The sequence below is a fragment of the Capsicum annuum genome, chromosome 3, assembly GCF_002878395.1.
Source record: "Capsicum annuum cultivar UCD-10X-F1 chromosome 3, UCD10Xv1.1, whole genome shotgun sequence".
NCBI lineage: Eukaryota > Viridiplantae > Streptophyta > Magnoliopsida > Solanales > Solanaceae > Capsicum > Capsicum annuum.
In genome coordinates, this window is record NC_061113.1 from 221,357,931 (window position 1) to 221,419,846 (window position 61,916).

General features: G+C 36.8%; 3 protein-coding genes across 10 annotated transcripts; 2 read left to right on the plus strand and 1 right to left on the minus strand.

The window, feature by feature from the left end:
* The first annotated feature begins 31,647 nt into the window (after window positions 1–31,647).
* On the plus strand, window positions 31,648–41,436 carry LOC107863217 (dnaJ protein ERDJ2A). 4 transcript variants are annotated; one of them, XM_016709039.2, is made up of 12 exons: window positions 31,677–31,944; window positions 32,785–32,845; window positions 33,098–33,320; window positions 33,439–33,534; window positions 33,924–34,044; window positions 34,246–34,352; window positions 34,472–34,689; window positions 37,877–38,054; window positions 38,157–38,276; window positions 39,127–39,213; window positions 40,140–40,250; window positions 40,460–41,436. In XM_016709039.2, the coding sequence occupies exons 3-12, from the start codon at window positions 33,135–33,137 to the stop codon at window positions 41,228–41,230; spliced, it is 1,995 nt and encodes a 664-aa protein (XP_016564525.1). In that variant the 5' UTR covers window positions 31,677–31,944; window positions 32,785–32,845; window positions 33,098–33,134; the 3' UTR covers window positions 41,231–41,436. The 4 variants fall into 4 exon arrangements, with proteins under 4 accessions (XP_016564524.1, XP_016564525.1, XP_047265347.1 ...); XM_047409390.1 differs by lacking the exon at window positions 31,677–31,944 and adding an exon at window positions 32,056–32,079; XM_016709038.2 differs by lacking the exon at window positions 32,785–32,845 and having other exon boundaries at window positions 31,648–31,939.
* Window positions 41,437–43,314: 1,878 nt separating this feature from the next.
* On the minus strand, window positions 43,315–52,857 carry LOC107863216 (pentatricopeptide repeat-containing protein At4g21190). The gene is made up of 6 exons (XM_016709036.2): window positions 52,697–52,857; window positions 52,302–52,426; window positions 51,686–51,784; window positions 51,279–51,422; window positions 50,973–51,185; window positions 43,315–43,732 (listed from the first exon to the last, which is right to left on the minus strand). The coding sequence occupies exons 2-6, from the start codon at window positions 52,389–52,391 to the stop codon at window positions 43,352–43,354; spliced, it is 927 nt and encodes a 308-aa protein (XP_016564522.1). The 5' UTR covers window positions 52,392–52,426; window positions 52,697–52,857; the 3' UTR covers window positions 43,315–43,351.
* A 119-nt stretch (window positions 52,858–52,976) lies between these two features.
* LOC107863214 (uncharacterized protein At3g49140) lies at window positions 52,977–60,437 on the plus strand. 5 transcript variants are annotated; one of them, XM_016709032.2, is made up of 10 exons: window positions 52,977–53,262; window positions 53,459–53,693; window positions 54,343–54,445; window positions 54,539–54,606; window positions 55,278–55,454; window positions 55,545–55,670; window positions 55,879–56,217; window positions 56,841–56,993; window positions 57,751–57,846; window positions 60,117–60,437. In XM_016709032.2, the coding sequence occupies exons 1-10, from the start codon at window positions 53,156–53,158 to the stop codon at window positions 60,219–60,221; spliced, it is 1,509 nt and encodes a 502-aa protein (XP_016564518.1). In that variant the 5' UTR covers window positions 52,977–53,155; the 3' UTR covers window positions 60,222–60,437. The 5 variants fall into 5 exon arrangements, with proteins under 5 accessions (XP_016564518.1, XP_016564519.1, XP_047265348.1 ...); XM_016709033.2 differs by having other exon boundaries at window positions 56,841–56,987; XM_047409392.1 differs by lacking the exon at window positions 57,751–57,846.
* The last annotated feature ends 1,479 nt before the right edge of the window (window positions 60,438–61,916 follow it).

Sequence of the window (61,916 nt, forward strand, 5' to 3'; positions counted from 1 at the left end):
GTAGACCCCATGATTCTCCTAAGATGACTTGGGATTAGTCAAGTCTTTTCTAGAGAGATTTATGCCTTTCAGTTTGAGAGATCGTATGTGGGACAAGTTTGATAACTTGGAGCTGGGTTTAATGATAGTTGTTGAATATGAGGCACGCTTCCATGCCTTATCTGGATATTTCTATGATAGCATTTCCACCAAGTCTGAGAAGATTCAAAAGTTCATGAAGGGTTTGGATATTTCTCTTTAGTTGGCTTTATCTCAGATGATTTTATTTGAAGCATCTTTTTAAAGCATTATGAATTATTCAAAAATAACAGAAGTCATTCTTCGGGTATCATAGGGAGGCACCAAGAAGGTATGTTATTTTGGTGAGTTTAGAGGTCATATTTCTTGTGGAGAGGTACCAAGGTAGGATAGTGCAGGCGGCTTTACAGAGTTTAGGTGATGGATCTTTTAGTTTTGCATTTTATGGTGGTTGTTCAGGCCCAGTTGTACCTTTTCCTATTGATACTAGTCGTAGAGATTGCTATGTCTGTGTTGAGATTGATCAATGGCCAAGGACTATCCCACCAGGTGGTTAGGTCTACTTCTATTCCTGTTGTGAAGGGCAGGGTGCTACTTGAGGTGCGAGGGGCAGAAGTAGCGTAGATCATGAGTGTGGTCATGGGGCCACCCAGGCAGCTGGTGTTCATGATCAGTGTTATGCTATACCAACTTGACCTGAGGTAAAGGCTTCTGATGTTGTGATTATAGGTATCATCCCCACTTGTCTCAGACCTGTATCTATATTATTTGATCCCAGATTGACTTTCTCCTATGTTTCTATATATTTTGCTTCAGGCTTCGATTCTGTTAGTGAGCCTCTTGCCATGCCTATTTTTGAATCTACCCCGGTAGGTAATTTTTTAGTGGTGGATCGGGCGCACCGATCTTATGTTATGACTTTATCCAGGTGTGAGACTTTGGTAGATTTTCTTATATTAGATATGATTGATTTTGATGTTATTTTGGGTATGGATTGGTTGGATCCTTATCATGTCATCCTAGATTGTTAATCCAAGACCATGACTTTAGCTTCATCGGGTATGCCATTGATATAGCTTGGAAAGGTGCACTTCACTCGGGTTCTAAGAGGATTATATCTTATTCAAGCTTGGAAATTGGTTAACAGGGGGTGATTATCATACTTGGCTCATATTCTTGATATCAGTGTTGTTTTGCCTCTTTTCTTGGATTCTGCCTGTGTTGTCCATAAGTTTATAGATGTGTTCCCTACGGACTTGCCTGGTATGACTTTGGATCGTGATATTGATTTTACTATTGATGTTGAGTCAGTCACCAAGCCTATTTATATTCCTCCTTATAAGATTGGCCCAGCAGAGTTGAAAGAACTAAAGGATCAATTGTACGAGTTATTGGATAAGAGATTTATCTAACCTAGTGTTTCACCTTAGGGTGCGCCAGTCTTGTTTGTGAAGGAAAAAGATGGGTCATGTATTGATTATCGGTATTTAAATAAGGTGAAGGTTAAGGATAAGTTTTCTCTTCCTCTGATTGGTGATTTGCTTGATCAGCTTAAGGTGTTGCGGTGTTTTCAAAGATTTATTTGAGGATCGGTTATCACTAGTTGAAGATTAGAGCTTCAGATATTTTGAAGACAGCTTTTCGGTCTCGATATGGTCATTATGAGTTCTTGATCATGTCCTTTGGGTTGATAAATGCCCCTATTGCGTTCATAGAGTTGATGAATCAGGTATTTTGATCGTATCTCCACTCATTTATTATTGTATTTATAGATGATATCTTGGTGTATTCCAAGAGTGAGGTTGAGCATAAGAAGAATTTATGAATTGTTCTTCAGAGATTGAGGGATGAGAAGTTGCATGCCAAGTTATCTGAGTGCAAGTATTGGTTAGAGTCTATTTGTTTAGGTCATGTGGTGACTAAGGAAGGTATTATGGTTGATCCAGCTAAGGTTGCATCTATTTTTGATTGGGCTAGATCTACTTCTCCCACAGAGATTTGAAATTTTTTTGGCTTAGTAGGCTATTATCGATGTTTTGTTGAGGGTTTCTCTTCTATTGCATCTCTATTGACCAAGTTGACCCAAAAGAAGATTTCTTTTCAGTGGTCCGATGCTTGTGAGGTGAGCTTTCAAAATTTCAAGGATTTGTTGACTTTAGCTCCTATCTTGACTTTGCCCAGAGAGGGTGTAGGTTTTATCGTCTTTTGTGATACTTCAGGTGTTAGGTTAGGTATTGTGTTGATGCAGAAGAGCATGGTGATTGCTTATGCATCTTGTCTGTTGAAGCCTCATGAGAGGAATTATCCTACTCATGAATTGGAGTTGTACAGTCGTGTTTGCCTTAAAGTTGTGGAGGCACTACTTTTATGGGGTCCGTTGTGAGATCTTCTCAGGTCATCGTATCCTTCAATACTTCTTCACCCAACAAGATCTTAATATGAGGTAGCGTCATTGGCTTGAGTTACTTAAGGATTATGTCTTAACTGTTCTCTACCATTCGAGCAAGGCTAATGTAGTTGTGGATGCCTTGAGCCGGAAGTCGACTAGCATGGGTAGCTTAGTGCATCTTTTGATCCCGGAGAGGCCTTTGTCCTTAGAGGTTCAGTCTTTAGTTAACCAGATGGTTAGGCTTGATATTTCAATACCTGGGCATGTTTTGACATTTGTGAAGGCTAGATCTTCTTTGATGGAGCAGATTCAAGATCATTAGTTTGATGATGTTGGATTGAGGTTGATTTGAGATAAGGTGTTGAGTGGGGAGGCTAAGAAAGCCTCACTTGATTCAGATGGAATTTTAAGGATTGGAGTTCGAGAGTGGGTGATTGGATTAGGTTGATCTTAGAGAAGGCCCATTGTTCCAGATATTCTATCCATCCAGGTGTGACTAAGATGTATCGTGATTTGAGGAAACATTATTAGTGGGGTGGTATGAGGTGAGATATGGCGGATTTTGTGGCTCGTTACCTATCTTGTCAGAAGGTGAATGACACGACCCAAACCAGGGCCTAGTCATGTCGGGCATCTCAAGTCTGACCTGGACCAGAAACCGCCTCCAATACCCAGCCATAATTGCCCCATAACCTATGTCGGATGAATTCCGAACATATAACAAGATAGAACAATTATATTTGAAAGGCATTTAACAATGTTCATAACCATAACTATCCAAACATCCAACCAATCATCCTACCGATGTCAGCCCAATACCAATACCAGTGTCAAGGCTGACACTAATACCGATATCGCCCACGCCCATAGTAGTCACACAATGCCTCTAACAGAAATCCAAGAACATCCGATCGGGACATGCCTCCGACCATAGCTAAAACCAATGTCCAAGAAATAAACAAAAATATGAAAAGAAGTCCATAGCATGAAATAGAGTTTTCCTAAGTATAGAAGCTCACCACTTCGATCTAACACAAATGTTGTCCCCAAATCCAAGTCACTGGGAAGGAGGAGTAATATGGTTAGCTCCTGCATCGCGTGGGGATATAGCGTCTGAAGATGGGTTAACAGGTGAACGGTAGCATATACTCTGGAGTAAGGATAAAATAATGCCATTATTCAAAACCAAAGTAAATAACCATATAGAACCACATACATACATATATATATACCATGTCGGGAAAGGGAACCGAGTTTAGCATGCATTTAAAACCTTTAACCTAGGATTGTGTAGCTCATCATCCCAAATCCACCCATAGGCTATATAGGTTCAGCTCCTCCTGCTGAAAGGGCTCCGGCGCGTGTTAGCCGTATGAATCGAACAAAAACCTGAGATGCTAGTACATCTCCCAAAGTATAAGTATGACATGATCCACATGGTTACCAAAACCAACCTCAAATCGACACACGTGAGTTTTCATTTTTTGCCCCCTGGGACCACCACCTTCCACGGCTTTGCAAGCATATCCCTCCTTAAGCCCATATTAAAACCACTCACGCATAACTAACTATTTACCAAGGAGTCTTATTTATTAGGCATTAACCATTGTTATCGTCATATCAAAACTAGAGCTTGGAAGTCTATTCATTTATGCCATACCAAAACCATTAAACCAATTTGACTCCAAATTTTTCGGTTAAACCAATACCATGGCACCAAGGCCTTTCCAATCCATTTAAAACCATTTAAACTAATTTAGGTTCCATTACCATATTATCCAATGCAAAGTCTTCAATAATAGTCAAACTATGTGATAAAAGCATTTTCATTGGCATTTTAACAAACATGTTGAAGGAATATAGTTTTCAAAGCCAAAATCAAGTACCAATTGACCATTACCATGTAACCACATGTTCAAATCACAATTATAACATAAAACCATAAGTAAAACATGGAAAAACACAATTCAACAAAGAACAACCAAAACCTCCCAACATATACTTCAAAAGCCAAAACAATACCACAATAATGCCATGAAAATCATTCATTAAAACATGTTTTTAGTTGAACTAACAATTAGGGAGGAGTAACATGCCTTAGACAACAAGGAAAATGTATAGAAACCAACATTAAGAGCCTTAATTGATTGCTTTGACGAAACCCTAGCCTCTTCTTAAACCCAAAGCATGAGAGAGATTTTAAAAGTGTTTAAGAGTGTTTGATTGAGAATAGGAGGCTAATGAAGCCCCAAAAGATGTTTTAGGTCATGGAGTCAAAAGGAGTTAAGGGGGAAATGTCCAGAATACCCCCAACTTAAACTGTAAAAAAAATTCGTAGGAGGGTATGGTTGATACCCTCCACTTGTATCCACATTATACGAGTGGTACCCTCTACTCGTAACTTGAGCAGAAAGTTGCACACCATATTCTGTCCAACATACGACTCCAAGGCCCCAACTTGTGACTAGATACGACTAGTATGGTCCATTCATACCCTAAGTAGAATCCAAAAGGACTGACACTGGACAACAAATGATTATACCTTACCACTCATACCCGATCATCACAGCTCTTAGTGATCCACTCATACTAAGATCAAAGTCAAGTTACTAAGTTTCAGATTAAGTAAAGGACTAAATCAATGAACCTTCACCAAACCATATGACCCATACCCACCAAGTCGTAACCACAATAGAAACCCAACCACCACACACAGGAAAACTTATAATTTAGGGCACCTAACCAATACCTATATCATATGACATTTATTGTGAGTCGTATGATGATCAGAAGGTTCAAGACTCAGGAAATTTTCAAAGGCCAAACCCTAGGGTGTTTCAATTCTCCCCCACTTAGATCATTCATCCTCAAATGATGGGATAAGGCAGTACAAGAATTATTAAACCCCCAAACGACCCTATGCTTACCTTTAATATATAAAACAAAGATATCAAGAAATCAATCTTTCCTTTAACAAAGTCAAAAATCAAAGATGCTAAGAGTAACACATACCTTATGCATGAATTTCTGAAGCAAAAAATAGGAATGGGTGCTTGGACTTCATGTCCTCTTCAGCTCCCCATGTAGCCTCTCCCACATTGTGGTTCCTCCATGGAACCTTTACCGAGGACATATCCTTGGTCATAACCAACAAATTTGTCGATCCAAGATCTCAATCAGGATCTCCTCATAAGATAGGGGATCTGAAATACGAATATCCTTGATAGGAACAACCTGCTATGGATTACCAATACACTTTCTCAACATGGAGACAAAGAATACTGGGTAGATAGAGATCAAACTAGAAGGCAACTCCAACTCAGATGCGACATTGCCAACCCTCCTCAAAATTACATCAGGACCCACATACCGGGGACTAAGCTTCCCCTTCTTCCCAAACCGCATCACTTCCTACATAGAAGATACCTCAGAAAAACCCTATCTCCAACCTTACACTTTAAGTCGCTTTGCCTCACATCTGCATAGGACTTTTGGTGACTTTGGGTAGCATTAAGCCTATACCAAATCACCTTCACCTTCTTTATTGTTTGGTGAACCAATTCTGGGCCAAATATGTCTGCCTCACCAACCTCGAACCACCTAATAGGAGACCTATACCTCCTACTATACAAAACCTCAAATAGAGCCATCCCAATACTAGAGTGGTAGCCATTGTTGTATGTAAACTCTACCAGAGGCAAATGCTTAACCCAAATACCTCCATAGTCGATCATGCAACCCAAAGCATATCCTTTCTGGTTGCCAATCCAACTACGAGTGGAAAGCAATACTAATACTCACCCTGGTCCCCAAACCTTTCTGAAATGACTGTAGAAAGTGAGATGAAAACTGTGTACCATGATCATAGATGATAGAAACAAGTACCCTATGCAACTTCACAATTTCTTGGAGGTACAACCTTGCATAATCCTCAGCCGAGAAGTTAGTTCTCATTAACAAAAAGTGAGCCAACTTTGTCATCCTAACCATGATGACCCAAACCAAATCAAACTAATTCTAAGACTAAGGGAGATCCATAACAAAATCCATGTTCAGTACCTCCCACTTCTATTCAGGCAACTCAATTTCTTGATACAATCCTTTGGGTTCCATGTGCACAACTTTCACTTGTTGGCATACCATGAACTTAGCCATAAAATTAGCCACATCCCACTTCATATTGTTCCACCAATACATCTCCTTGAGGTTATGATACATTTTTATCGAACCGGGATGAACAACATAGCGCAAATCATGTGCCTCAGCTAAAATCCTCTCTCATAAACCATTTACCTCAGGAACACATAACCTTTCTTAGTATTGCAAGGTACCATCACCACTAATCTCGAAAGCCATTACCTTCTGCCCACCTACATCACCCTTGATCCTCATTAAGATAGGATTTAACCTCTGCTTTTTATTGATTTCAGCATCAAGAGACGACCATACCACTTCTTGCACAAATACACCACCATTCTTGAATCTAAAAGGCGAACTCCAAGGTTAGCCAAATGGTGAATGTCTTTCACCAACTCCCGTTTCTCCTTATCCACATAAGCTAGACTCCCTATAGATAACCTTCTAAGAGCATCAACAACTACGTTAGAGTTACCTGGTAGTAATGAAGACTCATATCATAATCATTAATAAGCTCAAGCCATCTCCTTTGACTGAGGTTAAGCTCTTTCTGAGTAAATATATATTGCAGGTTCTTATGATTAAAAAAGATATCAACATGCACTCTATACAAAACATATATTGCAGGTTTTTATGATCAGAAAAGATATCCATATGCACTCTATACAAATAGTGAAACCAGATTTTCAATGTGAGTACCACAGCTAACAACTCTAAGTCATGGGTCAAATAATTCTTCTCATGCACCTTCAACTGTCTGGAAGCATAAGTTATCCCCTTCTCGTGTTACATCAGAACACAACCAAGCCTCACAAGGGACGTATCACAGTAGACCATAAACCCATTAGTGCCTTCAAGCAAAGTAAAAACCAGAGTCAGTTATCTTATCCTTCAGTTTTTCAAAACTCCCCTCACAAGCATCATACCATAGGAACTTTACCTTTTTCTGAGTCAACTTAGTCAACGAGACAGTTATAGTCAAAAAAACTCTCCACAAACCTCATGTAGTAGCCAGCTAAACCAAGAAGCTCTGAATACAATTGGAGTCGTGGGTCTAGGCCACTTCTTCACCACTGCAATCTTCTGTGGATCTACTATGATCCCTTCACTAGAAATGATATAACCCAGAAAAGTGACAACGTTCAATAAGAAATTATATTTTGAGAATTTAACATACAACTACTGCTCTTTCAAGGTATGCAATACACTATAGAGGTAATTCATATGATCCACCTCGCTCTTGAAGTACACTAGAAAATCAACTGTGAAAACAATGATGAAAAAATCTAGAAACTGACGGATGACTATATTCATCAAATCCATGAATGCCAAAGAGGCATTGGTCAACCCGAAAGACATAACCAAAACTCAAATTGCCCATACCGAGTATGGAAGGCATTCTTAGGGATATCCACCTCCCTAATCTTAAGCTGATGATACCGATATCGAAGATCAAATTTGGAGGAAAACTTAGCACCCTACAACTGATCAAACAAATCATCTATCCTTGGAAGAGGATACTTATTCTTTACTATTACTTTGTTTAACTGTCGTTAATCAATACACATCCGAAGGGAACCATCCTTTTTACGCTTGAATAACATCGGTGCACCCCACGGGGATACGCTAGGACAGATGAAACCTTTGTCTAAAAAATCCTTGAGTTTCTCTTTAAGCTCCTTTAACTTAGCTGGAGTCATTCTATACGGAGGAACAGAAATTGGACGCATGTCCAAAACAAGATCGATCCCAAACTCAATCTCCCTATCAGGGAAACAGCAGGAGGTCATCAGGAAGGACCTCAGGAAATTCATTTACCACTGGTACAAAATGAAAGAAATGATCCTCTGAGCTAAAATCTTTAACCCAGACTAGATGGTAGAGACACCTCTTGGAGATTAATCTCTGAGCTCTAAGATAATCTATGAACTTCCCCTTAGGAGTTAGGGAACCACCTTCCCATTAAACAACTGGCTCACTAGGGAATTTAAAGATAACCAAATGGGCCCGACAATCTAGAGATGCATAGCACGAGTGAAACCAATCCATCCCCAATATGATATCAAAATTAACCATATCAAATTCAAACAAATCTACTAAAGTCTCTCAGCTACCTACAGATACCACATAACCCCTGTAGACTCTGCTAGTCACCATAGAGTCACCCACCAGAGTAGAAATAGAAAAAGTATCTGCAACACACTCTGGACCAAAACCAAAATGCACAACCACAAATGGGGTTACATAAGAGAAAGAGGACCCCAGATTAAGTAAACAGTACACATCATGAGAAAAGAGTTTTAATATACCATTCATGACATCAGGCAATGCCTCGAACTCCTGGAAAGTAATGAGAGAATAAAGATAATTTTGACCAGTAATGGAACTAGATGGTGCACCCTTCGGTGCCTGAGCTTAAGAAGAGGCAACAAGAACCTTGTTTTACTCAAAAGCAACCTTACCAATAGGATAGTTCTTAATTATGTGCCCTAGATGACCACAGTTGAAGCACTTATCCCTTTCTTTTTCACAATAACCTCGATGTAATCTACCACAAGACCTTTAGGAAAGATATGATTGACCTGATATTAGGCACCTTGTTCCTTACAATTATCGCCACCTTGGAATCGCTTGTCACCTAATAACTTTGTGTAGGGAGCACTAGCCATCGAGTAAGACCCAATGTTGCCCCACTTCTTATTGGGCCACTTTCTACCATCTCGACCACCCTGTTGTTAGCCACCACCCTGCTCAGAGAACCTGAACTTCTTTTTCTATCTCTCTACTATCTCAACCTGTTTGTTCTTCTCTTTTTCTACCTTCAGTATGTACATAATTAACCTAGAAATATATATGTCCTTGATCAATAATACAGCCTTACTCTCTAATATCAAATCTCTGGATAACCTAAAAGTGAACTTCTTCATTCTGGCTCTTATGCTAGAAACCATCTCCGAAGCATACCGAGATAACTGGTAAAACTTTAAGGCATACTCCTTGACTGACATATTGCCTTGCTTTTTAGAATAACAAACTCTTCTACCTTTACTTCCCTCAACTACTGAGGAAATAAATGGTCGGAAAGCACTAGAGAAATCCTTCTAAAGAGTTGACTTATCACCATCATCCTTTGACTGATCCCATTTATCGTAGTACTGGTATGCCACATTATTTAGCTGGTAGGCGGCAAACTCCACACTACCACATTCATGACATGCATAACACAAAAGATCTTTTCTATTTCATCTAGAAAACCCTGAGAGTCCTCCTCCACCTTAACACCAATAAAGGTCAAAGGGTTCAACCTCAAGAATTGGTCAACCCTTTTGGCCTCAGAAGATAGAGTAATAGATGCACCATGCTCGGGCCGAGAAGCTACCAACTGAGATAAAATATAGATATATTAAGGAAACTCAACATTCATCATGTCAGCCTGGGGAGCTATAGAAGGACTAGAAGAAACTGGTGGAACTCAAGGAGGACAATCAAGAACTGGACCCTTAGACCGGGTTTAGACCCCATAAGTAGGACGGGTCCCATCAATGTTGTCCTCAAGTAGGAAAGAAGAGTTTCTATGAGCTTCAATCATTGAGGAGACATGATCTGAAAAGTGACCAAATAAGAATTAGAGAATGATTCAGGACCTTAGACTCTACAGCTCAAAAATAAAACACAAGAAAGAGAAATATTCCTAAATGTCTCGTAGCCTCTCCCTTATGAGTGTGGCACGCTACACATCCTTAAAAAAGACTCTACTTGATAGGAATTTGTGGACTCCTAAGTGACCATGATCCTAGGTCTTTTATACCAATCTGACAAGACCCGAACTAGGGCCTAGTGGTGTCGAGCATCTCAAGTCTGACCCAGACAAGATACTGCCCCCAATACCCAACCATAACTACCCTGAACCCTATTTCGGATGAATTTCAAACATATAATAAGATAGAACAATTATATTTGAAAGGCATTTACCAAAGTTCATAACCATAACTATCCAAACATCTAACCAAGCATCCAATCGGTGTCAGCCCAATTCCAATACCAATGCTAAGACTGACACCAATACTAAAACCACCATGCCCATAGTAACACATAAGCCTCTAACAAAAATCCAAGAATATTCGGTCGGGATATGTCCCTGACCATAGTCAAAATTAATGTCCAAGAAATAAACAAAAATATTAAAAGAAGTTCATAACATGAAATGGAGTCTTCCAAAGCATGAAAGCTCACCACTTCAGTCTGACACAAATGTTATTCCTGAATCTAAGTCACTGAGCAAATTGATTAGTATGGTCGGTTCCTGCATTGTGTGGGAATACTTTGCCTGAAGACGGGTTAATGGGTAAACACTAGATGTACTCAGAAGTAAGGATAAAATAATGTCATTATTCAAAACCCATGTAAGTACCCACATGCAAACAGATACATACACATATATATACTATGCCAAGAAAGGGGGCCGAGTTTAGCATGCATTTAAAACCTTTAACTGAGATTATGTAGCTCTGTCATCCCAAATCCACCCATGGGCTATATGGACTCAGCTGCCCCTGCTGAAAAGACCTCAGAGTGTGTTAGCTGCATGAACTAAATAAAAACCTGAGAAGGCTAGTACATCTCTCAAAATATAAGTATGACATAATGCCCACGGTCACCAAGACCAACCTCAAATCGGCAAACGTGAGTTTCCAATTTTGGTCCAAGAACATATACTTCAAAACCCAAAATAATACCAAAATAATGTCATAAAATCATTTATTAAAACATGTTTTTAGTTGAACTAAAAATGAGGGAGGAGTAACATGATTTAGACAATAAGTATGATGGATAGCAACCTCCCTTAAGAGCCTTAATTGATTGCTTCGAAGAAACCCTAACCTCTTCTTGAACCCAAAGCTTGAGAGAGATTTTAAAAGTGTTTAAGAGTGTTTGATTGACAATAGGAGGTTAATGAAGCCCTAAAAAATGTTTTAGGTTGTGGGTTCAAAAGTAGTTAAGGGGAGAAATGTCCAAAATACCCCAAACTTAAACTATAAAAAAATTCTGTAGGAGGGTACGGTAGGACCCCTCTACTCGTATCTACACCATACGAGTGGTACACTCTACTTATAACTTGATCAGAAAGTTGGAAACCACATTCTGTTCAACATACGACTCCAAGGTCCCAACTCACGACCAAACCATACGATTGGTATGGTCCAATTGTACCATAGGCAGAATCCAAAAGGATTGAGACTGGACAACATACGATTACACCTTACCACTCATAACTTATCCTCATGACTTATAGTGAGCCACTCATAGTTAGAGACAAGTCAAGTTACTAAGTTTTAGATTAAGTAAAGGACTAAACTAATGAACCATCACCAAACCATACGACCCATACCCACCAAGTCATAACCATACCAGAAACCTAAATACCACACCTTAGACAACTTACAAGTTGGGTTATCTGACCTGTACCCACACCATATGACACATATGGTGAGTCGTATGATGATCAGAAGGTTCAAGACTCAGGAAATTTTCAAGGGTTAAAACCTAGAGTATTTTAGCGAAGGCTGAGCATTGAGGCCTGGTGGGTTGCTTCAGAGGTTACCCATTCCTGAGGGAAAGTGGGAACGGATCACTACAAACTTTGTGACTGGTTTTCCTCTTATATCTCATGGTCTTGATAGTAATTGGTTCATCGTGGATCGATTGACCAAGAATACTCATTTTATTCTGATTCAGTACTCACTCAGTATTGAGAGGTTGGACCATATCTATATTTGTGAGATTATAAGTCTGTATGGTGTGCTGATATGCATTATTTTAGATCAAGGTTCTGTGCTCACATCTTACTTTTGGGAGGCTTTTCAGGATGAGTTAGGTACTCGGGTTGATCTTAGCACAACATTTTACCCCAAACTGATGGTCAATTAGAGCATACTATTTAGGTTTTAAAGGATATGTTTCATATGTGTGTGATGTATTTTGGTGGCCAGTGGGAGCAGAATTTGACTTTAGTGGAGTTTACATATAATAATAGTGCAATACCCGTACTTTTTCTATCTTAAAAATTTTTCCCAAGAATGTTAGAAACTTTCTTTGAAAGACAAATCCACCATTATAGATGTGGTATTTTCAAGATTTTCACATTTTTTCATGTGGAAAATTCCATAAGATTTCCATCGATACAAAATTCGCCCAAATCCGACACCCGGGCGAAGAGTTAGAGCCTTTTAGTGAGATAGTGTATCACCTGAGCCATCAGTGCGTTGCAGAGAAGCTTAAATGGCAATTGTCTCCAGTATTGCTCCGAGATATTGGCGCATCACGCCAAACTTCCAGGTCTCAAACAAGCAACGCGATAGCTCTGCATCGCGCCACCATGCAGATTCCCAATTATCCAGTTCCAGTGACTTGGCGTAACAGTGCCGCGTTGCTCCAAGGATGAAAATTAGGAAAATTTGTATAAAAATTAAAATATGTGTCCTAGGGTTAAAAGTGTCAATTTCCCTACCCTATATAAGCTTAAAAACATGAATTTGCGCCTCCAGTACACCAAAATATACTCTATTCTCTCAAAATCCTCTCAAGAACACATTAGGGTTTTTCATAGAAGATTCAATTTAAGAATTTTCTCCATCAATCTTCATGTATTTATGAACCAAGGTATGCATAGTGTTCATTCATGGACTCTTTCTATCTATGAAGCCTAAGAATCTCTTTTCCAACTTCAAGTTTATGGATTTCTTTATGAGTTTCATGTTGGGTTTGTTTTGTTCATGTTGAGAATGATTAATTGAATTCTAATCCATGTTGGGTGATTAATTTTATGTGAAATTAATTAGTATAGATGTATATTCATGTGAACTTACGATTAAACCCTATAATGATGAAAGTAGAATTGAACCATGATGTCTAATTGTTGTACAATGTTGTTTACATATACTATGCCTACCATGTGTTTGATTGTATGCCTATATGAAGGAAAAGTGCCCAACTAGCATGATATTATGAAATCCCCATTTATGTACAAGTTTATGCATATCACATGTTTGATGAAGTGCTTCAATATATGAATTATGAATTATGTTGTTGGTCATGTGTTCGAGTAAGTCATGTTATGTCAGTTTCTTTCCATCGAGTCCTGGAGGTACTTGTACTTGACAACTTAGCTGTGTGCCTAGAGCCATGTCATGTTTTCACAATACTCTCAGACAAGTCATGATCCATAGAACTCAGCCAGTTATGTGACTTAGGAAATCTTCGTAATCTCATAGTTCAGTAACCTCTGTGATCTCAGCATTCCCAGTAAGTCTCAGTAACTTCAGTACTCTCAGTCAGTCCTCAAATCTCAGTAGCATTCCATTGGTCAATGAAACTCAATAAATTCAATTCAGCTCCGCTAAATGATACCATCAGTTTAGTTCAGTTGAATTAGTTCAGTTTAGTTAATAAGTTCAATTCAGTTAAATCAGTTCAGTGTAGTTAATCCGTTTAGTGTCTATTTAGTTGGGAGTAGGATTCAGCACCGAGTGAATCCAAGGATGAGGACTCACCTATTATTCAATGGAGGGTGTGATCCTTAGAAGCAATCCTTGTGTTCCAGAACTACATAGCCAGCGTAGGTTGAGATGCACCCTACGTGTTTAGGGATATATATACATCTCATTTGGGTTACCTACTAGGAGGGGTTGATGGAAGAGCTCCCTGTCAGCGAAGGTATACTCACAGCAGGTCTTTACCCGTGGCACGGTATTGACACCCTTCTAGCTAGGGTTATATATTGGACCCCACCAGTTTATTTTAGGGGCATGTCGGTTAGATAATTACCTCTCACAGTATCAGTCTCAGTCTCAATAAAAGAACTCAGATAATTCTTCAAATTTCTTAACTGTCAGATACAATCAAATTCAGATATAGTACAGAACTTAGCTAGTTCCATCAGATTAAGGACCATCAGATACAGTCACTCATGTTATCAGTTATATTAGTTCTCAAAACTTATGATATCAGTATTCAGCTTCAGGACTGTCAGATATAGTCAACCAAACCAGTTCTTCATAATCAGAACTGACAGAAATAGTTATTCATGTATCAGTAACATATTATTGGACCCTTAGTATTTCGTAATATGGTATTAGACTTTCTCACTTATCAGCGACTCAAGGGTTAATATTAGTAGACTCAGTATTCAGTCTTATCACGATCTCAGTTATATTTACGTAGTTATGCATGTATTCTCATGTTCATGTTATTCAGTCAGTTAGTATCGTTTATGCATATGAACCATTTGCATTCAACCTACCTCACTTGCATACCAGTACAGTCAAAGTACTGATGCATTTACGCTATGGTGTCTTATACCATAGGTTTAGAAGCATGAGCTCCAGAGAACCAGTAGCATCTAAGTTCAGCAGTCAGAGTCAACTGTGAGTCCTCATCCTTCGAGGACATGATAATTACATTACTATTTCATCTTTTAGTTTAATTCAGTTGTCGGAGTTAGTTGGGGACTTGTCCCATCAACTCCTTATTCAGACAGTTTAGAGACTTTCAGACTATAGCATGTTAGACAGTTATTTTAGATTTGCTTTGGTATTGTTATACCATTTTTAGACATTATTTATCAAATGTTCATTTAGTTTTGAACCTTATGGCCATTCACTTTATGTTTCTGCATATTTACACTATATTTTTTAGTGCTCAGTTACAAATATCAGTTATGGTTAGCTTATGGTCCTTTGGGATCATGAAAACCATGTAACGTCTCGAGTACCAGATTTGGGGCATTAAAAACTTGGTATCAGAGCCTAAAGTTCAATAGTGTCCTAGGAAGTTTGAAAGTCACATCTAGTAGAGTCTTGTACATGTGTGTGTCGTGCACCACACTTATGTGCAGGAGGCTATGAGATGTTTTAGGAACTGTTTCCCTTTTTTCAGTATTTATCTCATGCTAGTGAGCATAGGCTTAAATTTAAACTCTCAGTCTAATCCACTTCTTCCCTTTATTTATAGATCATGCCTCCCAAAAAGGCTAGCGAAGGGGGAAATGGAAATCAATCAGCACCTCAGCCAGTCCAGCTAAATCATCTGGATGAACATGTCTCTCATGCAGAATTAAGGACTACATTCACTACTCTAGCTTGTTCAGTCACAGCCTAGAATGAATGGCCAGCTGCTGTTCCAGCCAACCCAGTGGTAAATTCTGTTGCAGTCAGGATTCGAGACTTTACCCGAATGAATCCTCCTCTATTCACCGATCCCAAGTCTGAAGAGGATCCATAGGAGTTCCTTGATCAGGTTCAAAAAGTCACAGACATCATGGGAGTGACTTCCAGTGAGAGCGTAGAGTTAGCCACCAATCAGCTATAAGATGTAGCCGATACGTGGTATAAATAGTAAAAGGTAGATAGGGATACAGATATAGAGCCTATTGAGTGGGAAAAGTTTGCTATAGCTTTCTTAGATAGGTTTTTTCCCATAGAGCAGAAGGAGACTAAAGTGTTAGAGTTTATCAATCTCAGACAAGGTATGATGAGCATAAAAAAATACTCCCTCAAGTTTAGTCATTTATCCAGGTATGCTCTCCATGTCGTAGTAAATAGCAGATCCAGAATGAGTAAGTTTGTGTCGGGTGTATCAGGTAGAGTGGTTAAGAAATGTATGACTTTGATGTTTATTGGTGACATCGACATATCTAGGCTTATAATATATGCCCAACAGATGGAGGAGTAGAAGCTTAAGAAGAGGGAGAGAGAAAATAAGAGAGCCAGAACAGGTAGTTATAGTTTTGCACAGCATGGGTCACAGGGTGGTAACCATTCTTAGTTGTGTAAGAAATATTCAGCCCCAGTTCATTCTTCAACTAGTGCCTCAGTACCAAAGTTCAGAAATGATCGTAGAAATAGGGCATCAGGCTCCAAGGCTCAAAATAGTGAGAGCAGGATTCTTACTCATCCGTTTTGTACAGAGTGTGGTAAGCATCATAAGGGTGTGTGTAGAGCCGGCAGTGGTGTATGTTTCGGATGTGGTGAGTTAGGTCATAAGGTCAGAGACTGTCCCCAGTCAGGTTATCAGAGTCATCTCCGCTTATCATTTCAGTCTGGTCGCCCAATTCAACAGGGTGCCAATTCCAATGTTATCAGTGGGCAAAGCCCAAGCAGACTCTATGCACTTCGGTCCTAGCAAAATTAGGAAAATCCTTCTGATGCAGTCATGGGTATGTTATAGATCTCTCATTTATATATTCACACTTCTTCATATTCATGAGTTTTTTTTTCTTTTGAAACCTTGCATAGCAGTTAAACCATGGGGTCAGAAAGTCAAGCCTTCAAATTCTAGTTATAGTTCCAGTATGTGTAGGTAATCACTAGGAAAAGATGATTCCCGACCTACTCTTATCTCAGTGCAATTATTTTGTACCACAGTCATCACCTTACCTATGCATGTTTCACACACTTCCCATAGGATCGTGTATGTGTCTAATTCCTAGTAGGATGGGTTCCAACACCGTCAGTAGTACGAACCATGTTCCATGAACACAGAAATTTCAGACTTAAGTCATCCAGCTCATGACTAAGTCACTCATTTTATGTTTTACCATATGTTCAATCCACATGACTCATGCTCTACTCCTAGTGATCAGTCAAGCTCAGATTACGTCATGTATACCTCCAGTTTAAATCTCTTGATAAGTCCATAATGTTGGTACTCTGTTTCTCAGGCCTTAGTCAATTATTTAGGTTGATATAGTATTTATTTGAGTATCAGATCCTTGCCTATGCCAATCTTTCCCTAAGTAGTTATCAGTATCCAGTCTCAGTACTTCAATATCAGTCTAAACCTTAATTATCAGAACCCAGCATTTAGTTCCAGTCAGAATCTCAGTTACAGTTTTAGTTATAATACCAACTTCAGTTCAGTAATCAGATCAGAAACTTAGTTCAGTTCCAGACTTACTTGACCAATGCTACAGCTATCAGTCAATCAGTTAGTAGTGTTTTAGTACATCAGACTAGAGAATGTTTCCAAACTATGATATACGTCTAGCCTTGTATTCTTGAGGTGATGCAGTTCTGCTCATTCATTCTCAGTTACCTCAGTTATCCAGTCAATCATTATCTTCTATGCAAAATATTTTACAGCCTTAGTTCAGTTATTCAGACTAAGTACAGACCAGTCTCTCATACCCAGTATTCAGCTATTAGTTATCCAGTTAATCAGATAAGTCAGTATGTTTATGCATTCGTGCTCAGCACCTCATAAATCTTTTAGTAGTCTCAGTTGTAGTGCATGAAGCTTAGTTGCTTTATCTTACATGATATATCAAGCCTCAAGTTTCAGATCTTAGATAATCAATCACGATTCAGATACTAGGTGCCTTGCACATCGCTCAGTTTTTCCCTCAGTAGCTCAGCCGAGATAGTACACCTAGAGGGATCTAGTGGCCCAAGGAAGAGATATGCTAGGATCCCCCAAACCTTTATAACATAAGTTAACCCTCAAGTTTGTATCTCAGTCGTGAGCCATGTATTTAAGGGCTCGGATCAATTCATAAAATTTAGTTTATATGCCATGTTTCAACCTCAGTCATGTTCTCAGGTCCCCGTTCATGCATACTTCTAGCATAATCATGGGGTCATCAGTGCCTTTCAGTCACGTAATAGTTTTCTTAAACTTAATCAATTCCATATTTAAACTTTCATTACAAACTTGGTATTCAGTTCATACTCAGATCCCTATTACAAACTTGATACTAAGTACTCTTTCATATTTAGTCATGCATTCATATATCAGTTCAGTTAAGTAATCGTGTATCAGACATGCCTTCTCACTGTGAGAAATTCAATTCATCAGAATATTCAGTCATTTATTCATAAGTCAATTATCCATACATCAGATATGCCTGAATTTAGCTTATCAGTTATGCATCAGACATACATGCTCAGTATGTTATATTCAGCTCTTTAGTCATGTCAGTCATGAGATCATGTTTCAGTTATTCATGTTTAGTATGTACATCAGTTCATCTTCTCTCCTCTCACTCAGTCTCATTCGAGGACGAATGTTCTCAAGGGGGAGATATTGTAATACCTATACTTTTCCTAGCTTAAAATTTTTTCCCAAGAATGTTAAAAGCTTTCTTTGAAAGATGAATCCACTTTTATAGATGTGGTATTTTCAAGATTTTCACTTTTTGTCATGTGGAAAATTCCATAAGCTTTCCATCGATACCAAATTTACCCAAATTCAATACTCAGGCGAAGAGTTAGAGCCTTTTAGTGAGATAGTGTATCACCTGAGCCATCAGCGCATCGTGGATCCAGCTTAAATGGCAATTAAAAATTTCCAGTGTTGATCCACGATAGTGGCGCATCGCGCCAAACCTCCAGGTCTCAAACAAGGTGGTAATGTGATAGCTCCTCATCACGCCACTATGCAGATTCCCAATTGTCCAGTTCCAATGACTTAGTGCGATAGTAGCACGTCGCGCCAAGAATGAAAATCGAGAAAATTTCACAAGAATTAAAATACGTGTCCTAGGGTTAAAAGTGTCAATTTCCCTACCCTATATAAGCTTAAAAACACGGATCTGAGCTTCCATTACACCAAAATATACTCTATTCTCTCAAAATCCTCTCAAGAACACATTAGGGTTTTTCATAGAAGATTCAAGTTCAAGATATTCCTCTGTCAATCTTTGTGTATTTATGAACCAAGGTATGTGTAGTGTTCATTTATGGACTCTTTCCGTCCATAAAGCCCAAGAATCTCTTTTCCAACTTCAAGTTTATGGATTTCTTTATGAGTTTCATGTTGGGTTTGTTTTGTTCATGTTGAGAATGATTAGTTGAATTCTAATCCATGTTGGGTGATCAATTTTATGTTGAATTGATTAGTATAGATGTATATTCATGTGAACTTACGATTAAACCCTATAATGATGAAATTAAAATTGAACCATGATGTCTAATTGTTGTACAATGTTTTTTACATATACTATGCCTACCATGTGTTTGATTGAATGCCTATATGAAGGAAAAGTGTCTAACTAGCATGATATTATAAAATCCCTATTTATGTACATTTTTATGCAAATCACATGTTTGATGAAGTGCTTCAATATATGAATTATGAATTGTATTGTTGGTCATATGTTCGAGTAAGTCATGTTATGTCAGTTTCTTTCCATCGAGTCCTGGGGGTACTCGTACCTGACAACTTAGTTGCGTGCCTAGAGCCATGTCATATTTTCATGATACTCTCAGACAAGTCATAATCCATAGAACTCGGTCAGTCATGTGACTTAGGAAATCTCAGTAATCTCAGTAGTTCAGTAACCTCCGTGACTCAGCATTCCCAGTAAGTCTCAGTAACTTCAGTACTCTCAATCAGTCCTCAGATCTCAATAGCATTCCGTCGGTCAACAAAACTCAGTAAATTCAGTTCAGCTCCACTAAATAATACCATCAATTAATCAGTTCAGTTCAGTTGAATCAGTTCAGTTTAGTTAATCAGTTCAATTCAGTTGAATTAGTTCAATTTAGTTAATCCATTTAGTGTCTATTCAGTTGGGAGTAGGATTCAGCACTGAGTGAACCCAAGGATGGGGACTCACCTATTATTCAGTGGAGGGTGTGATCCTTAGAAGCAATCCTTGTATTCCAGAACTACGTAACCAGCGTAGGTTGAGAAGAACCCTACGCGTTTAGGGATATATATACATCTCATTTGGGTTACCTACTAGGAGGGTTTGACAGAAGAGCTCCCTGTCAGCGAGGGTATACTTACAGCAGGTCTTTACTCGTGGCATGGTATTGATACCCTTCCAGCTAGGGTTATAGATTGGACCCCACCAATTTAGTTCTGGGGCATGTCGGTTAGATGATTACCTCCCACAGTTTCAGTCTCAATAAAAGAACTCAGATAGTTCTTCAGATTTCTTAACTATGAGATACAGTTAAATTTAGATACAGTATGGAACTCAGCTAGTTCCATCAGATTTAGGACTGTCAGATATAGTCACTCATGTTATCAGTTATATCAGTTCTCAGAACTCATGTTATCAGTATTCAACTTTAGGACTGTCAGATACATTCAACCAGACCAGTTTTTCATAATCAGAACTGTCAAAAACAATTATTCATGTATCAGTAACATAGTATCAGACCCTTAGTATTCAATAATATAGTATCAGACTTTCTCACTTATCAGTGACTCAAGGGTCAATATCAGTAGTATCACGATCTCAGTTATAGTTACGTAGTCATGCATGTATTCTCATGTTCATGTTATTCAGTCAGTTAGTATTAGTCATGCATATGAACCATTTGCATTCAACCTACCTCACTTGCATACCAGTACATTTAAAGTACTGATGTATTTGTGCTATGGTGTCTTATACCATAGGTTTAGAAGCACAAGCTCTAGAGAACCAGTAGCATCTAAGTTCAGCAATCAGAGTCAGCTGTGAGTTCTCATCCTTTAAGGACATGATGATTATATTACTATTTCAGATTTCAGTTTAATTTAGTTGTCGGAGTTAGTTGGGGACCTGTCCCATCAACTTCTTATTTAGACAGTTTAGAAGCTTTCAGATTATAGCATGTTAGACAGTTATTTCATATTTGCTTTGGCATTGTTTTACCATTTTTCAGAAATTGTTTATCAAATGTTCATTCAGTTTTGAACCTTATGGCTATTTACTTCATGTTTTCACATATTTACAGTATATTTTTAGTGCTCGGTTATAGATATCATCCATGGGTTAACTTGTGGTCCTTTGGGGTCATGAGTACCGTGTAACGTCTCGAATACCAAATTTGGGGCATTACAAATAGCTACCATTCTAGTATTGATATGGCTCCTTTTGAGGCGTTGTATGGTAGGCGTTATTATTCCCCTGTAGATTGGTTTGGTGTTTTAGAGGTGAGACATCGTAGTGTGGACTTGCTTTTTGAGTCTTTGGATAGAGTCCAGGTTATTTCAGATACACTTAGAGCAACTTAGAATAGGAGAAGTGCTACGCTAGTCATAGACTTTATGCTTTGATATTTTGTGTTGGTGATCATGTCTTTCTTCGAGTTTCACCCATGAAGGGTGTGATGAGGTTTCGAAAGAAAGGTAAGCTTAGCCCTAGGTATATCAGTCCATTTAAGATTCATCGGACTGTTAGTGATATGGCTTATGAGTTGGCTTTGCCCCCTGATCTATCAGCTGTTCATTCAGTTTTTCATGTTTCTATATTTCACTTCTATATTCTTGATGAGTCTCATGTCATTTATTAGGATTCGGTTCATCTAGATAAGCAGCTATCATTTATTGAGAAGCCGGTCTCCATTTTGGCTAGGGATGTTAGGCGGTTACGTTCTAGAGTTATCCCTGTGGTTAAGTTTTAGTGGCAACATCGGCCTGTAGATGAGGCTACTGGGAGGTTGAGTCTGATATGCATAGCTCCTATCCCCAACTCTTCATTGATTCAGGTATTTCTTTGCCTTAATGCGAGGACAAAGTAGATTTTTAGTAATGGGTGATATAACGACCTGAAAATTTGATGAAATATGTAAAAATTTATGATTTTGTGTGATTTGACTATTTTACCCCTCATCATTGTTGTATTATGGTATTTACGGGGTGTAGGAGTGCTTGGCATGATTTTTGATGTATTTTGGTACCATTTATATGATATTATGGTTTTTGATGGCTTCGAGAGCCTTATTTTGACTTATATGGATATTTTAATTTGTGCGATGGATGGCTAAATGGACTAAGCCAGCATCTCGGGAATATCAATTTTAGGCTAAGTAGACCTTTGATTCGAGTCCCGATGTACCCAAGCTTATTTCGTCCTGTTGGTCGAAAAGTTAGAAAATTAAAAATATGGATGTGGGACCCACATTTGGTCGAACCAACCTCAGATGGAAAATTCGACTTCGCCAGCAGATCCAGAACATTGATTTTAAGGTGGTAACGTATTTGGTGTGATTTGTGATTTTTAAATCTCATTTCGACACTTGGTTTGAAAAATTGTGATTTTGGATATCAGGGGTCAACTTTGTGAAAATAACTTTTTTTCAAAAATTTGACTTCATCAACGCATCCGTAATGTAGAATTTAGTATAATAGCATAGTTCGTTTGTGTATATAGGACTCCGAATGAATTTTGGGCACCCCGCGATGTCTGTTATGTTTAAAAATAAATTGCTATAAATTGCAGATTTTCCCCCTCTTGTTTGGCCCATTTTGCTCATTTTCCATCTTGTCTCTTGAAATTTAAACCCTAAAAAAGTGTGAGGATCTTAAAAGTGAAGTTTGTGGGAGCTTGGATAGCTAGATTAACATCTATTTTTTATTCTATTACAGGTTTAAGGTAAGAATTCACCCTTTTCTTAATAATTTCTTGATTAATTTATCAAAACCTCTAAAAATTTAGGCCTTGATTTTAAACCCCAATTTCACTCATTTTCACTTGAATAATGTTTTTATCTTATAATTACTAGTTTTTCAATAATTTAACTTTCAAAATAACTCTGATTCTTGATTTTAACCCGAATTTCAAAGACTTTATCCGGTAAAGCTTAAAAATAATTTTTCTTCGATTTTAACCTCATTTTTTACTCAATTTGACTTGAGTTTTCAGCCGTAGATTTCTAAAATTATGAAAAATATATTTTTGAAGTAAAGTTACGATTTTGCTTTTCTTTTTTGAAAACCCGTTTTGGGGGTCTATTTTGACCCTGAATCCAAAGTAGTCAATATGAGTGTCATTGGTTTTGTTTTGACACGTAGATTTCATATTTGATATTTTTAGAGGAGTTAGGGATCATTCATGGAAAGTAAGATCGTGGGTTTGAGGTATAGCTGATCGATTTCGACTTTTGAGATAGGTTATGGCTTAACTCTTTCCGACTGGGCTGGGTTGTAAATGATGGTACAAAATACATGTTCGGGTGGGAACTAATCATGAAAAAATGGGTATTTATGTGTTGTGCCCGTATGGGGGCCTATATGAGATATAATTGTCGAAATTGAGATATTATGTGATATGTGTGACCGTGTGGGGTCCTATGTAATATTGATAGCCTTGAATACATGTGAATAATTTTATTGTGTTGTTAAAATGCTTAATGTAGTACCATTGGTGTATTATAATTATATTCATACTTTATTAGCACATGAAACATATAGAAATCCATGGATAAAATAAAAATAATAAGTAGACATTGGCTAACATGGTTGTGGAAATGTATCATTGTGGCTGGTTGTGAAAATATATCATGTAGTTAGTTGTATAAATACTCATTGTGATTGGTTGTGAGCATTACATCCTCATATCATACTTATTCATGAAACATTGGTACCATCGTGGCAACATCTTTTTAAAAACCCTCCCCGGGGGATATGCCAGGAGGAGATATTATAGCACCTTATAAAACACTTTTTGAGAGATGTACCGAAAAGGAGATATGAGATATGTAGATTGTATATGGATTGAAGAATCCCCTCCATATGTACTATATCGGAAAACTTTATCTCCGTAGGTGTATACTGGAATTGTGCAATGATCCCGGAGGTTGTACGACGACCTCGTGCATCATTATCATCATATACATTGCACTTACTTTATTGTGATTATATTGTGTTGTATTGCCATATTGACTTGTCATCTATGTAATTGTCTTACTCTCTCCATCCCAAATTATGTGTCGCAATTTCCTTTTTGGTCCATCCCAAAAAGAATATCGCATTTCCTTATTTGGTAAGTTTTTAAATGAGGTACTTTGTAATTATTGTCGCCATTATCTTTCATTACCTCAATCATACAAGATTGTAAAGTAAGAAACACATGATTGAGTTGATCCGCTTTTATTTCATCAAAAGATCTTTACACCGCTTTCACTAATTCATCAACATTTTTAGGTGCCTTTTGATATTGAAGAGATTGGACCACTCTAAAAAAAATCAAGATCTAAAACATTTAAATCTGCATTGTTCGATGGTTGAAAACAAAGTCTAATGTCAAATCCATCTTGTTGGGCAGCTTCAATAAATTTCAAATCATTGTTACCAATATGTGGCCTTGCGTTATATTGTTGTACAAAGATAGGATTATTTGAATCGAAAGCTGGCCATTTTGCTCTAATAGCGGAAATAACTTTCTCGATTAAGCAAGCTCTAGTGATCTCTTTAGTTACTGACTGAATGGGTTTTGTTTTCATAGTTCCCGTTGTTTGATTTTTCCTATTCCACTTAGCTGGTTCCTTAATTACAAATGGGAAAATGCCTATTTTTTTAGAAAACAACTCAAATTCCATTTTCATCAAATCAAGGATGTGCTATAGCAGCCATAAACATAACCTTTGGGAGAAAATTTTTAGTTTTGCAAGAACGATATGGATCTGGCTCATGTTCTCTAGGAAGCAGGTAGTACCTTTCATTTTTTTTGGACAAAAAAATCACTTTTCATCAAGATGAACATAATTAAACATATTCATAAACATGGGATTTATGTGGATTGTATTTTGATCTATCATTGAGAGGCAGTATTGAAGTCGCACCTTTTTGTTTTCTTTGGTTAACTAAGGGTTGATGGAAATAGAATGTGCTTGAATAATTCCATCTTTCACACGCCGAAAGATGGTTGATTTTTCCATGTTCATAGCAAAAGCCAGAGATCAAATATTTGTTCGACGACAAAGTGAAATTTTTTTGACTTGATTAATATCGACTTCAATCCATTTTCTTCCATCTCTGTCTTTAAGTCTTAAAGACACATCTAAGGATGTACCATTATCAGCTAATGATAAACATTGTTTTCAAATGCATTGAATAGTTCTTATTGATTCCTTGAACAAGATAGCAGCTTGTGTTATAGATCCGTGTTTAAGATTTCCATCCTTGCTTTCTTTCAAAAAAAACTTTGCAATTGCTTGATTTTCTTCTAATTTCGATCGCTTACTTCCAGTGGTTGAATCTATAGGTACAACAAACCTCATCTTTGAAATAATGGCAAAAATAAGAGAGAAGATGAAGGAAGCATCCAAAAATCATCCAAAATAAAAGAAAAAAAAGCAGTAACCAAAAGATACAGGACATCTTTATATTTGCACTACCACTTGCTAAAACTTCAAATGAAAAGAAAGTTTGCCGCCACAAAATTGAAATCAAAATTAAATTAGAAAGTAACTTTCGCGGCAAATTCATACATGACAACAAATTTGTATCTGAAAAACTTTACTCTTTGTCAAAGTTGTGTAAATGTTGTACCGTGTTTAGACTTTTTTACTCCACTAGTAATACTGTACTGCTTTAGAGTACATTTTTAAAGTTAAAATAATAAAAGTGCATAGTGGTTCAATATTTTTTAAGAAGGGTAATTTTGTAACTTTAACAAAGTCAATACTTATTTCTTAAATATCGTGTCCGATCAAATAGCAACACATAGTTTGGGATGGAGGGAGTATCTTCTTTTACTTGTATTTGATAATCTTGTATATTTATGTTCTCCTTTGTTCTACTTATATGTGATATAATGCATACTTGTGTTCTATCTTGGTGTGATGTTACAGTGTATGTGATATATTAGAACTGTTAGTGCAAGTGGTGTGGGCTACCATTGTGGGACATTTTCTGATTGCAGGTGATATGCCCTTAGTGTGTATTTTGTATGCTTTATTTAATACTTTGTTTGGTCGGCCTATGATACATACTAAATACAAGTGGACCATGCCTATGCCTACAGCACCCTTTTGGTGCAGATCCAAGCCCAAGTGCACCTCAACTTACTTGACTCGGGCAATTTTTGGAGCTTCTAAGGTAACGATTGGACATTCATGCTTTCGGAGTTCACCTCTAATTTTCTGTTTTAGTTATGTCTTTATTAGTATTCGGAGAAAGATATTATTTCTTTGTGATTATTTTTCAGATGTATTTGACTCCGAGATAGTATTAGTAGCTCTTACACCTTTGATATCAGGGTTTGAAAGTTATGGTTGCATGTACTGATTTTATTCTTTCTGCTTTTATTATATTTATGTGGTTAGGCTTTATTCTAGAAGCCTTACCTTAGGGGCATTTCTATCTTTTTCCTGTGTATATCAGTTTGGGTGAGATGCTTACTTGTCAAGATTCGCTGCGACAAGTGCCATCACGACCCTTGTTTTTGGGACGTGACATTTAGGGTGTCTGTCGGGGACATTTTTCACTTACATAGTCATTAATGCATATTTAGGTAAAATTTAGGCCGTTAATATTTACATAAACAAATTAAAATAATTAAATTAATTCACATATTTACATAATGAAAATTGTATATTTTTTTCTCTTTCAAGTAAAATCTTTATTTTTTTCCGTGATTTTGGTCAAGTAGGTAGTGTTATTTGCAAAATACTTTTTCTTTTATAGTACGTAAAAGATACTTCTTTTCTACATGTAATTTGTACATTTTTATACATATCCTTTACATATTTTCACAACATTAAGTTTTATTTATATACCTAATACACACACACCTTTTACATTATTTTAAATATTTATACCTCCTCCCTCTTTGATAAATTTAGTCTAACCGAGTACCACATTTGTGGATTCTGAAAGGTGCTTAACCCCTTTGCTTTATAATAACTTGAACCCTTATCTACAATCTCAATTGTTTTTTCGCAAACAAAAATATTAATTATACGTGTTAATATTAAATAGGTTTGCTTATTTTCCTTGAAAATTATGTGGCGACTCTGTACAAAATTCAATTCTTTAGAGTTTGTATGTCATATTTTGTTTAACCTTGGCAAAAACAGGACATAACATGATGTATTTTGGGTATATTTTGCAGAAAATCGGGTTTGGATGCTAAACGTATGAAAAGTTGAAGTTTTGGCTACTTACTTAGCAGTTTTGGGTATATCTGCCACTTACAAAGCGTAAGTGATCAAAGTATGTATCAGAAATTGAAGTTCAGAGGCTCAGGAGCAGAAAAAAGACCCTGCACTATCCTATGACCACATACGATTTGTATGTGACCCAAGATAGTGTAGAGTTCCAAAGTCCAGAGAGCTGCAGGATCTGTACTTGAGTTCTGGCACTTAACCATGTCCACATACGCTTCGTATGTGGTACATACGGTCCATATATGGCCTGAGTAAGTGGTCTTCGACTTTGTTATTCCTTTTTCATTCGAGAGTTGATTTTTAGGATTTCTTTATGTACTATATATACCCTTTTTGACATTTTGTAATAGGTTACACACTCTTAATACGCAAAAATATATATTTGATTCCAAGATTTGATTTTGGCCTTGGGATTGCTTTTGTATTGATTTGATTGACAATTTAGTTACAGACTTTGAACTTTATTCAATTATTCTTGTGATATTGCTTAATGTTATTCAATATGAATTCCGTTGATCGTTTCACAAGCATGAGCAGCTAAAACCCTTAGCTAGGATTATGGGAACCCTAGCTAAATAATAAAGTAAGGAAAGTATTCAATCCCGCTAGGCAATTATTATTGCATGTATTGTGGTTTCCTTCAAGTTTATTGATGTCCTAACGGTTATAAACGCAAGGACCCAACTTGTATTCAATATGAACTCGAGAAGGAGGTAGAGATTGGGAAAATGAGATCATAACGGTGATTTGGGGTTAAGTGCAAAAATAAGCTTATCTTTATTATTTCCTTAAGATGGTTAAGTTTTAATCTAATCAACTTGAGACCGAGAGGAGATAGTTGAAACTTGAGTCCAGGGTAAGATTTAGTAAGGCGATGCTCTGAGAACGAGAGGAAATGAGTAAAATTCATAAAAGTATGTTGAGAGGCGGTTGGTGATACCTATCTTACCAGACTCTACATGCACAATAGTTGAGTCATTGGGTTGAATACGATAAGCCTACTGAGTTAAAGGCTACGGGGAACACAATTCTAGTGTTCGTCTACAACTGATTACAACCAGAGTTGATATTTGTTACTTGTTTGAGATTGTCACCGCAAACCCCCATTTACTTTTTCAATTCTTCTCGTTGATTACAGCAAGTAAGAGCCTTATTCCACGTAGTCCCTAGGGTTCGACCCCAACCTAAGTTAGGTACTATATTTTGACAGCGACCGCAATAGCCTTTTTGGGAGGTATGGTTTGGGCATGATCAGGACCTAATAATACTGTTCAAATTGTCATCCGATACTTAAAATAATAAATATTCATCGAAGTCAACTATATGACTTTTAAAGCCTTAAAAAACTACAAACCATCCCAAAACATACCTTATCACATCGAGAATCATGTCGATCATCCCCACACTCTAAAATTAACATGTAACAACTACAGGAAAGAGCAAAATGATCATATCACATCAAAAGAAAATTTTCATAAATCAAATCATTAGAAAGATATAAAGAAACGACATATGAAGCTTCATGGTTTGATGCACTAAATTAGGAGAGGAATTTTGTTTCATCCGAGAGAAAGATTGGAATTATAGATGTTACTTTTCCTGATACAATTTTTAATGGCTTGAAATTGTTGTTACAATTTTGATTGTTATGGATAAAATAGTGGTGTTGTTTTACCTGTGTTGAAGGTTTGAGCTATAATTTTTATTATAGTTTTATGATTTTAATTTTTAAGTTCCAACTTGTATCCAATTCAATATCCCAATTGACTAATTTCTATCTCGCCGAGTGAGAGATGAAAATAAGTGTATAAGGAAGAAAGATGAATGGTTGTATTGAGAAAGATGAAGAAATGACTACTAGATCCTTTTTGATAGCATTTTAAAAGGTTGAATGTATTTGGTAATGTAATTGAGTCACTATACTTTTATCTCTAATATTTATGTGAAAAAAATTATTACTATGTTAGACGATTGTTAGTCTCGAGAGGTATATTTGGACATGTAAGTAAATGATTGAGATCTTTTCATTCAAAAACTACTATCGTAGAGAATAAATTTAGTCTAACATAAATCCCACTAGTTTGTTCTTTAATTATCCTCTCTTCCGATTTTCTTATTTAATTTTTTTCTCTTCCGAATTTTAATTATTCATATACATAACTGGACACCGATATACATTACTATTTATGTATTTGAATTAACTAATTTAACTATAATTAAGGAAATAAAATATTTGTATTAAATACATAACACAATTACCTCTATATTTATGAAATTGTGATTAATGGATCCCTTAAATTCATTAACAACTTTTTAATTTCAAAATTTTAAAACACCAAATCAATTTCTATGATCAGAATTAGAGATAGAGGAATCTCGGGTTGATTTAGACAATTGCATCTGAATTGTATCTCTTGTAATAATATAATTGCAAGCCAATATTAGTTTAATATGCAACAAAACTTAAACAAAAATTTTCAAAACACAAAAATATAAAACAATGCGTAGTAAATGCCTAATATTCTTTTATATACATAATAATGCTATGCATATTGGGCTGAAATAAACACAACTCAACTTGTCTAACAAAGTCATATACGTAACTGTGTTACTTATAACACTGTTAATGCGTAACATATACATAACTCTGTAATGTATATGCTCTGAAAATACAACAGTTCAACAGTGACTGTTTCAACACATATATATAATAAACTTATGTATATGAATTAATATGCATAACTGTGATATGTATAACACTGTTAATGCATGACATATACATAACTCTATAATGTATATGTGATGAAATAAACAGCTCATCAGTATTTGCTTCACCACATATACATAATAATGTTCTGTATATGGGATGGAGTAACAACAAATCTTGAATTATTGCCCCAAACATAGCCACAATATGTATCAGGGTTAAAATAACAACACTGATGCTTTGTAGCTATGTATATAAATACAAAGATTAAGCAAAATAAACAGATTCAGACACCAAACACTCTACCTTGGAAATGCATGATCGTGATATTTATTTCTTTTTCTTCCTTGAAGATTCACCAACTACTTTTTTCTGAGCTTCTACGAGCAACTTTCCTCAACTTTTTCATCTTAGCCGAATCGTTACAGTGTTTTCTCCAAGATGGAATTTTTTTAAATCTCGTCTTTATCAAAATTGATGATTGATACAACGAAGAAGGGGGGAGCGGAGATGAAATTGATGAAAGTATAGGGTGTAAATAATGAAGATATTTAGGAATATTAATAACTTAAGTTAGCTTTTAAGGATTTTAATCTACACGTATAAAAATTGATGTTAATAATCTTGTGTTTTCTAGTGTAATTGAAAGGAAAGGATTACCTGCAAACGAATGGTGAGAGGAAAGAGAAAGTTAGGTAATAGAGGTATTTTAGAAAACAAATACCAATTCAAAATAATATATTAGGTAATTTTCTACTTAATTACCCTCTAAGATTTCTTAATTTTAGGCACTTAGTAAGATTCCTTAATTTTAGGTTTTTGTAAGGCAAGAAAGTTATAAATGAGTAGGTGGAATTATGTATATGAATTATAGAGAGACAAATTGTAAAAAGAGACATTTGTAATTAGTTTTGAGATTTGAGATATTATAAAGTAAATTCGTAGTTTTAAATAATTTTTCATTAAATTAAAAATATTTCAAATAATAACACCATCTTTGGATGGTTTTTAGTTGTTACATATTGTTTCAAAATATATAGTACTATGCATATCGTATTTTACTAATTGTTTTACTAGGATACAAGTGTAAAACTATTAAAAATGTGGGATAAATGAAAAAATATGATTATTAAATAATAAAAAAAGATAAGATAAAGCAAATAAAATAATAATACGATCACATCAAATCAATTATTAGACAAATGAGATTTTTCATCATTAACTAGTAATGAATTCAATGAGACCATATGATAAAAAGTAGGTAATAATCAAAATAAATATTATATTTAAGTTAAATTAACAATATAATACGCTAGATTAAAATAAATAATATGCTAGATACAATAACATATAAAGTGAGTTTCCACAAGTATTACTACTAGATAGAATGATAAAGATAAAAGAGATTATTTTTACTCGATCAAGCGTAATAATTAAATGATAAAAGAAAAGAGAAAAAGAAAATAAAAAAAAAATGGAGAAACAAAGACACAAATGAAACCGATGTTCCATGTGTTGAAATAGACCGAAAATAGCATGTTTTTTGGGACAAGTTTGCCCTCAACTTCATGGCTCAGTTCAAAGTCCACCAAATAAAAAGATTGAGAAAATCTGTGTAGGATTTTCTATTGAATTTCCCCCAATGTCAAATCCTTAGCTTACAAAACCACAATTTTCAATTGCAAATTGCACGGCTGAGGAGAAAAATAGATAAAAATTATTTGGGGGTTTACCAGTCCTAGACCCTCAATCCAATTTCAACCTTCATAGTTGATTTTTGCACTTGAAGAATCCATCACTTCCATAGAGGCAAGGTTTTTTTTTTTTTGGTGCATTCTTTATTTGTTTTTATGCAAATATTTAACTTTCTTGATTTTGTTTGGTCTCTTTTTTTTTTTTTTTTTGATTTTTGATAATCAGGATGTCTGAGACAGCTTTTGCACACCTCAGTTAAATATACGGGATATCTACCTCACCAGCAACATATATTTTGTTTGGATTCTTTCTTACTGTTGAATTCAAATGGGGTTTCACCATTTGACCTAACCCTGCTATTCGTTTTGTTGTGGCGGGTCGAATGAGAGTCTTTATATGGGTTTTGCTGTTGTAATGAGTAGAAAAAAGGATAACCTTTGATTAAAAAAAAGTTGGGACTTGGCTTGCAAATCTAGAGCCCCCATTTTGATGATTTGCACCAATGGCTTTATGAGTTTACTCATTTTGAGATGTTACTGTTAGGATACATATGGCCTTTTGGCCAAACTTTTGGAAGGCAAAAACTGTTTTTTTTTTTTTTTTTAGAAAAGTGATGTGTTTGATGAAGCTTTTGGGAGAAAATTGTTGTTTCAGAGGAGTAGCAGTAGCTGTTTCTCAGAAGCTAAAAAATGTAGCTTTTCAGCCAAACACTATTAATTGCTGTTTAAAAGTGATTTTAGAATTTATTGGCCCAACACAAAATGCTTCTCACCAGAAGGACTTTTTTGAAAAGCACTTTGAAAAATAAGTTGATTTTGGAAGCTTGGTCAGAAAAACTATTAGTTTTCTTATGTTTGTGTGCTATTGAGGTTGATACACTAATTTCCCAGATTATGTGTATGAAGGGATCAGTTGACTGAGCTGAATTTTTCTGATAATTTCAGTTGTTTTGTTGTTAGGAGCTGGTACAGTATAGAATCAATCACATGTCCTTCAATCCCAAGCTATTTGGATTCAGATGTATAAATATTCTACATCCATTCTGCTTTCTATTCCAATACTAAATGATCTGTCTTTAAAAGCCAATTAATGATTATTTAGAAATAATGCAGTAAAGTTAGCTGTCATTTTAAAAAAAAAAATCCTCAACCAATGTACTGAATGTAGGGTCCCTTGTATTTCTTTATCTTTATACACGTATTGGAATTAAGGCTGCTATTGCCACTTGATGTAGTTCTAATCAATTACTTATACTATCTCGTTTGGTTGCAGGCTATAGCAATCACAGGCTATCTTTGTAGAAGTTCTCATGGCTGACTCTGGAGAAAATAGTGCTTTGTTCCCAATCTTTATATTGTCAGTAATTGCCTTACCCTTAGTACCCTATACAATACTAAAATTACTTCGTGCTACTTCAGAGAAGGAAAAGAGTATTCACTGCGAGTGTTCAGTTTGCTCTCGATCAGGGAAACATCGCAAATCCATTTTTGGAAGGGTGAGCTATCAACCAAACACCTGGATACAATTTTATGTTGTATGCATGCATGGAGTTATGTTATTGGTATTGTGGCCCAATAACCTGTTTTCTAATCGTTGAATTTCTCCTCTCGCAGATTTCTAAGTTTTCAACCTGTAGCAACTTCACCGTGCTGCTGCTTTGGGTCATTGTGGTTTTCCTTGTTTATTGCATCAAGCAAAGTAGTCGTGAGGTGAAATTCAACCATACTACAATTACTTCAGCTTTCCAATTGACATCATAGGTTTATCCTAGATTTTTCTCCTTGCATATCAATGTTAGGAACAGTAGCAGAGCGAGGAACTTAAATGAGGGGATTCACTAAAATGCTAGATTCTCATGCATGGGATTTGAATTTGTGACTTAAAAGTAAATTTTAAACCTCCTTTTCCTCTATAATAGAAGCATCCCTTTATGTCAAGGTGATATAGATATATATAACAGTTTTACTCTATGGTTAGGAAAATATGTTTTGCAATCTTCTCCCCCCTCCTGCTCGCCCAGCCAAAAGAATTGAAAAAAGAGCCAATAGATGTTGCGAGTAGAGGACTGGCTGATGTTGCACCTTTTTCTTTTAATCAGATTGAAGCTTTTGATCCGTTCAGCATTCTTGGGCTAGAACCAGGAGTTTCCGATTCTGCAATAAAGAAGGCATATAGGAGACTTTCAATACAATACCACCCGGACAAAAACCCTGACCCAGGTGAGAGGTGTTACAGGGATGCAGTTTATGTGTCACTTTACCTTTAAATGATGAAGATCCATTTCTCTCAGAGAGAGAGAGAGAGAGAGGAAAAAAAGAAGAGAGAGAAGGGGAAAAAGAACTGAAATTGATGAAGAATCACACATTTTGTATTATGATGTCTGCTTATGAGTTATATTAATCCTTCTTCTCGATTTTCAGCTGCTCATAAGTATTTTGTGGAGTATATTTCCAAAGCTTACCAGGCCCTGACAGATCCGATCTCAAGGGAGAATTTTGAGAAATATGGACATCCAGATGGCAGACAGGTGTTGCTACTTATCCAGTAACAAAATTATACAAGTCATCTTATCTGTGGAATGAGAGAAATATGTTCAGTGCCTTGAAATCCGTACGTAGATGCTAATTATATTATTTGCTGCTGTAGGGTTTTCAAATGGGAACAGCACTTCCTCAGTTTTTGCTTGATTTTAATGGCTCATCTTCTGGTATAATGTTACTTTGGATTCTTGGAGGTTTTATACTGCTGCCAATGGCGTTTGGTGTTGTTTATCTATCAAGAGCATCAAAGTATGGGGGAAACAATGTTAGGCGTGAAACTCTTGTCACTTACTTTGATTTAGTGAAGCCCTCCTTGGCTCCAAGGTAAAAATATTTTCGCTAAACATATGCACTGTAATTGTTCGTTACATAAATATACTTTTGATACATTCCATGGTGAAGCCTCCTGTAAAAAAATATGATGGTGCATCAAGCAACTAATTCTAACTCGATCATATTAACCCTCTTAGAATTTATCTTAAAACAAAAACTTCCTTTTGAATTTGTACATCCTAAGGAAAAAGAGAGATAGTTACTCTTTGTTGGAGAAAACTCATACAACCATTGGCTGAGAGCTCCCAGTTATCCCTTGGCAAAACAAATACCAGAAAAGAACTGATCCTATTTTCTATTAGAATGGTGGGAGGGTTGCTCTTTTTCAGTCCTATAAGTTTTACATTTCATCCATTTTCATTTTTTCTCTCTTGCTTCTGGTGAATCTAAATATCAGTATAAACCTTAACTAATTGCCTCGTGTGCAGATTTTTGCATGCTTGTTAAATCCTGTTTCTTTACTGCCCTCCATGCTACATATGCTTAACCAGTGTTGATCAGCTTAGCTTCTATAAATCAGTATAACCGATTCAGCTATTTGTAATTGCTATGTAGCTTCTATGGTTCCTCTAGATAGATTACGTTAGCATCCAGCCAGAAATATGATTATTTATTTATCAGCTGTGTCAAAATTGGAGAGAGTTACCCAATATGTGGTGCTGGTGGGAGGTGGCAGCGCAAGCTGGTCTCAGCTCCATATCAATAAAATAAAATAAAATAATAATGACAACATTTTGAGTCCTGGAGATGTATCTCTTGGTATCTTGAAGGGCAGAGGCTGCTATAATTTTCTTCAGGAAAAGATCAATATTATCTAAAAGTGTATCTGTTATCCTTAGTCCACTGTTCAAGGCAAATGTCTATGCAACTCATATTCATTTGCTCTTTGATTCAAGTATCTGTCCCTAGAACTTCCTAGAATTGATTTTTGTTGTGTGATAAATGCGATAGTCATGTTAGCACACATCTCCCATCTTCCTAATTCAATCTAAACCGGCATTGTGTTACGATTCCTGCTCCATATGCGACTTTATTAGTTAAGGACTTTTTTTCTTTACTTGAAGATCAAGTATAGGTCATGGCATTCTGTTTAATTTTCATTTTTAATATTTCCTTTATTGTTCTTGATCAAAATATTTTTTTAATTGCCGTCCTTTATCTAGTTCCAAATATATTGTTCTTGTTTTCGTTTTGTTAAACAATTTTCATGACCTTTAATACCAAAATCACATCTTACAGAAAGAAAGCACAATGCGGAAGGTGAGAGACTGTTTGAGATGTTTTAGTTATGTCCTTCACAAACCTTCAAATGCACTGATATATAAAGGTGATACTAGTATGATTTAATGTGTTAACAGGAGACAAGGTAGACCTAAAATCACATGAGAGGTAGTAATCTCAAAGACCTACCACCTCTAGGAATTCATGTGGATTTAGCTTGGAATAGGACATTATGGAAGCAAAAGATCAATATAGATGTTATCAATTAGTTATGATTTATTGTTTAGTTATTTTTTACATTTACTGGGCTTGACAATAGCTAAGTTGCTCAGACTCGGGATCTAGAGGTCGGATACTTCATGATCTCAATTTTAAGATTCCTGGATATGGATCTAGGCATGGATACAGGTGTCGGGATTCGGCTAAAAATAATTTAAGTATCTAAAAATAGAGTTATAAAACTTAAATTATGAGATATTATGTGGAAAAATTGAGGAGAAAATATTTATCAAGAGGAGAATCATGAAAGAAGATGAAAGGAAAAACAGTAACATAGAAATTTCTAAATACAAGGTATTCCATTTTCTTCAATTTTACCTGAGCTTTTGTTTTGATTGCAAAAATCATTAAATTTGTCTGAACTGGCGATTTTGGTCAAAGTACCCAAAATCGGTTGACCAGATCGGGTACGGATCCCACACCCACACCCATGCCATGTCGACATGGGTGCGGCACCGAAAGTGAAGAGTCCGAGTAACTTAAGACAATAGGGCTTGGTTGGCTAGTGTAACTTGCAAAATCAGCCCGTACAAGCAGTGGCGGAGCCAAAATCTTAATCAAGGGGGTTCAAAATCAAAAAAATGTGAACAAAAGGGGGTTCAATGTCCGCTATATATACATGAAAAATAATTTTAAGCTAAGGGGGTTCGGATCCCCCTCACTATTAGCTAGCTCCACCACCGTGTATGAGGATTAAAACTGAGCCAGATTGTACTATAGCAGGTTGCTACAGGGACTGGGCGCTGAATTGATCTGTGACCCAAAAGTCCACCTTCTAACCCTTAATATATATATTTTTAAAAATGCTACCACCCATATTTCCACAGTTGATCGTGTATTTTTAAGTTTAAGGGCATGACCAGTACTCCAAGGAAGTTTCTTGGTGAAGAAACCCACACCTTAAGATATAAATTACTTGATTTTTTAAATTCTTTATAACTGAGAAATCTTCTAGGGCCATCTGTCACACAGTTCAAAGCTGGTGGATAATAAGACTCTACCCTCCTCCGCTTAAATATCAAACTTTAATCCGCTGTAGGGTTCAAATTTGTGACCTATGAGTCTCTGACTTGTACGTAAACCACACATCACGAGACACGAGCTATGCTTGTACCATCAAACCAAGCTCTGAGGACATATAAATAGCTGAATTACTATTGAAATGTATGAATTTATGCGCATAACATATTTTGAAATTGACATTCTTATAAGGAATATCATGAATTTGGTTCCTATTATTGTTTAACACAACTTTTTCATGATAATAGTCTACACTCTTTTCTTTAAAAAAAAAATACAATTTGAAAGGGAAAACTATTTTTTCAATTTGAGTGGGTGGTTTGTGGACGCTTGATCTCGTGAATAGCGCAAGTGTGAAAACAATTTGCACAGTGTAGAGGACTGAATTTGTAAAGTTACGTGATAATTTGTGTATTGTCGCCTTTAACATCTTAATGAATGTGATTGAAAACAATAGCCTTAGCACTGTGTGGTTGTTTTCCTGCGTCGTTAGGAGATTCACAAACCTGAAGAAATGTTATTTAGAAAACTTTATCTTAGAGAAAAGAATTCCGTTTACCTGTATCCTCAATCTTTGAAAATTAAGCATTTTGTCTATTGAGTTTGTTCAGTATGTATGTGATGTTTACTAGACTGCTTGTGACACTTGAAATGACAGCAAAGTTATGGATGTATTCATTAAGGCGGCTGAATTCATGGAAATACCAGTTCGAAGAGCCGATGATGAACCTCTTCAGGAACTCTTCAAACTTGTGAAAAGTGAACTGAACCTGGACGGTAAGAATGCCAGGCAGGAACAAGCAAAATTTTGGAAAAAACATCCTGCTATTGTTAAGGTGAAGCCCGAAAGAGATATAGCCATGAATCATGATAGTTGAAGCATTCTGTATTTGCCATGAATCTCTTGTAGCTAAGTCTAGCTTCCTTCCTTTTTTCAGGCCGAATTGTTGATTCATGCCCATTTACTTCGTAAAGCAGACACTTTGTCTAGTAACTTGCAGCAAGATTACAAACGTGTGCTGCAGCTTGCGCCTCGCCTTATCGATGGGCTAACCAAGGTAATTTTTTGCGTTACTTTTCCGATCACGTAGTTTTGATCTCAGAGTTAAGTTTCATGTTATTACAGAGCACGTATGCCGACTCTCAGGAACTTGAGTTGAATTTGTTATGGAAGTACTAGGGTACTGTGGAAAGCTAATAGGCTGTCCAAATGGAAGCAATTCTCTTGTTTTTCTTGCTAGAAAACATACTGCCTTCTATTTTCCAAATAGAACAACCACAACAAACACTCAAAAGTAAATAAAGGGCTAAATGAAAATCTAAAATTGCTATACAAATAGAGTAGGATATAAAGAGGCAAGCTCAAACCTGTAACATTCGCGGGAAACTGACTTGGGTTTGACATTCATGAACCAGTCTAGGAAAACAAGCTTTTTAGCAATCTAAGTTTGAAGAATTGTCCTAAGTTTCCGTTCTGTAGACCCAGACTCCTTATCTACTTCTCGTTTGCAGAATCACAGAAAATGGAAATTATGAGGGCAAAATGAAGATACTAGAACAGTATTTCATATTACTTGACATATTTATGACGGTTAGATGGTAACATTTAAAGAATTTTTTTAATCAGTATTATGTGTTCTACATAGTTGGCTAGACTTATTTAATTTCTTGTAGATGTAGTTTTGAACTTATTCGGTCAAATAGCTTTTCTTTTAGGTTGAGATTGTCTTGATGTTGACGCAACCAGCCATCTTTTTTTTTTGTGTGTGTGTGCATGAATACTATTTACTGTTGTTCAGTATGTGTTGGCTAACATAAGTTAACTTTAAACTTTAGCTTTTGGTTTCTTATCTACCCTCTTTTTCAATTGTGACTTGAAATTGGTCCTCTTGTTTATTGTTCATGCAGATGGCAACTGTGCCACACACTGCTAAGGGACATGGTTGGCTAAGGCCTGCAATTGGAATTGTCGAGCTCTCCCAGTGCATAATTCAGGTCTTTAATTTAATGCTGTTTAAGGAATACTTCTGTGATCGTTTTAAATGACTTATTTACTACTAATAAAGTAACTGTGAATATTGTTTTGTCATTCAACTGCTAAACTTTAAATTGAATTAGCCGAAAGAGAGTATTTAACAAAGTTCTTTTATCCCTGAGGAGGTACTTTGATAATGTTTTGATTTAAAAGGATGGTAACCTGCGATTTCCACCATACGCATGGGAGCAAATTAGATTTTCCACTGGACCTGGAAACTGAGACAGGTTGGCCTAAGAAACTGACCTGACCTAACAGGCCCAGAAAATGGGATCCAACACTGTCCCAGATGAAATAAGGCAGGCTGGGCTGGTCCCAATGCCCAAAATCAGTGCAGACCGGGCTAGGCTATTGAAATGGACCAGGACCGGATGGGCTTGTAATAAAAAGTAACTTTCATTTTGATGATATTTGAGGTTTCAAGTTGAAGAATTCTTCAAACAATCATCTTTGTAATCTTCTTCCTTTAAGAATATTTGAGGTTACAATTTAAGATTGGTAAATTCCATTTGGAATTCATTTGAAAGTTAAATAATGGCTGAGATATTCCTCTTCAATATATTTTTTTCCAGCTTTTGTTAATATTTTACATTTTACAATTTAATGTTTACATTCTTCAATATTATGAACATCATATAAGTTAAAAAAACACAAACAATAACCGGGCCTCGCCTAGTAAAAGCTAGTAAAACGGGTTTGGAGCCTTGAGCCGGTCCCACCCCCCTGGAGTTTTAACTGGACCAAACCGGACTCGTTGGTAGGTCAATGTCAAACCATCCCTCCTTTTCATTGTATCAAAAGGTGTGCGACCTTATGTTATCTTCATTAAAATAAAAGCTTCTTCAGCTTTTCAGAAGATTGAATCATGTGCGTCTTGTGGATGCAGGCCGTTCCCCTTAGTGCTAGGAAGGCAGGTTCAGGATCTTCCGAAGGTGCTGCTTCGCTTTTACAGCTTCCACATTTCAGTGATGCAGTCATCACAAAGATAGCAAAGAAGGTAAGCACTCTTTTCCTATCCAGACATACCAGAGACGTTCCTTAAGAACATAGCTATTGACAGTTATTGGGAAAGTATGATTGTTTGAGTGTCAGTACATGCAACATTCTTTCTTCTGTTCATATTTACCACACTCTAATTGTTTAATCATTATTCATGACATGGTTCTTGTAATAGTCATAACCGTTAATCTTTTTTGTCTATGGAAGGTGCGTACGCTACAGAACCTCCAGGACACGACCCTTCAAGAACGTGCCGAGCTGCTTTCTGATGTTGCTGGTCTCTCCGCTGCTGAAGTACAAGATGTGGAGAAGGTACTGGAATTGATGCCTCATGCAACAATTGAAGTTAGTTGCGAGACTGAGGGCGAGGAAGGCATACAAGAGGGGGACATTGTCACGGTGCAGGCATGGGTGACACTCAGGCGTGCTAATGGTTTGATCGCAGCTCTTCCACATGCTCCATACTATCCATTCCCCAAGGGAGAGAACTTCTGGTTTTTACTTGCAGATGCCAATTCAAACGATGTCTGGTTTTCTGAAAGTATCAACTTTATGGATGAAGCAGCAGCCATAACAACTGCTTCAACAATAACCGAAGGGAAAATGGAAGCATCAGGGGCAAGTATGGAGGAGATTGCTGCTGCCGTTAAAGATGCTGTTGCGAAAGTTAAGAGAGGGTGCCGTCTGATCTTGGGGAAGATCCAAGCTCCACAGGCAGGGAATTACAGTTTAAACAGTCATTTGATGTGCGACACATGGATTGGATGTGACACAAAGACAAGCTTAAAACTAAAAATATTGAAGAGGAGCAGAGCTGGAAGTCGAGGTGGTCATGCGGCTGAGGGAATGCAGGAAGGGAATGATGTTGAAGATGAAGACGAAGATGACATTGAAGAAGACGAGGACGGTGACCAGAGCGAGTATAGCGAGGATGAGGATGAAGACAAGGATGAGGCCGAGGATGATGAGGCTGACTAACAAAATAATACTAATAGAAAGGGCTCTGCTAATGGCTCCGCTCAAAGAAAGGGTAGAAAGTAAGTTCAAGGCAAATCTGATTCACATGAGGGATGGAATGGTCTGTATTTTGATATCCGCTGGAATGGTGCAATTCATTTTTCTTGAGTTGGCTTCTTGGCACTGTATGGAAATTTAATTTAAGAGTTACTCCTAACATTCTTACATGGTTTGGGGCCAATTTCTATTACCATTCATATTTCTCTCTCTACGCTAGCATCTGGCCATAGGTTTCCAAATATTTTTGGTAAGTCACTTTTGGGTGAAGTTTCACCATGTGTCAACATAGTATTTGGGAAACATATTTCACTTTCAAAAGTTACAAAAAATAGAATTTGGCCCAAATATTAGTTTTTTTGAGTATTTGAGAATTTGGATTATTTGCCGAAAATATTTGTCAAATAATGACAAATTGTATAGCCAAATATTATTTGCCAAGTTTTTTTTTCAAAAAACTACTGCAGAAATCCATTGCAGTTCACTTCTGTATAGGGGTGTCAGGATGGATTTGAACTAATAAATGGCTAGATTAAAGCTACTTGCCTTGTAGAATGAGTTGAGCTAATAAATGGATAAATCAAAGTTACTTGGATTGAAATGGATCAAACAATAGGTCATAGTTCAACTTGTTTAATTCTTATTCAGTTTTAGTGCCTTTGTTTTCTTATAATTGGGTCTTTACTATTGTTGCATGTAACATATTAAACGCCCTCCCCTCTCCCCCTCTCCAATATATATATATATATATATATATATATATTTTAAAAAAAGAATTTTATTAGATATATATTAAAAAAGAATTTATTAATTTTTTTGTGGGTCAATTTGGACAACATATCAATCCAGTTTTTAGATGGCTGAATTTGAGAGATCGGAATGGATGGTCAGTCCCTACCTAGAACTTAAGGAAATTACCCTCAATTGCTCCATGGTCAAACTATGGTTAGACAGACATTGTTATATGAGGCAGAGTGTTGGCTAGTTAAAAACTCTTTATGTTTAGAAGATGCATGTTGCAGAGACAAGGATGTTGAGATGTGTGTGTGGACATACTAGGTGTGATAGAATTAGGAATGAAGTTATTCGAGATAAGGTGGGAGTAGCCTCAGTGGTGGACAAGATGAGGGAAGCGAGATTAAGATGGTTTGGACATATTATTAGGAGAGGTTCAGACGCCCCATTGAGGAGCTGTGAAAGGTTGGATATTGTAGGTACGAAGAAGGGTAGAGCTAGGCCAAAGAAGTACTGGGGTGAGGTGATTAGACAAGACATGACACATATTCAGATTACTGAGGACATGATGTTAGCTAGGGGATATAGAGGACACGTATTAAAGTAGGAAGGTTAGTTGGGTAGGAGTGTTGTCGTGCATCGCAGTATGATAGATTTGGTTTTAGTCGTAGATATTCATCATTATTGTTGTTTATTGTGTTCCGATTATCACACTATTTTGTGGTTGAGTATTATTTTTTGTGGCTAATTAGTTGTTATATTTTCTTCCCTATTTTCCTATTCTTTTTACCTGGATTTGCTACACTTGAGCCAAGGTCTTCTAAAAATCGCCTCTCTACCTCTCCGAGGTAGTGGTAAGGTTCGCGTACACTTAACCTTCTTCTGACCTTGTGAAATTTTACAGGGCATGTTGTTGTTGTTGCTGCTCCATGGACAAACTTTCTAATGTTAAACAGTCAAAAAGTGTTTTCTATGTGGAAAGCTTGTTAAACTTGAAGTTTTGTCCATATGATAAACAAGGTCTAGGTCAGAAACAAACATTTCCATGTTCATTCTGGTAAATCATTCCTATACTTGGCAGACCATATTTCATGAACTTTTGCCACCTTTACTTACAGAGCAGCCATCACTCGATAAATCTTGCAGGTTTAAAAGTTCTCACTTGATTCTGACCCTCTCATTTCACTTGAATATCCATTTTCATCATGGGGCAGATTGACTTTAATTACAGCTATGGTTTTGGGTGTTCCTCTAGGTTCATTTGGCGATGAGCAGTTAAATTCAAAGCACACGAGAGGGAAAACAGTAATAAATGTCGGAACAATGAGAAATTTATAGGCATTTAAATCATTAAGTTGACACAGAGGATTCCCTTGTTTCACTAGGTACAGTTGATATTTCACCAGGTTCACACTCATCAAGTTCTTTGAGTTGCTCAACACAATCTTCATCAACTTCATCTGCTTGATCTTGTGAGTTCTCGTCGAACTCTGACTCATCCACCTCTTCAGACTTGTTTACAACACCATGATTGTGAGATTTATCGAGATCTTTTGTTCTTATTTTGACCCTCTTTCCTTTTATGTATCGATATTCCCACTTTGGAGGTGGATATTTCTTATTCAATTTCTGGTACTTGTCCAACATTCCAAGTTTCTGAAAAACATTTCCCACCATTGTGACAACTGGCACAGTCGGCCTAATACCAAGTTCTTCCATGTCTGCAAATATCTACAGATGAAAATGAATCCAGATATTAGCAATGAAACAAGACATGAGACATTAATTCAGTTATGAATACAATACATTGATGGTTCATGTAAGAAAAAAAAAGGTTCCCACCAAAATATAGTGTCAATTAACAGAGAGAGTAAAAAAACACGAACACTTCCAAATGCTATCAATACCTTCTCTCGAGCCAAAACGGTTGAAGCAAAAGTATGTAGATGCATTCAGTTATATGGTGGCTTTCTCCACCTCCACTTGAACTCTCACAAAGAAGCTTGAGGATGCCCTGTGCTAGTTTTGGCATCACCTAATGCTAGATGCTAACTTTTGGAGAATAATGTCCCCCGTGACGGGAGGTATCAAAACCTATTTCCTGAAGTGGTTGTTTTGGTGCAATACTTGTACCAAACCCTGTACTAGCTTGCCCTCGACCTAGCATAGCACTTACTTTTGCAAGCCAAATCTTGCCCTAAGTTGAACGCACCAACCCACTTATCCAACATGTTGTGAGGGATTCACTTTCCATCCATTGTAACCCTCAAGATGGCTAAGCATAAAGGGTATTAACTCATATTCCCTCATGATATTTAGTTATAATCCGGAAGTGATGGGAAACACACAATTAAGACTACCAATAATTGTGAAAAATACCACAGTGCAAACACAAAACCTAAGGCTTTGACACAAGTTTGTTATGACAACAGAAGAGATCGAAGAATAAATTTGATTGAACAAGATGACTAAATAATATAGTAAAGGCAAAAGAAGAAAAAAGGAAGAGACAGAAATTTGGTCAGAAGGACGAATTCCACTATGATAAGTGTATACAGAGAGAGATACAAATGAGAGATTCTATCCCTTCCTTTAGCCTGTTGGGCACTACATTCTATAACAAGAATCACAAGGCCAGTCAAAAAGGGATAATCATAGAGTGTCTTGAGATAACAAGACATCATTGACAATGCCCATTGACGAGAGTGGATACATAAAAGGACCTAGCCTTGACCAAAGAGAGCGTAGATGCTCGACCTCAGACATCGAGATTCTCCGACCAAAACAGCGCAATTCACTTTATCGAAGGGAACAGTACATAGAGCCGTCGGGAGAACCTAGTGTAGCAAAGCCAGTTGCGACCAAAGTAAATAACATTCAAGGTCTCTATACTTTGATACTTACAAAACCAAATTGTACAACTTGAACACAAAATGCAATAGCCCAACTTGTTAATTTTTTAAAAAAGAAGGGTTAATTGGTAATTTTAACCAGTTATTAATGTTAATTAAGGGAATTAAAAAGTCCAGCCAAAAGTCTCCTTCAGTTTCATGCATCTAACGTTACAAGCAAATACTTGGGCTATATATATATGGCTTCCTTTATTCCCGGGAGATATCAACAAGCAGTGTACGAGAAAAACGTTTAAGTTTAAGAATACAGAAGTGGGATTGAAGCTACAGTTGTAAAGGTAAGAACTTTTTCATTGTTCTTTGGCATGGAAATTAAAATACTTGTTCAGTAGGGCAGCCAATATTAGTGCAGGTGTTTGTTCATAATGTTAAGTGATAGAATAGAATTAATTGGGGCTTATGATTGGTCTGAAGTGAAGGGATTATTTTTGTTAATGCTGAATTGGTATTGAAAAAAAAAACAAAGAAGAAGAAGAATATAGCAGGAACGATCCCAACCAATTACCCCTGAAGTTGTTTTTCTTTGACTTTTAGTTGCTAAATTGTTATTACTTTAAGCAATCATCCAATAGGAAATAATCATGATTAAAGCAATGATTGGTTGGTGATGAGAGCAATTATTGGCTTCTTCGTGGTAGAAATATAAACAGTGAACTTAATTACATTATGGGTTAGAAAGCATTGGTTATTATTTTGAAAATTTCTGTTTTGGCAGCCTTCCCTAATTAGATTATCCTTAATTCATGGATAATGATGTGAGATATTAAGGTTTAGCTTTAACCTTGAACAATAGGGATATTGGGATTTGACTCCGAATATTATAATTGATATCGTTATTTAACATTTTGCATAGATTGAAGCCATTAAAGGCTATTTGGTTGGTGTTCTACGCATAGTGAGATTGTGGAACTTGTCATTAGCGAGGTAAGTGAGACTTTAAACTGTGATACTTGCTTTTCAAATCTGATTTATAAAAAATATATTTTTCTGCCTAGTCCATGTATTGGAACAAGCGTGCGGCTTGGTAGAATCGGTGGTATTGATTATTTGTGGATATGTATTTGTAAAGTTTAGTGAGAGCTGCTTAGTGATAATATGTGAGGTGATGTTGGGGCGTTGAACATATTTTCTTCGCTGCCGTTATAGTCTCTAGGGGCATACATAGCTGTCGTAATATGTTAGGGGCTTGTACATTGTTAGAATATGAGATCTTTTCTTGATGGTCTTTTGTTTAATAGTTTCTTTTAATATTATGTTTAGTTTATTTTAAAATGAATAGTGGTCCTTATTTTTGTGAAGTGTGTCTTGTAAGACTCATGTAGCTTATAAGTATAGTCTTTTGTAAGATGTTGATTATGAATGTATGGTGAATGTATGAATGAAAAGCTACTGCTGAAACCTTCCTTTTTCTTCTCTTAAGCTCCAAATTATAACAGTGGTATCAGAGCCGATCTTCTTGAAGGATCTGCGAAGGCTTAAAGATGAGTTTTTTTCAGATCTTATAAAAAAAGAGACCTAAACAGCAGTAACATGGCATCCAACAACTTCTTGGGTGCAGGTCCTGTGTTTATAGGAAAAAATTATCACATATGGGTGATAAAAATGAAGGCTTATCTTAAAGCTCATAGTCTATGGGAAGCAGTTGAAAGTGAAAACGATCCCCCTCCATTGGGACCAAATCCAACTATAGCACAAATGAAGAATTATGAAGATGCAAAGTCCAAGAAACCAAAGGCTCTCACTTGTCTTCATTCAACACTTTCAGATGTGATTTTCACAAGAATAATGGCTTGTGAAGCACCTAAAAAAGTATGGGAGAAGCTGAAAGAGAAGTTCGATGGAAGTGACAGAGTGAAATCTGTCAAACTCTGAACTCTCAAAAGAGAATTTGAGATGTTAAGGGTGAAAGAAGGAGATACCATGAAGGAGTACTCTGCGAAACTTCTGGAAATTGTAAACAAGATAAGATTATTTGGTGAAAGTTTTCCAGATTCAAAGGTGGTGGAGAAGATGATGATAAGCTTACTAGCAAGGTTCGAGTCCAAGATTTCAGCAATAGAGGAATCTTGTGATTTGAAGATTTTATTCGTTGCAGAGCTGATTAGCAAGTTGCAAGCCCAAGAACAAAGAACAAGTATAAGAGATGAAGAAGTAGAAGAAATGGCATTTCAAGCAAAGCACAAAGGCAAGCAACCTGTAAAGGACAATAGGAGAATGGAAGGAGATAAAGTAGCAGAGAGAAAGCCATGGACGGAATCTTCGAAAAAAGGAAGGTTTCCACCTTGCCTCTACTGTAAAAGAACCAATCATCAAGAAAAGGATTGTTGGTTCAAAGGAAAGCCATTAATTCAATGCAGATTTTGCAGAAAAATGGGTCATATTGAGAAGAATTGTAGGGCCAAGCAGAATCAACCACAACGACGCCATTTCAGCAGGCAAACTTCACTGAAGAGTCAGAAAAGGAAGAAAGTTCATTTATGGCTCCTCATGAAGAAAACAAAACCATCTAATCCAAATGGTTCCTAGACAGTGGATGCGTGTCATATGTCAAATAATGAGCTCATGTTTCACACACTTGACAAGTCAATCAAAGCTAAAGTTAGGATGGAAAATGGTGCAACACTAGAAGCACATGGAAAGGGTTCAGTTGCCTTTCAAACTAAACAAGGTACAAAGCTTATACATGATGTGTTGTATGTTCCTTCTTTAGCATGTAACCTGTTGAGTGTTGGCCAAATGATGTCGAAAGGTTACTCCTTACTTTTTAAGGGAAAGCATTGTTTGATTTTTAATTTTGATGATACTTTGATTGTTAAAGTAGGAGTGATGGATAGGACCTTTCCAGTAGATGAAAATTTTGATAGTGCCAACTTTGCATGGATGGACGATTCATGGTTATGACATAGAAGATATGGGCATTTTAACTATGCCACCTTAAGGTCTATGTATGAGAAAGAAAATGCAGGTTATCTAAACTTGAATCCGCTACCTAAAACACAATCATTTGGCTCTGAAAATGTAGAAGAAGCTGAAGAATCAGATGGTTAATCCTCACTTAATTCGCCAATTTTGAAGACAAGGTCCCTTTCGGAGATATATGAAAAATGCAATGTTGCAATCTTGGAACCCAATACCTATCAAGAAGCATCAAAACATGAAGTTTGGATTGAAGCCACGAAGGAGGAGATTGGTATGATTGAGAAGAATGGCACTTGGAAGTTGGTTGACAAACCCAAAGACAGATTACATAAGGCGTTGAAACAGGATCCTCGAGCATGGTACAGTAAGATTGATGATCATCTCATTCATTGTGGCTTCAACAGAAGTGAAAATGAAGCCACTTTATATGTGAAGAAGGCTATGATGGGTGCTAATCCTAGCGGTGCTCAGATGAAGCTGCCTATGATGGTCGGTAATAGAGGAGGAGCTCAAATGTCAAACCAGCAGGAAATGCATCAGTTTAAAGGGTTAAAAGATCTGAAGCTGCCCCCACAATTCAAGGACCTGAAACTTCCCCCTATAGGAAAAGATCAGAACCAAAAGGCTGTCAAGTTTGCTGCTTTGCCTGCGGATGATGATTTGACTGACGATGAGGATGATGAAGATGATTTTTTTGATGAGGATGACGACGACGATAAATTTGATGAGGATGAGTTAGATGATGAAATGGATGATATCCCAATGAATAAGATGAAGGCTATGCTGGGAGTATGCAAGAAAAATCTCAAGGAGGAGTATTAGAATATGAGATCTTTTCTTGATGGTCTTTTGTTAATAGTTTCTTTTAATATTATGTTTAGTTTATTTTAAAATGAATAGTAGTCCTTATTTTTGTGAAGTGTGTCTTGTAAGACTTATGAAGTGTGTCTTGTAAGACTCATGTAGCTTATAAGTATAGTCTTTTGTAAGATGTTGATTATGAATGTATGAATGAATGTATGATGAATAAATGAAAAGCTACTGCTGAAACCTTCCTTTTTCTTCTCTTAAGCTTCAAATTATAACATATATGCTGCCGTAGTAGACTTTTGGGGCATTATATACGCTGTCGTGGACTTGTCGGGGTGCTAGGCCGATCACCTTCACTGTCGTTTATCACGAGTCGTGAGAGTGGATTGAGTTGAGATATAGAGTGGCATTTTTGAACTTCCTTTGGATCTTATTAACATTACCTTATGAGAGATATAATGTACATATTACTTATGTATTTTGTCGTGCCTTGTATTTTCTAACACTTGTTCCAGGAGTATTAAAGTAGCGAGTAGAGGATCTTACTGGGTTATATTTAGATATAGCTCACTCCTTACTTGCATATCTGCAGATACGGTTGCGGAGAAAGAGGCTTGTGGCTGACAGTATTTACATGTGGATTCTGTTGCTAAGGTGAGCCTTCGCATTGTTCGCGGAGGCAGACATCTAGCTTTAGTTATTTTTAGATTATAATTCTTAAATTGGGTTTGCATGCCCAAAAGTTGAACTCATGTAACTCTGTTTAGATGCTCCATGGTCTTGGTGTGGGATTTGAGGCTAGAGAGTTATTATTTAAGTATTGTTGTTTTCATAAATCGTATTACGGTAACCGGGTGGATGATTACTTTGCATTTAATAATATTTTCACGCACTTGAAGTTGCACATGCCTTTAGCTCAGTGTTTGTAGATATTGTGAATGTATAGAAAATTGGTTCTCCCGGCAAGTGGTGTTATCGGGAGTCAGTCATGCCTAGGGGTTATTTTGGGAAGTGACACAAAATGCCACTAAGAAAGTTGCCAACCTTGAATGAAGAAAAATCTAAGACACTTAACAAAATTGAATACTCATAAACTTGGAATAGAATAGTAGTTAGCAGTTAGAAAGTCTACATGCAGTAATCAGCAAATGAAAAGGCTACCTGTGATATTAAAACCAGGACGAGAGGCATTTTCCATGGTGTCGCTGGCAGATTTTCACAAGTTAACTGACTCAGCTTAAACTTACCATTAGAGATCATGTAAACTTTTACTTACAATTTTCAGGCTTCATATATGATATCCTTTTTTAAGATACTTTGTAGGGGCATTATTAGGTCTCCATTGATTATGTCAAAAACTTAATCTATTTTACACGTACAGATTCTGCTGAAATCATCCACTGAAGCCGTGTTTATTATATGAAATACTTTCTTTCCAGCTAATTTCAATATTCCTTCCTGTATTTCTGTGCTTAATCTGTAACTTCAACATATCAGATTTGAGTTAGCTTAGTTATTGCAATATAGACAGTTCTATTGGCAGTTACTAACTTCAAATTGCTCTCTTCACTAGCCATTCCCTAAGCACCCTCTAACTTCCTCACATATAGCAAACTTGCTACCATCTCTTAAATATGTCTTAGCAACCTCAAGGAATTTGTATACGAAGAAGGCTGTGTGGTATTGAGACATTGGCTTAAAAGAAGGGATGACGTGAGACAAAAAGCAACAACACATTTAAGTTTCTATATGATATTGTTGACTCTTCTATCACAAGAACTAAACTAGAGTTCCATTCAAATCGAAAAATTAAGTGTTCTCACTGTGGTTGAAGACGGACCAAAATAAGAATGACTCGAGAGATAAAATGTAAGCTTCCCTTCATGTATTTGTTTTCGGAGAGCCAATTCTCTAAAATTCTATGTTTTCCATTGCTTCCTTTGTACTTAAGGTTTTGCACAATCCTTACTGATGTATTAATACATTGCTAGCTTCTTAACTTCACCAAAAAAAAAAAGAGGGGAAAAACACACACATAATGCTTCTTAATTGCCAAAGTCTTGTAGCATATAGTTTGGCTGTTCCATTACAACCGAAAGAAATCACTTAACAAAAGATACATCTTTCAGCATCAAGGATGCATGCTCGAGTTGACAATAGAATGACAATGGGAGATGATATGATTCATGTTTGATTCCAGAGGACTCATGGATCATGTGTGAAAGAAAAGGCTCTATTCCAAGGACATAAAAGAGAAGTACCAAGGTAATAAATTGAAGAGAACGAGTACAAAAGCTAGAAAAAGGGAAGGCATAAAAAATGAAGGATACCTCAAACATCTTCTCATTCATCTCTCTCTGATAGTATATGGCTATCATTTTCTGAAAGAAAATACGAGGCATGCTTTCCAAATTCTGAGAGAATAGTTTCAGCCAAAGCTCTTCAGCTTCCTCAAGTCTTCCATCCTCAGCCAAGGCATTTAACAACGTGAAATAGCTTCCCATTGTTCTCCCTTGACCCTTACTCAACATCCACTTGGTCACCTATAATTAGATATTCTCGATTGATACAATTTGTACTAGGACCTGATAAACCTTTTAAGGAATGAAAAATTGGGGCACCAGATTAGATGATACCTGAATTATCCTTTTCCACTCCTTGTCATTTTCAAGAATTTTTAATGCTTTCTTCACTGTAATCAAAGGGAACTCCAGTTCCCATGCAATGAAAGAATCAAGAGCTCCGTAGACTTCTTCCTTTACATTTGATAATCCCTTTATCTATGAAAAGAAAATCCAAAAGTCACCTAAATTCTGTTAAAACCAAACTTATGTTATATTATTCAGCACGCAGGTGCCTGTACATGGAGGGGGTGTGTCAACAGTATAGCTTCTTGATTAATGCGGATACAGAAGGGCAACTAAGATAAGAACCTCGCATGTTACACTGCGGCAAACCTCATGTTAAAGCGGATAACATTGAGATGTTCTGTTTGCAAATCAGACCTAAAAAACAAAAAGAAACTAAAAAGAGATAATCTTACACACTCAACAAGCTTCACCGACTTGGAAATGGTCCCTATTTTCCTTTTAGTTTTCCACACTCGAGGATACCTTGGTCGTGGACCTTTAGCTTCGCACACCTGGGAAACATCAGAATTATGACCGAGTGGTGACTTGAAGGGCAAAAACAGAGGAAATAGAGAAGAGAAGTTCTTACCTAGAAGAGAAAAAGGAAGACAAGGCAAACAATAATGCATCATAGAAACCCAAATTGAACATATTTCTTTTAAAATTGAAGTTCTTTACAGTTGCCATAGAGTTTATCTATTTTTTTGTTCTTTTTAAATAGCTTCTCTGAACAGAGAAGATATTGATATTTAATCCTTTTCTTTAATTATATTCAAACTAAGTTGCTCGGACTCTTCAAAGCTGTCATCGAGACTCGTGTCAAATTCTCCAAAAGTAGTGTATTTTTGGAGAATCCAACACAAGTATTGAATCGAAACTGAAGAGTCCGTGCAACTTAGCTTTCAAACATCTTGACATTAACACTGCAGCTAGCAGCTGAGCCTATATATAGATAGAGCTTATGACATAGCAGCGGCCAGAGGAGGAACAATTAATTTGGTAGACTTTAAAAACTCTGCAGAATCTTACCACAATGTTACGATTATAGTTCTTGGGGAGTTGGATTATTTCCTGCCTTCTAGTAGTAAAAATTACCGAAGAATACCTCAAACAAAGCATTCTCAGTGAAGAATAAAAAACATCAGTCGAAACTCCTGCACCATCCAATCCAAGAATTAGATAACAAAATAATACTCAACTGGGTCAAAAAAAAAAACCCAGTTCCCTCGTATTAAACCTTATCCATACACTCCACAGCAAAAAGAAAATGACTACAGCATGGAAGAGAACAAAATCAAAAAGCTGCAATAACTACCAAATAATGCTCACAACGAACCACGATACATCAAGAGGTTCATCCGAACCCCTTCATAAATAAAATGGCAAAAATAACTTTTTATGTACATATAATAAATATTATTAACCTCTTTATATTCAGAATCCTAATAGTAAAAATTTTGACTCCGTCGCCGTGCGTACAGTTAATTGACAGTTGAAAGTCAGTATGTTTTAATGGCTTCTCAAGAGAGAAAGAGATTCGTTTCAACGCATGATGAAGTGAGATATTTTCTCAGTTGGAGGGGTTATAATTGTAAACCAAATGATCCTCAAGGGCATTATGGTAACTTCACATTGCTAGTTTCGCAGGTGGACTCAGTTGTAGGGACGGTATAGGAAATGGGAAATGGAATCTTTTATCGCATATATCTGCAATGAAATGAATAAAAGAAGAAGAAACATGCGCCGCGCTTTCAAACGGATAATAAGAGAAGCACAACGCCCAATCACAGAGCGATGGACGAACAAGATCTTTGAAAATACCCATACTTTTGCTTCTATTTCACTGCCTAATTCAATTTCCTTAGTTGCCGAAAACTTGAAAAATGTTTATGGTAGAACCTGCCGCTGCTGTCGCCGTCCGTTTCCCCGCCTGTAGCTTCAACCGCACCTCCCGCCGGTTATCTCAGTCCGACAGCTTCTTCATTTCTCGGTACTACTTCTCCTATTACTGATCCAGCTCATTAATATACTAAGTGTTCATTTGGTACGAGTAATTAATTTTAGAATGAGTTTTTGATAATTATCGCGGTATAACTTATCCGGAATTAGTTAAACCAGCCCTAACAGTACATTGCACACAGTGCAAGCTCAAAATATGTTGCGGTGTTTGTACTTTTTGTTTGTAGGGATAAGTTAAGGAGATTGACAAAGGAGCATTGTGGCGGAAGAATAAGAATTGATAAGGGAAAATGTGGAATTAAAGCAAGTGCGAGGGATCAATCTAGTGCGAATTCTGGACCGGTGAAACAGAATGCGAAGCCATCCCGGTATCATCCGTTTGAAGACATTTCGGATTCGGAAAATGGGGAGAATGAAGAAGCTCAATTGACGCCAGCTGAAACTGCTAGAACAATCATTGAGGTAATAATGACTGTCCTCTTAGCTTCCAATTACTTACAAAAAGAATTACTCCATCTTTTTCTTGAAATTGCTTATGACAATAATATATGGAGAGCTTACGGATGGATATACTGCTTTTCATGCAAATGTAAAGAGATTTTTGCCATAAGCTGTTGGAAAAATTATAAACAACAGAAAGTTTGAGATCATTTAAGATTTTGAACTATTGTTTCACAATTCCCTTGGTGATCAAGTTTACTTGTTAAATTTTTGAAAATTAAATAACTTTACTGGTAGTTCAATTCAGCGTTGATTTTGCACTATGCTTATCATGCTTTTTGCTATTAACTGAAGGTGGATAGCATCCAGGGTCATTCATGGTGGTCTGAGGGTAGTTGTACAAACTTCCAGTGTCAGGATATCAGTCCTAGGCTCTTAATATCGTTTGTCTTTCCCTCTACCCTGCCACGAGCAAATATAATAGTAGTATTTCTTTTTCCACGGTAATTTTAGTTATACAGCAGAGCAACATAATGTTTACTGGTTTAGTAAATAATGGAGTGCATGAGAACCTTTCCTGGCCAGATAACTGATGAACTCGGATAGCTACTTATCATTGTAGCTGGTTGTCTTCGGAAAGCTAATATTGGTTTTCCCACTTGATATGTAGGTAAACAGCAAAGCAACACTCATGTTTTCAGGTGTAGTCAACAATGAAGTGCATGAGAACATTTTCTGGCCAGACTTGCCTTATATAACTGATGAAATTGGAAGTAAGCTGCTCAATTCTTTTCATTTAGCATATTTTCCTGCCACTATTACTTCTTGGTCGTCATGAAGCTTTATGTGCTATGCCTTTTGGTCAGACATCTACTTTCAAGTCAAGAATGATGAGGACATCCTACAAACTTTGACAGCTGAAGAAAACGTTGTGGTATGGACATTGAAGTTAAAAAGTTCTCTTTGTTTTCAGTGTCTATATAATGGTTCTTTGATGAATTATTCCTTCACATTTTTTTGATTAGATTAGACAAGAGCATTCTGTCTTCTCTAGACTCTATAAGTACTCCAAAATGATTCTGCTGTGTTTGATATATGTTTCTTATTAGTTCAAACAATTTTCCAAGCTGTAAGAATATATCTTTTGCGAAATTTCATGTCATCAATGTACGATGATGCAAGTTGTTCTATTCTAGTTAATCTACCACACAGGATAAATTTGTCTGGATAAAGCAATTTCTGGGTTGTTGTTTCGATAATCATCTTCCTATGGAAAGATTGTTCTATCACATAATTACTTGTCTGTCTTCAAATATCAATTATTTATTGACAAACTGGAAGTCTGCTTTTACACATTTTTGTTGGTTCCAACTATCTCTGAACTCTTTTAGCATTCCAGGAAAGGAAAAAAAAAAGGCTTTTGAATAGCGAGAGGAAGCTATGTGTATGCATAATGTTAGTACCTATGATGAAGCTGGCATAAGTCTGTTTTTTAAATTTCATTAAAAAAAGTCTGCTTTTGTGTTACCTTGCTAGGTAGTAAATAACCAAAAGTTGATAAGAAAAGTGTTCTGAATGCTTGCTTAAATTTCAAATACGATGCAGCAAGTAATTATTGGCCTCGATACTGCTGAAATGCTAAGTGAACTAGAGTCATTTGGTCAGTCTGAAGTTGATTATGGCATAGATGATTTTGACGACGAGGACAGTGATATTGATGACGAAGATGACCTCGATGCAGATGACAATGATGATGATGATGGTGACAGTGACTATGACAACGTACTTGTTTATATTTCAACTCTTTTACTTTTTAGAATGTGAGTAACTGCACTTTCCATTTAATGAATTAGTTAAAATGCTTGTTCACAGGATTGGGTTGCCATTCTTGATGATGAAGATCAGGATGGGGATTCTGATGGGTCATTGGGGGATTGGGCTAAATTAGAAACCATGCGCTCTTCTCATCCAATGTATTTTGCCAAAAAGATTGCTGAGGTGATTCTCTACATCATTGATTTCACGCCATGGAAAGTCAAAGTTAAATTTAAGAAGGGCATTAAATTAACTTCCTATTGAGTGAAATTGGCACATTAAAGCATTCAGTTTTCTGCACATGCATATGACATGCTGGCATAAACCTTTTGCATCTGTTATCTAATTATTAATTTAACGCTTCTCGTTTGTGGTCTACTTTACTGCTCAGGTTGTGACGGATGATCCTATAGATTTTATGGACCAGCCTCCTGCAGGTCTTGCTATACAAGGCCTTCTAAGGCCATCCTTCCTGGAAGAGCACACTACTATCCAAAAGCAGATATCTGAAGATACGTTGAGTGACTCTGACTTAAACCAGTTAGAAAAAGACGACGAGCACAAAGAAAAGGGTGGTATTCAAATAAATGGCCACAAACATGAGAGTGGATCATCACAAGATATCCAAAGTTGGGAAGAATTGGAAAAAAATGAAAACCTAGGAAATGGAACTTCGTTTTACAAGATAGAGATGATCAGAATTCAGTTAATATCTACCAATGGGAATCAGGTAACAGTGTTTAGGTTTTATGAGGCTCAACATTGAATGATGTTGGTTAACATTCCATTCTTCATTCTGCGCGTTCTCAGTTTATGTAGTGAAATTTCTGTATTTATAGTAATTATGTTGGTCATCTCGAAACTTATTGTCATGAACTATGGAAATCATTGTGGACTTTAATAAGTTCTGATGGCCAAGAGAGCAACAATAAATGAATGACAATTCAACAAGACAGGAATATGAGGGAATAACTATCATTAGAACAGAAAGAAGAAAAAAGGGTTACTCGTTTTCATTCGATTCCTTAACAGGAAAAATGTTTGTGCTGGATTATACACATTTTTATGCAAAACTGAAAGCTAGTTCCGGAGTTGACTCCATAAGCAGGACTCTGAAACTGTTTGATCTCGTGATGGATTATAAAAAAGATATGATGATTTCACTGTGGGATTTTCCCTACCAAGTGTCTCGTAGACAAGATTCATGGGATATTCTTTTTTGCTTTAATTGTTTCAAATGAAATTTCCATGCTTTGTCCATTTTCTTCTTGTGGGAGATCCTGTTTACAGTTTACGTATTCACCATTATTCTGGGATTACCAAGTTTATGTTTTTTTATTTTGTTGCTCACAGATCTTTGTTGAGTTAGATGATTTTAGGAGAGCTAGGCCTGATGCAATAGCACATTCAGCTGCCAAAATAATATCTCGGCTTAAAGCTTCTGGAGAGAAAACTACGCAAGCTCTTAGATCTCTCTGTTGGAGATGCAAGGGAATTCAGGTAGAGGTATGTCCCTTCAGCCTGTAATCTCAGATTCAAACATTGTCCTGAGATCAGTAGATTTACTTGTTTTTCTATCCTCAGAAGTTCATTGCTGTACAAGTCAGAGATTGGCCTACAGGGAAAGTAATATAAAGCAAACCTTGCAACTCAACCCCCCTTTCTCATGCACTGGAGAAAATTTGAAAAGATCGGATAAGAAGAGAAACCTGAACATTAACTTTACCTATAAAAAAAAAAAAAGAGAGAAACCTGAACAACATGTGATTGAAAAATAAATATCCTAATCCCCACCCAAGGGTGTGGTCTAGTGGTCAATGAAGTGGGTTAAGAACCATGAGGTCTCAAGTTCAAATCCCAGCAGAGACAAAAAAACACTAGGTGATTCTTCCCATCTGTTCTAGTCTTGGTGGACAGCGTATGACCTGGTACCTGTTGCTGGCGGAAAGTGGCAGCAGGTATACCGTAGAATTACTCGAGGTGCGGGAAAGCTAGCCCGGACACCACGGTCATGAAAACAAAGAAGATAAATATCCTAAACCTCAATTAAACTTTTTTTTACTGATAACAATGGCTAATATTGTAGTCAACATTTTAAATTGAAAAACACGAATTTTGGTTCTGGTTATGTATTTATTTTTCTAGTGTGCAGCACTTGGCTGTGTTTGTGATGGAAATGTGTCTTATACCGAACTAGATCTTCTGTTAAGTATGACTCTCGCTGGGGAATTCATCTCAAGTTTCTTATTGCAATTTATGGCAGGAGGTGTCTATGATTGGTGTGGACAGCCTTGGTTTTGACTTGAGAGTTTCCTCTGGGACACAAGTCCAAACACTACGGTTTTCATTTAGAAAGCGGGTAAGATAGTTTTATACGTTGTCTTCTTAGCATTTCGGGACTCCATAATTTCTAGTCGTGTTGCATATCTATTATGTCATAAATGTGTTCCTTCTTTGTGGATCAAAGTCTTTGACACAAACCTGAAGAGCAGGCTCTATCTAGTGGGTACCAGAAGTTAGACACCACTGTTGATGTGTGTGACCACCTCACCTTTAATCTGTTAGAGAGGCATAATTATGCCTTGCAATTGGCATACCCTCACATGCATGCCTAATTTTTTGTTATTGGCCAAACATGTGTAAATTTCTTTGCGATGAAGAGTAGTTGTGAGAAACATGGGACATGCGACCCCAAGTTGTTGGGACTGTGCATTGCTGTTGATGTTAGAACTTAAGGGTGACAGTGAAACATGAATGGAAGACTTTTGCATGCTCTGATGCGAACTTGAAGTGTGTGACTACTTTATTTAAACCTCATGCAATTAGAGAGGGCACATTTCTATTTACTCAATTATGTCTGCAACTGCTAAAACTTGAAATTTAATGTAAAGCCAATTTAAGGGGATCCTATGTGAAAATTTGATAACTCAGATTGAATATAGATAAGGGAAAGGCGGTTTGTGCATACATTTTCTCATGTTTGTTCATCTCAGATCCTAAACCTTCTAGGTTATTGGGATCAAATGTTCTACTACCGAAGGTAGTCCGTTTTTGTTCTTATTTCTTCTGAGCAAGAGACTTTGAAGACATTCTGGTATTAAAGAAAATTCATGGGAAATTAATTGATTTTCTTATACAATTTTTTGGTGTTAGGTAGGTCAGCAAAAAATAATTTTCCAAAAAAAATAACGCTACATAACTAACTCTTAGGGGGTGGGGCCAGGGGGTTTGAGATGGTGGTGCAAGGGAGTGGGGGTTGAGTGACGGTGTGTGACGGTGGGGTGGGGTGGGGGGTTGAAACCATCAGTTAGAAATGACAGGGGATAGTTATGGAATATGACTTCCCTCCTCTTGCCTGGGAAGTTATTTCCAAAAAATTTAGAGGAAAATGTATTCTTAAGGAATATAGTTTCCAAAACATTTAAGCTATCAAAACATTTAAGGAATATGCTTTTTGCAGACGATGTAGTTCTGATAGATGAGACTCGAGGGGGTGTGAATGACAAATTAGAGGTGTGGAGGCAAACTCTTGAGTCTCAGGGTGAGCAGAAGCAAGACAGAGTATGTGGAATGCAAGTTTAATGACGTGAGGCGGGAGAATGAGGTAGTAGTGAAGCTGGAAGCACAGGAGGTATGTAAGAGGGATAAGTTCAAGTATCTCGGGTCCGTGATCCAGAGTAACGGTGAGATTGACGAGGATGTCTCGCACCGTATTGGGGCGGGATGGATGAAGTGGAAACTCGTGTCGGGGGTGCTGTGTGATAAGAAGGTGCCGCCCAAGTTTAAAGGCAAATTCTACAGGGTGGTAGTCCGTCCGGCCTTGCTGTATGGAGCGGAGAGTTGGCCAGTTAAGAACTCCCACATCCAAAAAATGAAGGTGGCTGAAATGCGGATGTTGCGCTGGATGTGTGGACTGACTGGAGGAGATAGAGTTCGGAATGAGACTATCCGGGAGAAGGTTGGTGTGACTTCAGTGGAGTGCAAGATGCGGGAAGCACGATTGAGATGGTTCGGACACGTGAAGAGGAGGGGCATGGATGCTCCGGTCCGTAGATGTGAGAGGCTAGTGTTGGATGGTTTTAGGCGGGGTAGGGGTAGGCCGAAGAAGTACTGGGGTGAGGTGATTAGGCGGGACATGGAACAGTTACAGCTCACCGAGGACATGACCCTAGATAGGAAGGTCTGGAAGACGCGAATTACGGCAGAGGATTAGGGCCAGTTTGGGTCGCTAGTGTAGGGAATTACTTGGTGGGGGTTTTATTCCTGTTATGATTCTGTATTCCGTGTTCCATGTTTATTACGAATCTGTGTGCTTTCCTCTGCTTTCCTCTGTTTTATATTCCTTATGAGTGCCGTATTTATGTTATGTAATCTGCTTCTATGCTTTACTATGTGTTTGTGGGTATCTCGTGCCTTGAGCCGGGGGTCTTTCGGAAACAGCCTTTCTACTTCATCAGAGGTAGAGGTATGGACTGCGTACATCTTACCCCCCCAGACCCCACTAGGTGGGAATACACTGGGTTTGTTGTTGATTTCCTCAATACTAAACACACTCATATTGTATTCTTCTGTGCCTGCATTTTCTTTTAGCCATTGTACGTGAAAAGGTAATAGAATGTTGTTTTGCAGGCCTCATCAGAGTATAGTGCTGAAAGACAACTTAATGATCTACTGTTTCCAAGAATCCACCACAAGTCGCGCCAAAAGAAAGAAAGTCAGCAAGCTGAATCATGAAAAGCTTAAGACACAAAGGTTTAGTTATTCTCTTGATCTTGTTGTACTTCCGACTCGAATTGTACATAGCATTTAGTGATTGTTTGATCCATTACATCATATTTATTTCAGTGAAGTCATAATTACTCAGTGTGTGCTTTAATTTTAATATGAACTCGACTTTGTACAGCTTAATTCCCATGCTGAAGCAATTTTGATAACGAGTGTTCTTTTAAATCTTACTGGGTGAAACTTCGGAACATATTATTTGTTTCATTGGAACAAAGGTTGTGATCAATTGTACAGTTATACATTCATTGAAGATAAAGGGGTCATCGTTTGTACTGTTTCAATTTTTATGTGTTCAAGAACCAGGATAAATGTTTGCTAGCCCTTGCAATTAGCTTCATACCGACGTAGGACAAGGATCGTTCTTTTAGTTCAAGCGATTCCTTATGTGTCCCTTAATGTATGATGCCTGTTCCTAGCATAAGGTGAGGCACACTGGCAATGTGGTAAGTTAAAAGTTGCATGCAGACACAAATAGAACATTAAAGTAGAAACTGTAAAGACTCGAAACAAACAAATTTGAGATACCACACAAAAACTGTTTTTTTTTTGTTTCCCAAGTATCTCCACAGCCGGCAGCCGTGAGACTAATTCTCCGTTTCACTGTCAGCACACTAAGCGGTAGGGAATTGGCCACAGAGTTTTCTCCATTCACCAGAGGTGGGGAGGTTGGGGGTTCGTCCTAATCTCTTGCATAAGGGGTGAGGTGTTGAACCACAACACCAACCTTGTGGTTAACCAAAAACTGTTTTACTTGTGCACTCAGAGAAAATCAAAGCCTTTCTTTAATCATCATTATTTTTGCGGCCATAATAGAAACTAATTAGCTTAGCTTATAATTCTTCATGCAAGTCTCATAGGTAGGGCTGTTCAAAAATCGAACCGATCGATAAACCAAATCGATAAAAATGTTATTGGTTTATTGTTATTGGGTTATTGGGTTAACGATTTTTTAATGGTTTTATAAAAAAAAATTACTGGGTTATTGGTTCGGTTCGATTTTTTCTTATTGGATAAACCGATAACCCAATAAGAATATATATATATATATATTCTTAGAGGCAAAATTAATAATTCATCTAAAATCTAGAAGAATGAGGAATATACCACCTAATTATGATAAGATCAGGTTTAAACATCCGCCTGACCGTTGGAAATATTGATTTCTAACATTCATCTAATCAATATGAATAAAGAACAAGCTTTAAAATTATTACCATAATTAAAACAAGAACTTAACATCCGAAAAGAAAGATATGCATATAATCAATTTGCAGGAGTATGCAAACAGTCAATATTTCATCAAAAGAAAACTATTTTCCTTTTAGAACAAGAAATTTGGCATCTAGAATTCAAATTAGACAATAATCTGTTTAAAAATGAATAACAAAGAATTTATGGAAAAAGTCTTAAATAATTTAGATGACCTTTTAGCTATGCAAAGGCATATAACTCTTAAGGTAAATTTAATAGAAGAAGAGATAAAAATCCTTAAGAATAATTCACCAGCTAATATGGGTAAAATTATTGAAAGAACAGATATTTTCAATAAAGAATTAGGAAAAAGAATAAGAAATGATATTCTTACCCCTAGAATCTCAAATAAAGGAAACTATCAACAAGGTAGTTTAGATGAAAAAATTATAT

Excerpts from the sequence above, each read along its gene's own strand:
- LOC107863217 (XM_016709038.2), top strand. The coding sequence starts at position 33,135 with ATGGCTGACTCTGGAGAAAATAGTGCTTTGTTCCCAATCTTTATATTG. Across the intron at positions 34,353-34,471 it reads GACATCCAGATGGCAGACAG|GGTTTTCAAATGGGAACAGC; the intron begins GTGTTGCTACTT and ends TTGCTGCTGTAG. Across the intron at positions 38,055-38,156 it reads AACATCCTGCTATTGTTAAG|GCCGAATTGTTGATTCATGC; the intron begins GTGAAGCCCGAA and ends TCCTTTTTTCAG.
- LOC107863216 (XM_016709036.2), bottom strand. The coding sequence starts at position 52,391 with ATGCTTTGTTTGAGGTATTCTTCGGTAATTTTTACTACTAGAAGGCAG. Across the intron at positions 51,785-52,301 it reads ACTATAATCGTAACATTGTG|GTGTGCGAAGCTAAAGGTCC; the intron begins GTAAGATTCTGC and ends GATGTTTCCCAG. Across the intron at positions 51,423-51,685 it reads CGGTGAAGCTTGTTGAGTGT|ATAAAGGGATTATCAAATGT; the intron begins GTAAGATTATCT and ends TTCTTTTCATAG.
- LOC107863214 (XM_016709032.2), top strand. The coding sequence starts at position 53,156 with ATGTTTATGGTAGAACCTGCCGCTGCTGTCGCCGTCCGTTTCCCCGCC. Across the intron at positions 53,263-53,458 it reads GACAGCTTCTTCATTTCTCG|GGATAAGTTAAGGAGATTGA; the intron begins GTACTACTTCTC and ends TTTTGTTTGTAG. Across the intron at positions 56,994-57,750 it reads GCAAGGGAATTCAGGTAGAG|GAGGTGTCTATGATTGGTGT; the intron begins GTATGTCCCTTC and ends AATTTATGGCAG.